Below are 50469 nucleotides of genomic sequence, written 5' to 3'. Positions count from 1 at the left end.
TGCAATACAATTGTATACCATATGTTGTGGGGGTCCCTGCTTCATCTCTCTCTCTCAGCTAAAGGCCCGTTCAAAGTCCCTAGATGGGTCTGAAACGTGCGTCACGGGGTGAGGGATTCCGTCCGTTCTTTACGGACACCTGCATAGTCGCTCACGTTATTTAGGGGTTATTTTATTTATTTTAAAGTGTACAGGCGTAATACACCTATTCATCCACTAGATGGCAGTTGCGAGATTATGTACGTACCCATAATGTTGCCATGTCTGCTTATTATAAGCGACTTTGGGCTTATTTTTCTGTAAAGTTGCTTGTAAACAAACAAGCAATTTTTTATTGGTGGTTGCGGTTTTATTTGGGCTTGTTTCTAAAATGTAGTTGCTTATTTGGGCCAATTATTATTTAAACCAGTGATTCTCAAACATATATTGTAGATACTATTTTCATGTGATGTGGCATAGTCGATTCTTTTGGGCTTGTTTTCATAGACCTGGTTGCTTATTTCTCTCACAACAGCGCAGCGCAGCTAACAACTTAAAGCTACCATTGTAGCATCTAGCCAAAACAACGCAATAAAACAAACTAGACAAAAACAATGGTTGTCTACAAAACGTGAGTTTCTTTTTTCTTTTTTTTTTTTTCAAGTAAAGCAAACAGGTGAGATCACCAAAGCACACAAAGAGGCCATACTCAGGAAAAACCAAGACAAAAAAGGGAAAGGAAAAAGAAACTGATAATAATACACATACACACATGTAGACATACAACAACAACAAAAAATAATAAAAAATAAATAAAAAATAAAATAAAAAAGAATACAAAACTCGGTCAGACAAACAAACTCACAAAGAGCTAAATAAATGAGTCAAACAATAAACATGCATACATGCATTAGATGGAGACATGCATACATGCATTAAACAAAAAAACATAACACATAACAAGCAAAACATTCGATACAATATGGACATCCACATGAACAGAAAAAAAAAGAAAGTACAAGTACAAGACAGGTACAGACAGGGACAGACCAACAGGAGACAAGCACAAGACAAACACAGGACAAGTACAGGACATGTACAGGACATGTACAGGAGCCACAGGTACGGGGAAAGGGAGAAATGGACAAGGCCACAACCCAATACAGATTAAAACTAGCCAAGTGACTGAACTGCATCCAGAGCTCTGGACCAGTTATCCACAGTGTCAGCTCTGGCACCGTTCATTCTGGCAGTAGAGCGCTCCAGTAAACAAATATCCGAAAAACTATTAAGCCTGTTTATTTTCAAATTAAACCAGTTCAAACCAGTTTTTAATAATTTTTAGTTTTCTTGGCGGCAGTTGAGGCGGCTAGCAATATGTGTTTATCCTGAAATGTTAACAAAATATTTGGGTTATATCCAATAAGTAAAAGGGCAGGGCAGCTGGGAAGAGGTTTACCAATAATAGCTATAACAATCTCCTTAATCCAAATCCAAAAACTTTTAATTGAGGGGCAATACCAAAACATATGTAAATAGTCTCCTTTAGCTGAAGAACAAATGGTACATAGATCAGAGTCCACTAGTTTACATTTAAATCTACGCTCGGGCGTGAAGTAAAATTTATGTATGAATTTATAGTGAATAATTTGGTGAGCTGCATTTTTGGATGAGGAGAAGATAATGTTCCAAATAGAGGGCCAGTTCCAATCTAAATTTAAAGCCTGGAATATCCTTTCCCAACTATTTGTAATTAAGAGTCGTTTTGTATTAATAGAAATAAGTTTGTCATATAATAAGTTTGTCATATAATAAGGAAACTGGTTTGATCTTAGTTTGATCTTAATTGTTGGAAGCAATGGGTGTTGAGGTAAAGCTGGTAAAACGTGAGTTTCGACCCCTACTGCACTGTGCTCTATATTATTTGTGTGTGTGTGTGTGTGTGTGTGTGTGTGTTTAACTTTAGGGAATGGCTGGGTTCATTTTGTCACAGACCAAATGACAAAATGAATAGATCGACGGTACTTTTTGTAATTAAGTACATTTACTCAAGTACTTCCACCAACGTGGAGAAAGAGGGGCAGAGGGAAACTTTTTTCCCCTTATACTGCCAACGGGCGCCAGTGGTACTACAGTCAACGTGCACGTCGGCCTGACGGTGAATGTCGACTGCACGGAAGGAAATCCTTGGGCCGTAAGTGACGGAGGGGGAGACAAAAACGACAACGTAAGGAGCGCCGGCGCTCGTTACGTATCCTTACGTCCGACTATGAATGATACTTTAGGGGTATTTGGCCTGAAAAACATTGAAGATCCCTGATTTATGGTACGAATGACCTACAGGCATTGTTGATGTTATGGAGCAGGGCTCGTACTGTGTTTTCTCTTGAAGAGATGGCAGTACATCACTGTCTATACTTTCAGTGAGTCCGCAGCGACGTGCGCTTTTTCCGTTTTCCTGTGCATTAGACAGGACAGGACGTGTTTTTACACACTGCAGTGTTTATGAATGGAGCCGTGGGAGGAAACAACAAGTGGAAAGTTCTCTTTTTAAAGTCACAGTCACCAGAGGCTGCATAGGCTTACAATAAAAGCTCCTTGTTTTGTAGATTGGCGCGTAGTTCTTTTGTGAGGGGGCTCTCTTTTGGATGACTGGTCTGACAGCTGCAACATTGCTGGAATATGTTTGTTTCCCAGGACCCAAACAAATGATACTGTACATCTGCTGCTGTTTATTTAACTGGTTTTCTACCCTACCAGGACCTCTAGCACTACCAGGACCTCTACGTTGGTTTTCTATCCTATGACCTCTATTACTTAGGCTACTGCTGGTTTTATATCCTACCATTTGATGTTGTTTTAACTGAGTCTCGTTTTGACAGTAGGGGACAGCAGTACCAGTATTGGCCTCTTCGATTTCAAAGCAGAGAGGCCTTAAGACTCAATATTATGCTAGTTAGTAATCATTTTGCTGCAGGATACACATATTATCATGATTAAACTGTGTGAAATGATTATACAAAGTTATACTTGGAGAGTTTTTTTTTGTCTCTATGTATAATATACTGTAGCATGCAACATTCCAACATAGGCTAACAAACACAAGTGAAGTCTATTTAATTACATGCACATTATACTCAAAAACATAATGTATTAGTGTGTGATGAAACAATTTGGTTTCTGTTGGAGTTCAGAGTGTTTAGTGTTTGACCCAGACTATGTAGTGAATTGTTTTCTGACTGTCTATTGACTAGCTGTAGGACTTTGACTGACATATCCTGTTATCCCTATGGATGCATGGCGATAACCTTTGTGGGAAAATTGGTTAGCTGAGTTTTAGAGATGTGTCTTATATTCACTTTTCAAATGAAAGCCAGAGTCATAAGGTATCATATAGTGCAGTTTACCTTCAGTTTCAACTCAATTTCAATTTAGACATTTAGCAGAAACTGGATGTACTGTATTTGGTCAAAACTGCAAAATGCAGGGGAGTAGCTCCCCCAAGTGGTCAAACTGAACTCCATGTATTCAATATTGCATGGTGATAGCCATTTCAGATTAAAATCAGCTATATAATTCATATCCGTGCAGTCTTATGCAAAGGTTCAAATGTAATTTAGATAGCATGTTATTTAGACAGATGCCAGGTTCATTTGTTTACCTGGCTTCCTATAGTTTGTATAATTTAAATGTATATGTTTTTTTTAAATATAAACTGCTCAAAAAAAGTTCGGAAACTTAACTTTGGTCAATTATATCTCCCCTTTAATAATACCAATTGGTATTGTGTTTTATATCATTTGTATCGTTGATTAGTCACCTTTACAACGAGGTACAGCTTGTAAGGATCGGGCATTTATGGAATGAGCAACACAGCTAAACGTGTGGGTAGCAATAACTATGTTATATTAACATTTCCCAGGCTGATTAAAGCCACTTTAGGGTGGCGCAGTGGTAAAGTCACTGCCCACCACCACGGAGGTTGTGGGTTCGAATCCAGCGTGGTGCATCCGGCTTTGTCGAGCGTCTGCACAAACACAATTGGCCCGTGTTCGGGGAAGGGAAGCCGGGCGGGGAGGGTGATATCGGTCATTGCACGTTCCCCTACGGGCTGGGGCAGCACCTGTCAGTGGGGAGTGTTGGGCGGGAGGAGTAGGACGAAGGCTCTACGTCGTCCTGGTGGAGGCTCCTCACTGGTGGGTGAGTCTAGGATACGACGGCAGTGACAACACAGAAATGTGTGTGGGGAGGAATTCATTGGCATAACGACTAAATTGGGGAGAAAAGGGGGTAAAAAATTATTGGCTACTCTAAATTTTGAATATAAATAAATACATAAAGCTACTTTAATGTTTCTGTTGTTCTGTTTATTGATTAAGAAATAAATATATATTTTTTTACACTAAGTGGCTTCTCGATTCCCCCAACTCCTATCGTTTCTTCAAAGCCAGAGCCAGAAGCTTCCCTTTTCCGCTTCTTCTGAGAGATCCTTTAGGACTTTCTTGACCTTTGCTGTGAAGCCAATGTCCCTCAGGATGCGGTTGGTTGAGAGGCCGACATAGCCAACTTTCACTGGATACAGTAGGTTCTTGCTCTCCAGCCTTTCTCTTGGCATTCTGCCACTAAATCAGTATACCATGATATTTCTCTCTCATACACTTTTTCAATTTTATTTAGATTTAGTCAAAGGATTTATAGGCATTTTTCTCCCATACAAAGTCTGCATTATAGTTCCCTCTGGAACATTTACTGCTTCTGGAGCATTTCCTCCCATGCAGAAAGGCTCTGGTGGGAAGGCAGTTGTGTACTGAACTCCAGGCCACATCTTTATGCATGTGTAACAGATATTTGGAGTTTTTCCAGACTTGGACACACTGATTTTCTACTAAAACTCCTACTGGCACTAGCCTAGTCGTCTGTGGTGACAGGCTCCTCTCAACCACACTCCTGTTCACTTTCCCAACTGCAGTTCCCCGAAACGTTGCGGCCTTAATGGGATCTGTGACCCTGAACAGAGCGCCCAATGCCATGCTTATGCGCACTTCAGACTGCTACAGTTTGTCTTATCCAGGCAGCCATCTTGATTAATCAAGCTTAATTATCAGCATGTGGATCATTCATTCGTAATTTAGTTATTTCTTTGCCCTGCACCTGAACCCTTTCGGATTGGATGTGCACACCAGTTCACGTTTTTCCAACTATGTCTCTGCACCAATGAGGATTGGCCAGTACATGCTCTGTGCTCATCACCAGTGTCCAAGCAAAGACAAACCTTGCTATAATATTAAGGACAAAGCACTATGAGTCTGTGCTGCTTATTTACAGTTTACAGTTGCAATGTATTTACTGTGGAAATCAATGTTGCCACATATCCTCAATAATTTAATGTGCAATTGTCTTCTGACCCTTAAGAAATCACATAAAGCTAGAAACAGCAATGCTTCTCTTTCTGTAAAGCTGCTTGTAAATAATTGGTAACTGCGGGTTGCATTTTTTTGGGCTTGTTTGCAAAAGTATCAGTAAAAGTTTAAAAGTATTTAAACCAGTGGTTGTCAAATAGTTTCATGTCATGGACCCCCAAATTAATAATATAAATCTGAAAATGTTTTGTGCCAGGGAGCCCCAATACCAGATTTGTGTTGTTAGAAGAATGTTTCAAAAAGCTTCCAAATATTTTATTTAAAGATATATATATATATATTTGAAATATAGAAGATCTACAAGCTCACAACGGATCTGCTATTTTCAAATAGCTGATGCATATAGGTTTAAAGTGCTCATGTATAGTCTAGTCGCTTCTTTTGGGCTTGTTTTCATAGGCCTAGTTGCTTATTTCTCTCACAAAATCTGGCAACACTGCTCCAGCCCCTGAATCGTGCACTAGCCGCAGGCTGAGTGTCAGGCTACCTAAGATGATGAAGATGTGAGTGTCTAGTGTCTGACTGATGGACTTCATGAAGCTTTTCCTCAGCTCCCTCCCTAAACACCTCAGAGTAAGGGAGGGGGATGTTGCTCATTTTCTCTGGGGAAGAGCAAACAGCAAAGGTGAAAATGTCAGATATTATAGCCTAAAAAGCAACAACATAGAGTAGACAAACTCTACAACAGTTCTGGTACACCCTTATAAAATTAGGTATTAGTGGTTAAATGTCTGAAAATACACATTAACATGAATCCAACGTTTAGAAAATATAACGTGTAAACAAATAAACAAACAAGCTGCCAAACAAGTCTATGAAGGTCCCTGCTTCATCTCTCTCTTGGCTAAGGGGTCTTTGGCCTGAAAAACATTGAAGACCCCTGATTTATGGTATGAATGACCTATACAGGCATGGTTGTTGTTATGGAGCGGGGCTCTGTACCAGTGGTGTAAAGTAACTAAGTCCATTTACTCAAGAACTGTACTTAAAGGACGACTTCACCGCTTTTCAACCTATCTTCATATAATTGGTCCTCACTAATACTCATGATAAAATGGTAAAAAAATAATCTACTCTGCCTGTGTCTCAGAGGAGGGCTGTGGACAGTTCAGAGTCCCGTCTACCAGTGACATCATCAATGGGGAATCCAAGCTAATTGAAACGGCAGGCTTTCTATTCCTGGAAAGTTGCAATGCAATAAAAGAAGCCATTGTTCTCGTGTTAATAAAAATCTAAATAAAAAATGTGAAATCTTGTTGAAAAAAAAATCATGCCTAACGATGATGTCACTGGTAGACGGTTTCTGGACTGTCCACAGTCCTCCTATGAGACACAGGCCGAGTAGAATTTTTTTTGTACCATTTTATCATGAGTATTAGTGAGGACCAATTATATGAAGATAGGTCGAAAAGCGGTGAAGTCGTCCTTTAAGTAGGATTTTGAGGTAGGCCTACTTTTACTTTACTGGAGTATTTCCAATTGTCTATACTTTTACTTCTACTCCACTACATCTCAGAGGCAAATATTGTACTTTTACTCCACTACAATTATTTGAAAACTTTAGTTACTAGTTACCTTGCAATTTAGATATAAATCATTATATTATAAAACACACATTAACCACTTAAGCCCTATTTTATACCTCGGCTATTTGAAATTAGATCTACAAGCTCACAACACGTCACGATGTGACGCGTTGTGAGCTTGTAGATCGGCTAATTTCTAACATTTTAGTACTTTTACTGTTACTTTAAGGACATTCTATTACTGCTGGTTTTATATCTTACCATTTTATGTTGTTTTAACTGGAGTCTCATTTTGACAGTAGGGGACAGCATTACCAATATTGGTCTCTTGGATTTCAAAGCAGGGAGGCCTTAAAGGTTCTATGACATTCACTTTTTTTATTTTGTATGTTTTTTGGGGGGTTTTATGACCTCAATTACACCCCAAAAAACTGAACTTTGAACATTCAGTGGATTTTCTGTGGTCTGGGGTTTTCTGAATAATTAGGCTGAAAAGCAATCTGAGATTGGCCCTTGGATAGTGAAGTCACAGGCCATTAATCCCGCCCACTCTCCTCCTCCCCCTCCCCTCCCCTATCCTTTCCTGGGGGGGGGGGAGAGCAGAGGTGATGATTGACAGGCAAAATCCGTCAACAGCGACACCCGCAAGCAAAGATTTCTTTTTTCATTGCAGTTGAAAAGGCTTTAGAAATGTGAGAGAAAAACACCTGCAATGGCTCACTAGAGTGGAATTTTCAGTTAAAACTTTTTATACACGTTTGAAGGACAATGACAAAGACTTTTAATGTGTTGTAAAACTGAATGTCATGAAACCTTTAAGACTCAATATTATGCTAGCTTGTAGCCTAGTACTCATTTTGCTGCAGGCTACACACATTATCATGATTAAACTGTGTGAAATGATTATACAAAGTTGCACAACAAACATAAGTGAAGTCTATTTAATTACATAATTAATAATTAATAATAATTGCATATTATACTCAAAAACATAATGTATTAGTGTGTGATGAAACATTTGGTTGATGTTGGAGTTCAGAGTGTTTAGTGTTTGACCCAGACTATGTAGTGAATTGTTTTCTGACTGTTTGTTGACTAACTGTAGGACTTTGCCTGTTATGCCAATGGATGTATGAACATAACCTTTGTGGGAAAAAATGGTTAGCTGAGTTTTAGAGAGTCTTATATTCAGTTTCAAATGAAAGCCGCTCCTGGAGTCATAAGGTACCATATAGTACAGTTTACCTTCAGTTTCAATTGAATTCAATTTCAATTTAGACAGAAGCTGGATGTACTTGGTCAAATGCAGGGAAGTGGCTTCCCCAAGTGGTCAAAATGAATTCCATGTATTCCATATTGTATGGTGATAGCCATTTTAGATTTAAATCAGCTATATAATTCATGTCCATGCAGTCTTATGCAAAGGTTAAAATGTAATTTAGATTAGACAGATGCCATGTTCATTTGTTTACCTGGCATCCTTGTGTAGGTAAACCTATGATCTTAGATTACTGAGGTCTCTATGCATTTTAGCTTTACTGTAAATCACTCTGGATTAAGAGCATCTGCTAAATGCTTAATTGTAAATTGTATGTCATTTATTTATGCTACTGGACTGAATGTTTTTCACTTATTTTATCTAAAGTATACTGTGTGAGAATATTATCCACGTCTATCTTTATAAATTCCTTTAAATTGGGAGGCTGACTAAAAGTAGTTAGAAGTGTCCCAGGCTCATTAAAGCTACTGTAATGTTTCTGTTGCAATATGTGCAAAATTAATCGATATGGTTGGAGGTCCCTATAGGTACATGTCCTTACAAGTAAGCTGGTAGGCTGTTTATTGATTAAAAACAAAAACATACCTAGATTATGGCATTCATTGTTTTATATAGTGGCTTCTTGATTCCCCCAACTCCTATCCTTTCTTCAAAGCCAGAACCAGAAGCTTCCCTTTTCCTCTTCTTCTGAGAGATCCTTTAGGACTTTCTTGACCTTTGCTGTGAAGCCAATGTCTCTCAGGAAGCGATTAGTTGAGAGGCCGAAATAGCCAACTTGCACTGGATAGGTTCTTGCTCTCCAGCCTTTCTCTTGGCGTACGTACTGCCACTAAATCAGTATACCATGATATTTTTCTCTCATACGCTTCCTGGATGCCTTGCTCCCATGGGACTGTCAGCTCGACAAACAGGACTCTCTTCTTGGTTATCGACCACAGGGCGATGTCGGGTCTCAATGTGGTGATGCCTGGTGATGTCAATGGGGAGCAGTGGTGGAAAAAGTACTCAAATTCTTTACTTAAGTCAATACTGCAATATAGAAATACTCTGTTACAAGTTAAAGTCCAGAATTCAAAATTTACTTGGGTAAAAGTACAAAAGTATTGGCATCAAAATGTACTTAAAGTACCAAAAGTAAGTACTAAAATATTTGAAATATTCAATAATGTATAAAATAGGGCTAAAGTGGTTAATGTATGTTTTATAATGTAATAATTTATATCGGAAAAGTAACTAAAGTTTTCAAATAATTGTAATGGAGTAAAAGTACAATATTTGCCTCTGAGATGTACAGTACTAGAAGTAAACGTATTGGAAATTGGAAATACTCAAGTACATTTCCAATTTGTGCCAGGACCAGTGCTCTGTCCAGTTTTGGGCAGTTTTTCATGGCCTGTCCCACTGTTACAAACTGGACCTGGACCAGCTGCTTCTAATGCGATCTTGACTTCTCGTTGGCTAGGACTTTCATGCTCTCTGTGTTCTGCCAGCATCCTTAGTACCTACCTGGTCATGCAGCCATCCTGTAACAACCTTGCAATATTACAGATTTGTTACAGCATATTTACAACTACAAATATTCACAACATGTGCAGACACGTTCAAGACTGTGTAAGAGGATTGATCACACCATCCTCATACAGCCATGGAACCATGTCAGTCAGGTGTGGGGTAGCCTGGGGGGGGGCATTTACTCTGCCAGTAAAGGATAGGCAGAGTGTGATCCACCTTCCATGTCTAGCCGAACAGCTGGTGGAGGTTGTTCTCAGTCATGAACCTATGGTTCCAGCACGACATCGACTAAGATGAGTGTCCAGCGAGTTCTCTTCGACACCCGAGCACAGAGAGACACAAATAAATGATGTGTTGCGTTTTGCTGGATTATTACATTAAAGTATAATTTAAATGTTGAATTTGATCACCTTTTGTTTTTACATTACATTATTGCATGGGATGTATGTGTTTAACAAATGCATCGTCTTGTTAAAAAATGAGGCTTGTTTGCAAGTAAATAAAAACGGCCTACACTTATGGAGCACACAGCACTGCCACTACATACCCTTTTTAACATTCCAGATTGACAGTACATGTGAAACAACTGTGCTGACTAACAAATTATGCAAATGACAAACATATACAGTAAATGCCCTGTCTTATTAAAAAAGTAGGCTAATTCTGCTGTCCCATTTAATACATGTAAATAAAGGTGAAGCTAGGAAGATAATGAAAAAAACAGAAAATATAAAACACTGTGCTGACTAACTATGGCATGTGTGTCCATGTGTTTAACAAATGCATTGTTGCATTCTATTATTCAATGTAATGTGTGTTTCAGCAGAGAGCTAAATGTAAATGTAAACAGGCTACTGTATGGTATCAGTCAGCTCAGCTCTCACTCTGGAGCTTGGCAGGCAGCTTGGCAGTCATCCAGAACTGGTGGAGCTTTGTGATTCGTCAGTCGATCAATTCTACCATCCAATTGGGAGTCGACAGTCAAAGTCAACCAATCAAAATGCTTAAAGTCAGTTACTGTACATGTTCTGATTCCAATTGGAAGAGGTCATCATAAGTGTGTCTCAGCGTGATATAACTATGAGAGTGATGACACTAGCGTTGACTCCCATTGTAAGAATGGAATGCAGAAGTTCTCTTTCTATCTGAATGAGGAAGTTCCAATGTTTGGAACTACATGAGGCAACATGCCGCTTTGCAGCGAGATAAAAGCGCGACGCAACTCTCTCTCTCTATATCGCTGGTGTGTCTATCATCACACAGGAGCTGTTCCAGACTCATAGAGAGAGAGAGAGTTCCGTCCCGTCACGCTTTGATTTCTTCCTCATTGAGATACACAGAGCTTCCACATTCCATTCTTACAATGGGAGTCTATGCTAGTGTCGTCACTCTCATACTAGATCAAGCTGAGCTGTTCAGCTAGGTTGACCAATGTTGCCAAGCCTGCTTGTTATAAGCGACTTTTTCTGTAATCTCTCAAGCAGCTCCAGAATAATAAAAGAAAGATTTCCTCTTTTTTTTCCGTTTCTTTTTTTTTTTAACCAAAAGGGTTCCCAGATTATTATTTTTCCTTTAAAGTTAATTGTAAATATTGGTAGTTGCGTGTTGCGTTTTTTGGGGCTTGTTTCTAAAGTGTAGTTGCTTATTGTTTCTAAATGTTGTTTGAACCAGTGGTTCTCAAACATTTTCATGCCAAGGACCCCCCATATTAATATGTAGGCCTATTTGGCCATGGATCCCCATCAGAAAATATTGTTGCCCGACACCCTCATACAAAATGTGTGATGTTAAAAAATGTTTCAAATATATCCAAATATTTAACCTTTTTTCAAGACGTTTGGAAAATAGTAGATCTACAAGCTTGTGAGCTTGTAGATCTACTATTTTAAAATAGTCGATATATATATAAAGGTTCAAGTGTTAAAACAGAATTTGATGCTACAGCCTATATAAACTTTGTTGGGGACCACCTGTGTGTGTGAGATCATGTGGCCTGTAGTCGCTTCTTTTGGGTTTGCTTTCGTAGACCTGTCTGCTTGTTTCTCTCACAAAATCTGGTAACACTAGTGTTGACGTGTATAGCCTGCCCTTCCTCATAGAGATATACCTGTAGATAGTATGAAAAGTTATTGAGTAACCATTTTGAGTTGACAGCAGAACAGTGAAAAGTCCGGAACAGAGCAAGCAGAAGGACGGACACATGTATGTATCTTTTTAATAATATATAATAGAACAAATCCATAATGTAAGGGTAATGGGCATTGGGTAATAGGTGTATAACTGGTTTAGATTATTTTCTAACTCAAATAGATGGCGTGTTTACTGTTTAGCCTAATAACATATAAACAATGAACTTGATTCTTGATGAACATCATACTCTCTCCCAGTCTTCAGAACGGCAGGTTACAGGCTTACAGTTCACAGGAGGGCATGGCACAGCACACATCCAACGTTGCACGATAACAACAGCAGTACAGGTAGGCTGTATAACTCATGCATACACACACTGTAGAGACACATACACAACTGCACTCAGACATACTGTAATACAGTATTGGCTGTCGGTCCGCAGTCCCTGGCACAGACGGAGGATAATTCACTCTACAACCATACACATTGGAAAACAGACAATTAAACAGGCGGGCTGCAAAGCTACACATGGGAACTCACTGTGTCTGTGAGACAATAAGAACACATTATGTCCAGTAAACACACACACAATAGGCTGCATGCAATACTGTAGCTGGGAATAGGCTGGCATTTGTTCCCGCGTTACAATATTATATAGAATTGTGTTGCAGATTAAACTTTTTCATAGATTTCATAGACTTGTTTGACAACACTATCATTGTGTAATGTTTTGTTGGATTGGATTCATGTTAATGTGTTATTTTCACACATATTAACATTTTAGACAGTTAAAGGGATACTTCACTTTCACATAAAATAAACATTAAAAATAAATATTAAAAAAAAAGAAAAAGAAGTTATGGCAAAATAAAGGCCCCCTCACACATAAGTAGGACACTCTAATGCGTGAGGGGGCCGTGATTTTTCCATTACTTTTTTCATTTATTTTTAATATATTTTTTAAATGTTTATTTTATGTGAAAGTGAAGTATCCCTTTAAGCACTTAAACTCGCTGATCTACAAGCTCACACCACCTCGCAGTGTGCGTTGTGAGCTTGTAGACCTCCTATTTTCGGCTAATGTTCCCCTCAGAATAGGGATGCTAGGGTTCAAGTGGTTAATGTAAAAAAGAATCCCATCACAAAAATATTTGGCGGCAGAGCTACTACAGGAGTAACTCTGAGGACCCCCTCCCTGTTGAAGACCCCTGCAGGATTGTTGGTATTGCCTACTTGTATGGCTTTTTTTTCCTGGCAGTCCATAGGCCAACATGTCCACTTACAGACAAGAGATCAAGTTGAATGGATGGATTGCTTTGAAACTTTCTGAGCACATTTATGGTGCCCACTGCCCGGCTAATGAATGCATGAGTGATCCCATGACCTTGCCTCTGGCACCACCCTCAGCCCAAAGTGTCAACTTCACAGACGCAGATATATCATAATCTAATTGTCCCCGCCAGGCCGTAGGTGTGGCCAATTTTGCCCCTGTCCGTCCGTGTCCTTGTGTGTCCTCCAGAATCAGTTGCCCACATTTTTCACATCGGCCTGTTATAGCACCAACAGGAGGCCGATTTTTCCAAAACAAATGTTTTGCTATTACTATTTTGTCACGCAAATCGGTACATATAGGTACACATCATCTCTATAATCATGTCATCCAGACGGACCGGTCAGATTTTTCATATTTCATCCTGATTGACTTCTATTACCTGGCCTGGTAGAGACCTGTGCTCCGAGAAGCACATCTTTCTAGTTACAGGAGGATTTTTGGTAACCCCATGACCCTTCCTCTAACGCCCCTTCAGTGTTAGAGAGTGTATAAGCCAGGATACAAAGCAATGTCCTATGACCCCACATTGTATCGTCAAACTATTTAGCTGGTAAAGTTATGTTCTTGAACATGCTTCATTCAGGTTGTGAAATGAAATGCTCTTGAACATGCTATCTGATTGTGAAGAATTTTCTACCAACAAGCAGATGTAGCTGATAGAAGTCACCTTATTTCCTATTATGAGATGATAACTTGTAATGTTCAAATTGATTTGAATTTGAACTGTATGCATGTTTTTTTTTCCAGGGAGCTACAATGTCTTCCAAATGGAGCAAAATGTTACAGCAGAGAGAGTGGCTAAGGCAGTGGTATTCAACTAGATTAGACAGGGAGACAAAATTGTAAAATGAATTGAGGTCGGGGGCCACAGGCCTATGTAAACAAAAAAAAATAACCAAATGTTCATGGTTAACCGTTTAATACCAACGGTTAAATGTTTAATATTAATTTTTCATTTAATTGTTAGTGCAAATGCATTTTTCCCCCCAGCCTAAAGTGGTGCCTGGAGGGAGGCAGATGCACAGCCACCATGTAAGACTGCAATTCTGCTTTAAGTTAAACACAGGGAAATAAAGTACCATGTTTTGCAGTAAAACTATGATCTGAATTCATATTTTTTCTTCAATCAAAAAAATCTTGCAGTTTGATAACTGAGGCAATTATGTACTAGGCATGATAATGCAGCATGGCAGATCTACAGTAGTAGGAATCAGTGCCGGGTTAATGGAAGGGCTTTAGGTCAGGGGTGGGCAGCATTTATTTACTGACTTCGATAAAGTGAGTGAAGGGCCACAATTGAATTGAAACTAGAAACACATAGTGCTGAATTATGTTAAAATTGCGTGCTGAATTATGTTAAAATTGCATGAATTTGGTAGACATGCCAGACTGTCTTTATAAGCACTGTACTGGTGTACTCTGTACGAGGTTACAATGAAACGATTTACATAAAACAATCCAACTTTTAAATGAGCCTATACATTTAGACAGTATCTTATCTTAACTGATATGCACCACTCCAAAGGTCACTGATAAAACATATTGCATTATGTTATAAATATGGACTCAAGGCAGAGCATTTACTGGAAATGGCCTGATCTGCTGTAAAGTAGAGGTTGTGTAATGAACACTGAACATTGTATTGTCATAGTAACAAGACAGACAGCTGCAAACTTTCACTTTGACTTGTGTCAAGAGGGTAATCTACTGGAAATCACTTGATCTGCTGTAAACCCCCTCCCCACCTTGTTTCGGCATGTCATAAAATAGCAATGTGCGTTTATACATCTGCTATTTAAATATAATACATAATTACACAAAGTGAAATATTTCAAGCCTGTATCTCCTACATCCAGCCCATATCCAGTATCTCAAAAATATTGAAAGACCAATCAAAATTTGTTTTTATAAAACCAAAATATCAACCTTGTGAAAAGTATGTTCATATAATGAATGTATGCATTCATTATACACGCAATACTTGGCATGGGGGCTTATTTTACACAAATTGCTGCATCAATGGAGTGTGGCAGGGAGGCGATCAGCCTGCAGCACTAATGAGGTCGCTTTGACAGCCCTTTTTTTTTCTTGGATATAAGGGATGCCCGAAACAGTGTCCCTTATTTCATTTCAGGTAGTTGCCAGCCCTCGTGCCAAGTACTGCTGGAAAAAGGGGCACCAGAACGGATTGTAGCACTGGGCACCACAAAGGGTTAATCCGCCCTTGGTAGGAATACATTTCCTACCAGACAGACCGCTCTATTCTCGAGCACTTCCCCCCCCCCCCCAAACCACGTTAAATCCGGATAATGTAGCTGCGCCGCCCCAATAGGTTATTCTAGCACCTGCTCTACCCGTCACCATTATGCCGACGCCGTTATTTGCGCGTGGAGGTGTGCCCGTGGGCGTGTTGTTGCTATATCCCCCACATTGCCATTCTGCAGACACACATGGGTACGGCTTGGGGAGGGGGGATAGTGGAATCTAATACCACCCGCCCGTTTCTAAAAGCACCCGCCAAGTGCACACAGACACTACAATGGCTTTGTGCGTTGGACCATGAGCCGTGTTGCCAGCCTTGGCGAGAAATAAGCAACCGCAGGTCTATGAAAACAAAAAGAAGCAACTAGCCACATGAGCACTTCAAACTACTAACTAGAGCTTTCATATCCCCTAAATATTTCAGCCCGGCTCGACTAATAATTGACAAATTAGGCCCAGCCCAGCCCGTCAGTCATTTTTCTAAAGAAGCCTTATTTCTCATTAAATCTTGGTAATTCGTTAAGAACAGGAGTCATTCTACCCTATTCCAACAGTCTATATTTTATTTAAAAAACAGCTTGGAGCAAATAGGGCTATATAAATATATACACTGCCCCATAACCATTTAAAAAATTATTATGGTTATTCTATGAAATATATGTTTCATAGAATAACCGTAATCATTTTTGCCATGTAGAAATCACATCTAATGTTACCTTCTACTGCCCGCTGCCTGTGCTCTCATTTGAAGAAATAATCCAACATTTACTTTGAGGTGAAAAAGACATGAAGAAAGCTCAATAGTCTGTCTGAAGATCCATTCTATATGTCATGTTATGGTTTTAACTTTAAAGGGGGCTCTCTGCTGCTGCCGTCATGACAAGACAGCTGATTGATTTGACCTACTTTTGCGTTGTGCTGCCCTGTTGATTAATTATTTGGCATCAGCTGTGTAAGAATATATAACTATTTTAAATGGCTTTCATATACTCTTGGGGATCTGACTAATATGACAAGTTGCTTATTGTGAACACAATACGCTACAAATTAATTAATATATGAATTTATTTGGATTTAAAAAAAACGTTGACCTGGCCCAGCCGGTGCCAACGGGTCGGGTCCCGTTGGATTTGGGCTAAAATCTTAAGCACTTACATTTTTTATAAGATGATCGGATCATCTAGTGTGATTTTCATTTTGGCTGCTGTCTCGTTAAACCCATGCTGCGGGTGAATATTATATTATATATTATATATATTATATTATTATTAAATTCCCCATGTAAACGCTGTCATGTTTACTGCATTAAAGGTTCTCAATCTTTTCAGGCCATCGACCCCCCAAAATAACCATATTTGAACTGGGGACCCCCCCATTTTGTTTGACTCAGTTCCACAGATAAATATTGTGAAAATAGCAGATCTACAAGCTCGCCAGGCATTGGGTGCTCCATTGTGGTCTCGACCCACAGGTTGAGAACTGCATTAAAAGCTCCAAGCAAGTTACATGTCTAGTATGTTGTTGACCACGTAATGTAATGTTTTTGGTTTAGTGTTAAACTACTACTCTGTGGCGCGCGCCTCATTGTTTATGCTGTCCAAAATAACAGATCTGTAAGCTGTCGACACGACATGACGCAGCGCTGTTGATAGCTTGTATGTCTGTTATTTTGGGTAGGTAGGCGACGCACATACGCATCGCAGCAATGTGTCTGGGTTTGAGAGGCTATTAGATGATTGATGTAAACTTAAAGTGTAGCTCTGTTCGGGATTACTGAACAAAGGTGGATGATGAAAGATAACGGGGACAATATGGATGTAAGTTAACTTTAACTGCGTCACTTCAGAGGAAACTATGGAGCTACTTCAGATGTTTACACACCCCTGGAATCCATTAGAATGGTGGAAATAGAACAATAACAGCCACTGTTCTGCTGCGCTGAACATACAGACATACATACGGCATCCAACATACAGGCATCCAACATACATGCGGCATCCAACACAGAGCGCAGCAGCACCGGTTCAAAAAAAAGAAAAAAGACGCAGCGACATTCCATAGGCTAAATCAATGCATTTTGTGATCGCATCGCACAGAGGCTGCTCTACACACTCACACAGACACAAGCACGCAGAGATTTAACTATTTTATGGATAGATATAATAGATGTCATTAATTTATTTACCGCAATATTTCACCCGCGGTTTATCCGATATTAATTAATAATTATATTTGATTGACCCGAATCCACCCAAACCGCGATTAACTGCGGCAGTGATCCGCGCATCTCTAGTGAGTAGGCTACATATAGACCTTTCCTAAAACTGTCCAATTTATTATACCCATGTGCTACTGTTTGTCTGTGTACCACGTAGGAGCGTTGTCGCACTCGCAACATGATGTAATTAATTATTTGGGAGCAGCCGGTGTGTACCAATAGTATAACTATTTTAAATGGCTTTCATATACTATTCCGGATCTGACTAATATGACAAGCTTATTGTGAACACAATAGGCTACAAATTAATATAAAAATGTATTTGGATAAAATAAAATAAAAGAAGGAAAACAAGCCCAATGTGGCTTATAATAATCAGACCAGGCAACAGTGCAGACAGGGAGATAGGCTAGAGCATATATTGGATGTATTGGATCGGGGATGACGGCTAGCGCAGTCTTCTCTTAAAGGCAATGGCTTCTGGCACGGTGATTGGTTTTATCATTGTAACGCCCAAACCACACCTATGCATAATGTAACGGGTAGCTCAGGTGTTTGGCGGGTGAGGGGGGTGCCACAGAATACCGAATTTTGCGGGGAAACACCTCTTGCCTAGTCCTAATTCCGTAATTAGTGGTTTGTTCAAATCTCACCTAGAATAGGGGCCAGAGTGGATTGTCCCCAAATATTCTGGAATACAGCTGTTTCCAATAATGAATTAGGCTACATTGCACAAAAGTAGGTCAAATCAATTAAGCATGTGTCACTCCTCCAGCGCACATCGGGACTGGGAAATGAATTGATATCATATTATATATAACAATTGATATCAATCGATGATCATTGATTAATTGATAAGCAGCGTTTTTTAGGACTAAAAAAAAATTCTTGGACAGGAAAGGAAAACACTTGAAAAACGGCTGAAAACCAAATACTAAAACACTTACTGTTATTATTATCATTATGTATTTTTTTGTACCATTGCTGTCATGGCTGTGACTCTGTTGTGTGTTTACTAGGGGTGTCACGATACTAGGCTCACAATATCGATATGATTCTATTATTATTATTTTCCCCAAATTATCATCAACATTGGCCATCATCTTCAGTTTAAAAGTACATAAACAAGTGGAGTAAGTTCTCACTATAAACCATGTTGTTTCAGAGGACATAGACACTAATAACAAATATAATATAAATACTGCATATATATAAATTCCACTAATGTCATAGTCATATTCTTGTCATCTGGACTTTACCAACCAAGTGTAGCCTAGTTATTAACAACAGCTTTAACAAAATATCTATAAGCCAGAGAGGGTCGCTTGTAAAAATAAAATAAAAAGCTTTGGCTTTGATGCTATCTTAGAATAGATGTAGACCTATCTGACAGTGCAGAAACATAATTGCCTTGACATTAACAAGCGTCAAAGAGCAAGGAAAAACCTCTGCCCTGCATTTTTCACATCGGCCATATAAATAATTAGTGATGTCTGAACCTCAGTGACATCATAACTGTCTACTGTCATGATCAGCTGTATGTTGCATGAATGTGAATCAAGGACCCACTACACACAGAGTGATCTATTTTTCATTCAGCAAGGCATCATTTATGGTTTTATTGTGTTATTAAAGACAGGGTGGTGGTGTACTGGTGTTGTGTTCATCACAAGAGCTTTGTTGACAGTGTGTGTAGGTGACTGCTGCTTAGACGGGTGTGGTTTCACCAATGTGACCTTCATACCGCAGTGGGGAGTTGGCACTCTGTGCATCTTAACAACTTAAACTCCCATATGCTGGCTTCATGTGGCTCATTTAATGTATCCTCATTGTTTATTAGTTGTCTCCAATTTCTCTGTTGCCTGGGTCTACAAACACTTGGCTTGACGGCAACGTTATTTGTTTATTAACTATAAGTTATAAAATGTCCTAAGTAAAAAACACAACTATAACTACAATATAAATGAGCTGGCCTACCTCCTCCCACCTCTTCTCCCCCAGTGCTTCATTGTACAGTCTAATGGCCCTTGGAATGAAGGAGTTCTGTCTGTGCTTCACTTCTGTGATTGAAACCTAATATAGATGCCCTTTATTACCTGTGGTATTATGAAACGTTCAACGTTCAAGGTTGTACTTTTACTTATTAACTTAAAACTTATTTTGGTTTGGCTTCCTTCAGACAATTCAGCAGCATAGGTAATACCAACAATAGAATAATGATAGAAATCGTAAAAAAAAAAAAAAAAAAAAGAGTGCAAAAAGAGAATAAAAAGAGCATCATCAAATGTACATGTGCATAAAAATAAAAAACGTGGTATGTTGTATACACCAACAGCATTTTTTTTCTTCAGTAGCTGCCACCTAACTTATTCTCTATAGAACAGATCATGTACGTATACATCATTTTAATGTGTTGGGTCATCAACATGTCTGTACACGGACAAACATGTCCGTGGCAAGACATGTCTATGTCTGTGGCACGTTTTTTAAAAAGAAGTTCAAAATATAGCCTAGATATATTTTCTTCATTACAATGTAAAAACTTTGTAACACACCTAGGCTACTCTGTGTGGAGTTTGCATGTTCTCCCTGTGTCTCCTAGGGTCGTTAATACCCTCACAAAAACATGTAGTAATCCTGGTCGCTATACCGCCTCCCCCATGACAGCCGGGGCGCCTGATGGAGGGGAAGGGTATGGAATCGGATCACTGCCAATTCTCCTAACTTCAAATAAAGGTTTCAGAACCTTGAAAACCTTTTTTGCAAGACTGAAAACAAGTTTCAAATCTCTGAAAAAAAATTAAAATCTCTGAAAACATATTTTACAGTGTTTCGCCAACACATTTTCAGAGTTTCAAATTTGTCACAAACACACTTTCAGAATATGCATTTTGGCACTGTTCTCCTTGGGTATTATTTTGTTTTCCATGTTTGAAACCTTGTAAACTCCTGACTTAAAATAAAGGGTTCAAAAGGTTTGAAAGGTTTGAAAACTCGTTTTGAATCTTTGAAAAAAGTGTTGATAGGCTGAACGTGTTTCTCAAATCTCTGTAAACACATTTTACAGTGTTTTGTCAACACATTTTCAGAGTTTCAAATTGGTCACAAACACACTTTCAGAATATGCATTTTGGCACTGTTTTTCCTTGGGTATTATTATTGTTTTCCATGTTTGAAACCTTGTAAATGGGAAAAAAAATTCAATGGTTAAACTTTATTTTGAAACTGTGATTCAGCGTCACACACACAGCAGCACACTCTCCTCAAATCTCTGAACACACACGCAAGCGCACACGCACGCAGCAGCAGCATAGGCAGAGCCTCAAAGGCATGCATGTGCTGAAACTCTGAAACGTTCTTCTCGAAACCTCGCAGGGAGGCGGGGGGGAGCGGAGGCGGGACCATAGGCGGGGCCGTTTGAAGTCCATACCAATCACATTTTGTATTTACTGGGCTGGGTGGAACCAACAGCGGTCGGCAGATGACTGACGCTCACAGGGGATTGGCAGACTGCTCAGCCAATGAAAACCCACAAGATAGCCTACACGTCACGCTATTCAAGGATTATTATTATTATAATAATATTATCATTATTCATTGCGCACTGGTCCAATACAATACAAACCAATGCGCTGTTGCGCATATCTAAACACACCCACAGCCTGGCACACAACATTCTATCTTCTAATTCTCCAGGAATGTCTGTGATTATAATTTTCCTATTATCAGCAGATGTGAGAGTGTCAATTCCTTGTGTCAATTGTGATTATATAAGATGATAGTCTATTCAAAGAAGACAATTTGCGCTATGCCATTCGCTCCAAATGACACACTTCAGTTTTATTCATGGATTACACAGGAAATAATGAACTGATTACAATAATATAAAATTCTCTCAAATCAGTAACAGGTAGGTGATACATATGCCCATCAAATATGGTTTTATTGAAAGGCAATCCAAGGTTAGAGCTTGGAAACCAATATTCGGGGAATATCTGATGGCTTGGAGCGCTTCAGTGCGGCTGCAGAGTTCATCTTGGAATTTGTCATTACAATTTTACTGTAATCCACAAAAGTGTGACTGTTAATTCCTTGTGTCAATACATTGTGTTTTTATCACCGATGCCAGTATTATTATTATTGTTAATAGACAGGCTACTTTGCAAGTATATGTTAGAGCAACTTAAGTGCCTGCAGAACTTAATAATATAAGCAAACTTATTATTATTATTATTATTATTATTATTATTATTATTATTATTATTATTATTATTATTATTATTATATACCTTACTATTGCAATAATAGACCTTACTATTATTACTGGAGTATTTCCATTTTTCTATACTTTTACTTACTCCACTACATCTCAGAGGCAAATATTGTACTTTTAATCCGCAGCAATTATTTGAAAACGTTAGTTATGATGTAGATTTATATTTATATTATTACATCCCCAACCACTTCAGACCTATTTAAACGTTGGCTATTTGAAAATAGCCGATCTACAAGAACACAATGCTCAATGTGACTCATTGTGACCTTGTAGATCTGCTATTTTCAAAAGATTTTTATAAATTTTAGACATAATGATAACGGTAGCATGGCAGTGATTCGACCTCCCGTTAGTCCCGTTAGTCTGTAGGCCTATACCCATAGCTTCTGACTCACCGAACCCCACAGATGAGTGTCCGTGCATTATTTCGGGGAGATGTCAGAACCATTTCCACCAGCAGCTTTTTCAGAGCGCATTTGTCACACGCAGAAAGCAGCCCAATAGACAGTGCTTGGGTGAACTTTATTTCAACATACCCTAGGCCATAGCACCCCAATTAATATACAGTAGGCTACATGAAGGACAATATGTTGTGTATTTTATGTAATGTTAGCCTACAGCTTGCACTTGAAATCCACTAATGTGTTCTGTTCGTCATTACGCGCGCTGGAAACCTCCCGATGTTAATTGTTCCATTGCCTCTGCCAGAGGCAATGCCTTTACAAATAGCATATTACTATTGTAAAATAACAGGTTTTATTGTAAAACATGCAGACCCACGCTGTGTTCCAGTATTTTATTTATTGTGGGTAATCTATTTGAGAACAGCAAAACCGATCATGCACGAGTTTATAGCCTGAAACATGACTGTCATGTCATATCGTGACCGTCATGGATGAACTTCAACCTGGTATTTAAACGTTCTCCCCTTTTTGCCGTACATCTACATAAACGTTCATATTTCAAATATAAAGTGCTGACTTCATGGCCACGGATGTTACAATTATGTACGTTCCCTCCGAAGTACCCAAATATTCTTAATTGTTAAATAAAAAGCATTGCCTGCAGGAGCTTTTTTAAGCCCTTAACAAAAATATTGAAAATTATATTTTGTTTTGTTCCATTTTTGCTTTGGCAATGGAGAGAGGGAGAGGGAGAGGGAGAGGGAGAGGGAGAGAGAGACCCCCTCTTTAAACAAAGAGTGAATTTGGATGTCAAAGGAAATGGCCAGTCTCCTGCTGGGTCTTTGTCTGGCAGAGGAATGGTAAATCACTGATTTCCAAATGTATATAGACAAATTTCACAGTAAACATTTTCAACTGTAAATTTCCAATGACGTACAAAAACACCAGCAAACTGCAGGTTTACTGAGCAACTGCAATTGCCCAAAGTTGCCCATTAATGCCTCTTTTCATGCAGTGAATGTTTATAATTATACATAACAACTTATAACAAAGACACTTCATAACTTACTAAGTTAAGGTAGTTATAATATGCTGTTCCACTCAGCTCATAATGCATTATGACCAGCACTTATAATGCGTTATAAAAGTTGTCATACATGATTATAAACATTTATAACAAGTGTTATAATTCCATATAAGCGCATCATAATGAATTATAAGTGTGATTACAATGCATCATATAGACATTTGTAAAAGTGTGTGTGTGTGTGTGTGGGGGGGGGGGGGGTAGTCTTCCTTTGGGGGATACCTTGGGGAGCACGGGGCATCCCAACAGGTGACCCCAACAGCACATTATGGAGATAAGCCATATGTGATGCTGAAGGGACATATATGGCTGAGGGAACTTAGGGCTGAGGGAACATATGGTCTAATTTGGGATGGGGGAACATAGGGCTGAGGGAACATAGGGTCTAATTTGGAATGAGGGAACATAGGGCTGAGGGAACGTAGGGCCTAATTTGGGATGAGGGAACAGAGGGTTGAGGGAATATAGGGCTGAGGGAACATAGGGCCTAATTTGGATCAAAAATCTGTCTAAGCTAACTATACACAGCTTCCCACAAACTTGTTACAGGGTACAGGCGTGGTCCCCAAATCCGAGACAACTGGGAGGGTTTCAGAACAGGACGAAAGGACCCCCCGTGCCACAATACAGGCTGACCAAACTGTGTACCGTCCGTATGTACACATTTAGAAAAATCTGCAAAACAAAAACGACAAACTCCTGAACAAGATCGCACAAGCCAAGCGAGTGAAGCAGAAGCACTCAAAGGAGGAGCTACAAGTAGCTTTGACAAGCTATTGAATAGCGGCAAGTTCACTTCCTGCACACAGAGGTTGTGGAGCTCTAAATGTCCACCTGTGCGATGCCGTGCCGAGGAAAGAGGTGTGAAGGATTGCCGTGTAGAAATTTGAGGCATCGCAGAGGGCGACACCCCTAGCCGCGGCACACCCCGGTCTACCTCGGTGCCTCCACTGCCGCGGAGGAATATATCATATTGGAGTGATCCAATATAGCGCTACATAACCTTCAATAACTTGGAGAGCCTATTTCCTTTTCATCTAGGCCTACTCCAGAGATGTTTCAGAAAATCCTAAAACTGTTTTAAGCCTGGAATCAAGCCAACCAGCAATATGGTGAATTATGACCACAGCTTTTGATTCAAGTGAAAAAAATTATTGGAAAATGCAGTAAAGTCTATTATTTTAAGAGTGAAGGAACTACTCATCCCATGAACCATTATGTGTGTACCTTTCTAGCACTTCCAACCTAATGACAGTTTAGCTTGATTCCCCCTGTCCGTGTGTCTGTGTCTGTCTGTGAAAGCCACAGTTTTTATGCACCACATATACAGTATGGAACAAACTCCTAGACAAATGTATGTCTGCTGCAACTCTCAGTTCTTTTAAATCAAAGCGAAAAACCTTTCTGTTTGCTGTTGCCTTTTACTGAGACATTTTATGCCTTTTATTTTTTAGGGGGGAGGTGCAAAGAACAGCTGGTGGAAGCTGAACGCTGGATCTGCTGACTCACGGTTTCTGATTTACATCATCCAACAGCATTGCTCAAAGCTGGTAACCTTCTCTTTAAACTCATTGTACGTAATTTCCAGAGCTCTGTTGAAACATAGGCCAGTCCAGTGTGTTGCAATTCATGCAATCCCATCTGCTCTTGTTGCACAGCCAGCGAAGATGATTTATGTTCGACTTTGCTGGTTGGATGGAAGCCCAGATCGCTTTCCCTTTCTCGGCAGAGAAAGGGGCAGTGATACTGTGTATCTATGAATGATACACAGTACGATAGCACTGCCTCTCAAAGGACAACTTAGTTTTTTTTACAACAAGGGTTACAACTTTTATTCGTTTGTAATGATAATAATTAAAAGATGAGGTAATTGGTAAAAATGAAAAACAAGGCAGAAATGCCACCCTACATTTTTTAAATCAGCCTCATGGTGGCGCTGAAACAGGCAGATTCATGTTTTGGACGATAACTCTTGAACTTTAGGTCATACAATCAACATATTATTTCCCCTGGATTCTGTGGCATTTCTTCCTTGGCCTAGTGGGGATGTGCGTTCAAAGTTTTACGGCAATCGGACACTGCGTTCATGATTTGAGGCATTTTGTACAAAACGGGCCATTCCTGCAAACTTTGAAAGCCAATCTTAGCCAATAAGGATGGAATATGAAAAATCTGACAGATCTGTCTTGATCACATGACTATAGAGATCATTTGTACCAATTTGTGATGTGTAGGAGTAATGTACAGACATCCCACCCTGGAGAAAATCATTTGCGGGAGGTGCACGCACAAACCTGTGCGTGCGCGCAAAGCACGCGTGTGCGAACATTTTCATACTTCTTTGGTACTTTTTTCCGGTTTTAATTCGTTTTTTCCTTTAATTATACATTTTTTTAAATGTTATTTCATTCATATTTTTGCCTGATTTTACCATCTCTATTTGACCAATATAAATCTACAGTACAAGCACATAAATAGATCTTTTTCTATCTCTCCCAAGTAGCACTCCATCTCTTATTTGATCAATATACACTGAATCAGTTATCTTAAAAACTAGCAAATCTACAAGCACTTAAACAGATCTTTATCTACAGTACATACAGTCACTTTAAACTCTTTCAGCCTGGAGTATTAGTTATTTGGGCATCATTAGTGTAGCTATTAAAGCCATGAGCTACAAGGCAAGCTCACACCCCTCGTGAGCTTGTAGATCTTCCAATTTCATTAAGCTATTTGAATGCATTCGCCACACGTTTTTAGCTTTGATCTCTCTCATCAAAATTGTCACTGTTACATACAGTGCAACGGGCAAAAGTGTCATTATTTACACGGGTAACTCCTTGAGTACTTATTGTCTCCGCCAGGCCGAAAGGCATGGCGAGAGAGTATGTTTTGCACCCTGTCCGTCCGTGTGTGTGTGTGTGTGTGTCCGTGTCCGTGTGTGTGTGTGTGTCCGTCTGTGAACAGGTAATCTCCGGCTCCGTTGGCTTGATCGCAGCGAAACTGTGCACACACACTCCCTGTATGCCAATTCAGAACCTTTGCCCCAAATTTTTCACATGGGCCTGTTATAGCGCCACCAGGAGGCCGCTTTTTGCAAAACAATTTTTTTGACAGTACTCCTACAGATTCTGCCCAAACGTCACGCGAATCGGTACATCTCTATAGTCATTACACCAAACGGGTCTTTCATATTTTTCATATTCCATCCTGATTGGCTAAAAATGGCTTCCAAAGTTTGCAGGAGTGCTCCGTTTTGAACAAAATGCCTCAAATCATGAACACAGCATGCAATTTCCATGAAATTGTGCACGCACATTCCCACTATGCAGAGGAAGAAATGCCACTTGAACGTTTTCAAAACCTTTGCCCTGCATTTTTCACATATGTCTTTTATAGCGCCACCAGGAGGCCGACCTATATAAAACACATTTTATTATATTACTCCTTCACATTTTATCCAAATTTCACGCAAATTGGTAGACATGATCTCTATAGTCATGTGATCAAGACGGATCTGTTACATCCTGATTGGCTAAGATTGACATCTAAAGTTTGCAGGAGTGGCCCGTTTTGAACAAAATGTTGCAAATCATGAACGCAGCGTCCGATTGCGATGAAACTTTGCATGCACATTTGCACTACGTTGACGAACAAATCCTTCAGATTTTATCCAAACATCACGCAAATCGGTACACATGATCTCTATAGTCAACTGATCAAGACGGATCCGTCCGATCCACCAGATTTTTCACATTCCAGCCCGATTGGCGAATTCCCATTGGCTGCCCCATTGGCTGCCCCACACTATCCTACCTGACCTGTGCTCCGAGGAGCACTTTTTCTAGTTTTTCTCTCCCCCTCTCTGCATCTGATACCAGTGGTTGGTCACTTTTGGACGCCTACTCCTCCCGCAACGAATGACATTAATTCATTTTGTCAGATTGACAGTTCAGCGACGAATGAGAACAAAGAAGAGGTACAAAAAAATTAATTGCAGGTTGCAGATCCTGTCTGTGTGTGCCTCATGTGTGCAAACCGAGACAGTAGGCGGGCTCTAGACCGGATCTGAGCAATGAGAAGTGAATAGGAACCGTTCTCTTATGGTCGCTTGCGGGTGTCCGGGAGCGGACGCTAATTCCCGAGAGACTCCCGGAACTTCCGGGAGAGGTGGGATGTATGAATGTAAAAAAAAAGAAGAAGAAATTGGCCTCCTGGTGGCACTATAACAGGCTGAAAACTTGGGGCAGAGGTTCTGCTCTGACCTCCATGCCTTCGGCCTCGCGGAGACAAAAATAGCCGGCTTATTGGGTAAAATATTTTTCATTTTTACCAATTACCCGAATGCCCCCACCTACCAGTAGTTAAAAATTGCGGAAACGATAGAAAGCAATAAATGAATACATGTTAACACATATTTTTTGTGTAACTATCTCTCAATTTAGTAAATTATATGACATACGATGGTAAGATGTTTGAGGGTTTCATATTTCTGTAATGTATCTAAATTATGTTTTGTATTTTGTGTAAAAAAAAAGCAAAAACATTTTCACTTTTCAGCATCGTGGACATTTGCAAAAATGGCAAAACAAGACATAATTGACGCTCTGGAGGAATTAACAAGTGAAGACTTCACGTCGTTCCGGTGGTATCTGGTGGACGATGGAAAATTCACACAGTCCAAACTGGAGAACACCGGACAGGACCGCAGGAAGACGGTGGACTGCATGGTGCAAGCCTTCACTGAAGAAGCTGCGAAGATCACAGTGGATATCCTGAAGAAGATATCCAGGAATGATCTGGCAGATAAGCTTCAAATAGCTTGTTCAAGACCCAAAGGTAAGGAAAAAATGCACAGATAACAGATAAGATGGTGGTCACGCCCTATAGAAAACATTACCATGGTGTTGTAATCTTACTAGTAGCAGTGGTTCCCAAACCTTTTTTCGATCAGTGCCCACTTGAAACTCTCAAAAGCGTCCGTGGCCCACTCATCTGACCTCTGCTGTGTTAAGTGGTCAGATGGGTGGGCCGTGCGCATTTTCAGAGCATGTTTATTTTAATGATCGATCAATCGATTGTGTTCCGACTTGGATCAATGGAACTAATGTAGTAGGTTCCGTTTTATCTGTATCACAATAAAAACTCATCTTTCAAGGTTTTAAATAAAAAATACCATTACTTATTATTATTTCTAAATCAATTTATATTATCAATTAAATGTTAGTGTTTCACAAATTATTTGCAGACACACTTGCAATATTCTGATGACCTATCACCATAGGTTGAGAATCGCCGCTATAGAATACATTGCCATAGTGTTGTAATCTTACTAGAAACATACAGTAGTATTGTGGGTTATTTTGATATTGTTTGTTGCTGTCGGGCAGAAACCTCTTATCTCCATATTCTAACTTTTTGTGTTTTTAAATAAATGAATGCCCTACTTGATCACACTACAGAGTCACACAAAAGCATCAAAAGTAGCAGATACACAAGCTCGAAACACGTGACGCGTTTTGAGGTTTCCACCCAACAGAGATGATATGCATGTTCTGTCTCTTCCAAGCATTATTTTGTTTTCTTCACAACAGATGATTGGTCAAATTAGACCCAGAAAACCCCCCTCTACTTACCAGCTCTCAACACTGACCCAATCTCAACAGTGTTTATAATAAACTTTATAGGGTAGAATAAACACATTTATAAACAAAGCTTTGTATCATTATAATGAATTGTATGTTTTAACATTACAGCATTGCAATAAAAATATACAGTACTAAGTGAAATTAACCTTCAAATATAAACAGAAAATATTTGTGGCTGTTGTTGCAAACAGAAAGAGAAGAAGAATAAGAAAAAATATAATATATGTTTGCAATCTTTGGAAAGTTTATTTCTCGGATGTCTTGGTACAGTTGGTAGGTAGTTAGGAAGTACAGCTCAGTTTTCACCTCATCTAGTTCCTCTTATGTTACATTTATTTGAAGCACTTTATTTTTGTGTTCCCTTTTTCTATGTTCCCTTTTGTCATTTTAATCTGTGTGATGTTGCGCAGTGCTTTGTAACTTCTGTTTAGAAAAGTGCTATATGAATAAAGTGAATCATGTCACAACATAGAACAAATCTTACTGTACAGTATAATTTCTGTCAGTCACACCATGTGAGCTTTTGTCATGTTTGGTCCAAAATTCTGAAATCATGTTTTCATTGACCCACTGCTCTACTTCCCTATTTCTTGCAGCAGCCATGGTGAAGGCCAAGTCTGAAGACAAGTGCAGCGTCTGTCTGGAAGTCTTCACCCAGCCCGTCTCTCTTCCTTGTGGACACAGCTTCTGCAATGTCTGTATCACCAAGTATTGGGACGACATTGAAGTCTACCAGTGTCCAGAGTGTAAGTTTACGTTGGACAGCAGACCTGAACTTCATGTCAGTTGTTTAATCTCTGGACGAAAACAAGAACAGCCCAGGGTGTTCTGTGTTATGTGCAGCAACAGCCAGGTGGAGGCTGTCAAATCCTGTGTAGATTGTAACATGTCCTACTGTGAGACATGCCTGGAGCCACACCACAGGATCCCAGCCTGGAAGACACACCAACTGGTCAGCCCTGTGAGCAACTTGGAGGACAGAATGTGCAAGAAGCACAACAAGATATTGGAGTTCTTCTGCAGGGATGATAAGAGGTGCATTTGTAGAGATTGTTCATACATGAACCACAAGAACCATACCATGGTCAAATCCGAAGACGAGTGTAAGAAGAGAAGGAGGCAGATGGGAGACGAAAGGAAACACCTGGACAAGCTTATCCAGGAGAGGAAACAGAAGATGAAGGAGCTCAACCGCTCTGAAAAAAGCAACAAGGAAGAGGCAGATAAAGAAAAGAAATATTGTGACGAGGCCTACACCTCTCTGGTGGAATCCATTCGGAAGAATCAGGCAGATGTCATCGAGGTGATTGAGAGGAAGCAGAGGGAGGTAGAGGAGGTCTTACAACGCTCCATCGAAAAACTGGATGAAGAGCTCGATAATCTCCTGAGGAGGAGAAAAGAGATAGAGGAGCTATTGTGCACTGACGACCGACTCTATGCCCTCCTTCTCAACAACGATGCCCTCTGCACTGGTCCAACAACCACTAAGGACTGGTCTCCAGTCGGAATCAACAGTGAGATCCATGTGGGGATGGCGAGTGAACCTTTAGCTGAAATGGAGAAGCACCTGAACACAGAGATGGAGATACTGTTCAAAGACATGGAGATGATCAATCATGATCTGGCCGACAACCTGGAGAGGATCCAGCAATTGTGTAAGGTTGACGTTCTGCTGGATCCTGACACGGCAAACCCCTATCTCATCCTCTCCAAAGATGGAACAGAAGTGAGAGCTGGAAAAAAGAAACAGCATGTGATGATAAATCCAACGAGATTTGATGCAACATTAAATGTCCTTGGGAAACAGGGCTTCTCCTCAGGGAGATTCTACTATGAAGTTGAGGTCAATCGGAAGATTGGATGGACATTAGGAGTGGCCAAAGAGTCTGTTGATAGGAATGGAAGCACTGTACACATACAGGATGGATACTGGACCATAAGCCTAGTTGAAGGGAAATACAAATCTTCAGATAACACTGATCTCACATCCCGCATCTCACATGGAAGGATGCCAGTGAAGATTGGTGTGTTTGTGAATCATACAAAAGGTAAAGTGTCCTTTTACGACGTCGAGGGCAGGGCTATTATCTATTCCTTCACTGGCTGCAGCTTCACAGAGAAGATCTATCCAGTATTCAATCCCTGTGCTAACCACCGTGGCATAAACTGTAGTCCTCTGATCATCACACCTGTCGTGTCCAACTTTTAGACAGAAAGACAAGGGAATGATATCTGGTCACCTCAGCACCCCATTATCATCAATAACCAAACCGTTGAAATAGTTGACAGCTCTAGTTGAAGCACCTTGGAGTGACACTGGACATGTAGACCAATGACACCCCAGAAAGGAGCCACCAAAGACTATATTGTTCTCTTGCGGTTACCTCCTGCAAGGTAAACCTCCTGCAAGGTTAACATCCTTGGTGACTGTAAATGTAAATATTGTATACATTTTTGTATGCTATGTTGATGAATTGAATACACTGGACCACAATGGAAACAAGTCCCCAGGGCTTTTATTTTATCACTACATCCGACCTATCCTCCATAACATCCGGGACAAAAACCTCCACCTGCATCCTAGAGCCAATCCCCTCCACCCTAGTTATGGTCTGCCTCCTCTCTCTCTCTCTCCATTCTTTAACATTATAAACTCCTCCCTGTCCACTGGTCTCATCCCATCTGCCCTAAAACTGTCTGCTGTCACCCCCATTCTCAAAAAACCTGGACTTGACCCGACACCCCCAACAACTACCGGCCCATCTCCAATCTCCCCTTCATCTCCAAAATCCTGGAAAGAGCAGTCGCCTCCCAACTCAAATCCTCGACTCCAATAACCTCTATGAAACATTCCAATCCGGTTCTGCACAGAACACAGCACAGAAACGGCTCTTCACAAATAAAGTCACCAATTCTTGGCTGACTCTGGTTCCCTCTCCATCCTCATCCTCTATGATCTCTCCGCTGCTTTTGACACCATCAATCACTCCACCCTCATCTCACGCCTTCAGCCTTCCCTTGGAATAACTAACACTGCCCTCTCCTAGTTAAAATCATACCTCTCCGACCGACACCAGTTTATCTCAATCAACAACTGCCAGTCCTCCACTGCCCCAGTCACCCACGGTGTCCCCTAGGGCTCAGTGCTTGGTCCCCTGCTCTTCATCATTTACATACTACCAGTTGGACAGATCCTCCGTCACCACAAACTCCAGTTCCATTGCTATGCTGACCATACACAACTTTACCTCTCCACCAAGGCTGTCACCGCTGCCACCCGCTCCACCCTCACCACCTGCCTCACAGACATTAAAACATGGATGCAAAAGAACTTCCTCAAACTCAACTGCAATAAATCGGAAATCTTAATCATTGGCCCAGACTCCCTCACCCGCTCCACCCAGAACTTAACGCTCAATATCGACGGCTCCTCTGTGACAACCTCCACCTGCGTCCGTAAGCTCTTTGTCATTTTCAATTCCACCCTCTCATTCCTCAGACCAGATCTGATAGGTTAGGTTAATCAGTTTGTGAAAAGATTTTGTATAAGACATATTTTATTGGGTTAACTTTAACAGCCATGTTAGAAAGTCACCAAGATTTGCCAGACGCACACAGCCACAGAGTGTGCAGCCAGAACTTGAAATGTTGTTATTCGTCTTGACGCTGGTCTCCTACGCCGGCCGCCTGGAGTTATGACTACCATATCGTTGATAACTGCTGATTGTTTGGATTCCGGACCCTCCAATCTACCGTTGCCTAGGACAACCGGCCCATGGCGAGATGAGGTAGGCCAGACCGAGGTCATTGATGGCTCCATGAAGTGAATCAGACTGTAAACAAACCACCCAATAATCACGGAATATATGAACATTGGTCTCTATCGAGACCGGAGAGAACTTTTCAACCACCAGACTAGTCGCTTAGACGGTCCTGTTTTTAACTGCCTCCATTTCTCTCCTGTTTTGTGCAAACTTATTTGAGATACAACCCATATTATATAAAGTCGTTGTCTTCCTTCAAAACCACACTCAAAACACATCTCTTCAGGATAGCCTTTCCCAGTTGAGGTCTAGTTAGGATGTCTTCCCAACCCATGCTTAACTTTTTATTGTTTTTAATCTAGCACTTACATCTTTATTGTTTTAGTTTTTTCTTAAAGTTGGTTCCTTCCTTTCCTTATATAAAGCTACTTTGGGTACTTAGAAAAGCACTATATAAATTTGAACTATTATTATTATTATTATTATTATTATGTGTTATCCATTTAGCTTTAATGTCTTACTGTACTGGCTGAATAGCAGCTGGACCCAATTATAAATAAACACCAATTAGTTGAATTCCATTTACACTACCCATGTTGTTCTTTTCTATTTTACTTGTCTAGCATGTTGAAATTGTATACGTAATTATTATTGATTTTATTTAATTTTTGTATGTCTCTATTGTGTTCTACACACACATTTGCACTCAAAGGACCACAATGGAAATAAGCTCTTGAGCCTTTTTGTGTTTTATGCTATTGACAGATCATTTACAAATATATGTTCATGTATATACATATGCATTTTTCTCTATGCAGAATGTCAATAATTTTATTTCCAGAGCCTCGTTGAGTATGAAAAAGAAACAGCAATGCTGTGAGTATGGTGGGGCTTTCCATTGCATTGTATTTGGGCCCATGGGGTTGGTTGGTTTTCAACCTAACGCACTTCAATGGCCAAGTGTACAGCGTATGTGGAAACGTTTTGCGAGTGGTAAGGAGAGGTAGTGTTTGGCAAAACGCCAATCACAGCAGCATGTGACTGGTGAGACCCTCTAGGCAGACAGGGATGACAGCACAGTTGAACCAAATTAACCCTTTGGTAAATAACTATTCAAGAAATAGCGTTAAATTAAACAGTATTTATAGAAAACACTACTGGCACATACAGTTCTTGAACACGACTCAGGACTTGAGTTGAGGACCATTAGGTTATGGTCACACATCTGACGCACTAAGTAGCAGAGGTGTGGACTCAAGACTCCGACTTGAGATCCGACTTGGACTCGAGTCACAAATTTGATGACTTTAGACGGGGGAGAGAGGTAGGGAGAGAGAGAGGTGGGAGGTAGGGGGAGAGAGAGAGAGAAGAGGAGGGGGGTAGAGAGAGAGAGAGAGAGAGAGAGAGAGAGAGAGAGAGAGAGAGAGAGAGAGAGAGAGAGAGAGAGAGAGAGAGAGAGAGAGAGAGAGAGAGAGAGAGAGAGAGAGAGAGAGTGTTATGGGCCGTTTTTCCAACAATTAGATTGACTTCAGAGGCAGCTGTGCATAATTGATCAAATAAGCAACGCATTGAACACAAGCTCATGATTCCAGGAGGAGAAAAAGGGAGAGAGAGAGAGACAAAACATGGGGTCATACCTATGTTCCCCGGGTTCTATGTTCCCCACTAAGGTTAGGGTTAGGGTTAGGTTTAGGTTAGGTCCTATATTCCCCGCTCTCCCTAGGAAAGCGGGGAACATAGGACCCGGGGAACATAGGTACGGTCCCCAAAACATCAGAGAGAGAAGGTTCCAGAATGCTTCTTTAATTTACCCTTAGTGGAGGTTTTGAATAGCGGCAGATCCTGGGGGTCACACTGGTGGCTGGAGACGAGCAGTCCTCATGCCCAAGTAGTGCCGACCGTAGGATTAAGGTAGTTAGTTAGTTAGGACTATTTGATAGTTTAGGGTGGGGTTTGTTCCAATGTCGTTTAAGTTGCCCTACACCTTGTACTACACAGCCCCAACTTAACAAGATTTTGTTAAGTCTCCGTCAGTGGAGTTGTTAACTAGGACCAGTTATTATTAATCGCAGCACAATATGAGGTTACAGTGATAGAAAAGCTCAGGAAGCCTCCTCCTCCTCAGAGGAAGATGAGGTTAAGGTAGAGTCTGATGTGGGTTTCCAACTACAAAGAAAGAGTTCCTCCGTTCTATATGGGCCTGGTAGGATATTATAGGAGTTTCTGTAGAAACCTTTCGTCTGTGGCTGAGCCATTAACCATACTGTATATATATTTTTTAAATATGCCAAATATATCTGGTCAACTCAACGGCGGACTGGCCGTTTGACACAGCGGACATATGCCCGGTGGGCCGACCAGTAATGGGCCGGTGGCCATCACGTAAAAAAATTAATTAAAAAAAGCCCCCGTTTTAGGATAATTATGGTTATTTCTGGCCGCGTGGCTGGCGCTCGCCACTGGTAATTACGGTAATCCTGGGCTGGGCGGCCCAGAAAGTGAAATGATCTCATGTCATTGGCCCACTAGCTTGTCTCTCAACTGAATACCAGGCCCAGTGGCCCTACCACAGGGCTACAATGGCCCAGGAGTACCACCCCCACATGTTGCTTTTAAGCCACATTTTATACTTTAATCATACAATGTCTCACAACTCGCATGTGTTGTGAACTTGTAGATCTGCTACTTTCACTTTTTTAAAATATATATTTTACCTATAATGACATCCTCCGAATCAGGATAACAGGATTTAAGTGCCATCCTGCACCTTTCTTGGTGCCCACAGCCCATATGGGCTTAAAGGACATTGATCAAACAAAAATAAATACTGTATGTATAGTACTAGGCTACACATATTGTTTAAATCACTGTGTATTGTTTATTGGCCTTTCAGTTTTAGCATTATCACAGGTTATAGTTATTATTAAAACATTGAATTATTTTGCTGTTATAATAAAACAGCACAAGGATTTCCTCTTATGTCATGTTCTATATAACCTATACAGTATACTGCATATTGACCTATCAAATAGAACTTTCTAAAATATAACCCAAGTGTTTGTCCAGTTCTCAGATCATTATGCTCTTGTTTTCCATTCATTAGCTATAGCCAAAGTTCTGATTGAGTGCAGACTAATTTTTGCATGTAATCATGTTCATACTGCACCCTTTCATAATAGTCCTTTACTTCTTTTGTACAGGTTTGTAATAGGTCCAATACGTCATCTCCATTGGAGATGATCTCCCCAGGGTAACTTGCTTCCAGTGCCATGCCAGCATCCTCCTTATAAGAGCAACACACTCTGCTTGTTTGTGAGTACTGTAGGCTAACTATCATATGTATGGGTTGTAGTTGTGTATGATGGTGAGTACTGTAGGCTAACTATCATATTTATGGGTTGTAGTTGTGTATGATAGGGAGTACTGTAGGCTAACTATCATAGTTATATGTTGTGTAGTTGTGTATGGGCTGTGTAGTTATCATTTATTTTACTCAAGGCTCCAGAACATGGAGGGATGCTTTTCAGTAAAAGTGGTGGTATTAAGGGTGCGTTTGTATGTGCCTCGACGGAGCAGGGCGGTAGAGTATCTGCGCGCCGGTTGTGGTGGGCCGGTCTGGCCAAAATGTCAGGGCCGAAATGTATGTCCCAGTCCAGCCTGGGTCAACTAGATTTCAGAAGGCGTTTGAAAATCTCAAGGCTCTGTTGTGTTTAACTCCACTGGTGGTTTACACAGATCACAATCCACTGAAATGTTTTAAGTCTCATCAAAATCTAATGTACACTGTCACGTGTACATTAGGTTTATGTGTTAACCTGTTTTCAGGGGTCATCAACATGTCCGTACACGGACAAACGTGTCCGTGGCAAGACATGTCTATTTCTGTGGCACTTAAAAAACAAAAACAAAAACAAAAACAAAAAGAAAACAATAAAAAAATATATATTTTCTTCATTATAATGCAAAAACATATTAAACTAGAAAAAGTGCTCCTCGGAGCACAGGTCTCCGCCAGGTCAGGTACTGTAGGTTATTGTGGCCTCCTGGTGGCGCTATAATAGGCCAATGTGAAAAGGGTGCCATTTGTTCTTAGGCCTTGCACGGCAATCGGACACTGCATTCATGATTTGAGACATTTTGTTCAAAAAACCCGTGTTTTGCTAAATTAGACCTGCTGGTGGCGCTATAACAGGCCAATGTTAAAAGGGTGGCATTTGCTCCTCAACATAGTGTGAATGTGTGTGCAAAGTTTGACCGCAATCGGATGCTGCGTTCATGATTTGCGGCATTTTGTTCAAAACAAGCCACTACTTCAAACTTTAGATGTCAATCTTAGCCAATCAGGATGGAATATGAAAAAGCAAACACACCCGTCTTGATCACATGACTATAGAGATCATGTGTACCGATTTGCGTGAAATTTGGATACAATCGGAAGGAGTAATATAAAAACAATTGTTTTACATAAGTCGGCCTCCTGGTGGCGCTATAAAAGGCAGATGTGAAAAATGCAGGGCAAGGGTTTTTCTTTGACCTCAAAGGAGTACGCTTACAGCACCGATCGGTGCAGTTATAGGTAAAAACACGAATCGGCCTGTTATAGCGCCACCATGAGGCTGATTTGAACATTTTCAAGTGGCATTTCTTCCTCTGCATAGTGGAAATACGCGTGCAAAATTTCAAGGAAATTGCATGCTGTGTTCATGATTTGAGGCATTTTGTTCGAAACGGAGCACTCCTGCAAACTTTGGAAGCCATTTTAGCCAATCAGGATGGAATATGAAAAATCTTAAAGAATTGTTTTGTTTAATGACTATAGAGATACTGTGTACCGATTTGCGGGATTTTTGGACAAAATCTGTAGGAGTACTGTCAAAAAAAGATGTTTTGCACAAATCGGCCTCCTGGTGGCGCTATAAAAGGCCCATGTGAAAAATTTGGGGCAGAGTTTCTGCTGTGGCATCCAGGGAGTGTGTGTGCACAGTTTCGCTGCGAGCAAGCCAACGGTGCCGGAGATTAGCTGTACACAGACAGAATGACGGACGGACGGACGGACGGACGGACAGGGGGCAAAACATACTCTCTCGCCATGCCTTTCGGCCTGGCGGAGACAAAAATGTGTTTGAATAACTTTGGTGACTTGTAAAGTAACATGCTCATTAATATGTTGAAGGAGATTTGTAGTATTGCACATGGTACCTGTACACTCAATTGCATCAGGTTAAGACAACAAGACAGCTAGAAGAAATTATTACTAATAGCTGCCTCAATTCTGCGAGAATAGCTAAATGTCCTTTCAAGCCTTTGTTGGAGAAAAACCTTTTATTCTCTTTTTTTTAAGACAACGGATTCATGGAGTGTATGTGGTGTGGTCAGACAATGACAGAATTAAAGTTAACGGCATGCAAGGGACCACAGGGTAAAAATGGTGCAGGAAAAGAGAAAAAGCAGACATGTCATCTGTTCAGAAGGATCGAGCTATTTGCTACCACTGCAAAAGGAGGGCAGAACTGGACAAGTAAAGCTGGTTGTCGTTAGTTGAGAGACAGTGTTTCAAAGTGTCCAATAATGACAATAACAACTATATAACACTCCACAATCATAATCCATGGTAACCCTCCATCCACAGCCTAGGACCTCCTCCAACCTAAAAGTTAGCTCACCTCTGATCAAAGTTAGGTGCCTTCGCATTAAACTATTATGACACTGCATACAATTAAAATCCTGGCATGTCCTTCATCAATCACTCATCATGTACTCATGTTTGTCTCTCAAGTTTCCTTGTTCCAGTGTTGGCATTTTATCCTTGACGTTTCCGTGAGAAGCATTTAACATGTAATTATTACGTCTAATAAATCAAATCAAATCGAGTGTAGTGTGTGTCTTTTTTCCATTGTTACATTTGCATGCCTTGGACTCTCTCATAAACAGAGAATACCTGAGCATCTTAAAGGTCGTTTCACATGGGGAGCGAGTGACAGGGGCGTTCTCACTTGGATCAGTGGCTTGTTGTTTTGTCCTCCTGAACGTAGCCTGGGGAAAAAAGCAGACCACAATCCAGCTCTAGCCTCTTGCCGCCCGCGGGAGTATGCACGAAACGAGCACGAGTACGAGAATTTCACGGGACCGCGCCCGCTTGCCTCACCGCCCTTCAACTTCTCTGTGCGTCCCAAATAATCGCCCGCCTTTCATTGAAAATGAATTACCACCGTGCGTCAACCGCTCCCCGTCTGAAACGACCTTAATGGCAACCACAACTATTGAAGCTACCTTGCCAAAAGAAACCAATGGTTTGGCTGGTAGAACTTGATTTCCTTCTGTCCTCAAGTAACACTGTCCTTTGAAAAGCCAGCAATCTCTTTAATAGCCATATGATGTATAATACGTTGCATACACACCCACATACCTTTGCAGCTGCTAGCCTTTGATTGCCTTTGATTGCCTTTCAATAAAACAATATATGATAGACATATGTAGGCTATCACCTACATGATGTTACTGATTATAGGGAACGCACAATGATCTAGCCTTTGATTGCCTTTCAATAAAACCATATATGATAGACATATGTATCACCTACATGATGTTACTGATTATAGGGAACGCACAATGTCATAAATGAGTGTCCTAGTCTCACTCTGCAGCACCGCACTGAGGCGCCTGGACATTACCCGATGTTTGCTTTCTAAGCTCGATCTAGCCTTTGATTGCCTTTCAATAAAACCATATTTGATAGACATATGTATCACCTACATGTTACTGATTATAGGGAATGTTATGTTATTGTAATCCGTTGTTTATTTCCTGAGCAATGGAATTATGTTGTGGTGAAAACTCTTTCTGAGCCGCTTGGACACTATATACCGACGTTGGCTCCATAAGCTGTGATTTCCTTTAAATAAAACCATATTTGATCAAGGAATTGAGACTCTCAAGGGGCTCCGTACCTCCCTTTCCCCTCCCGCAAAGTAAAGTAACCTACAGTACAGTGCGCGCTGCGCAGAGCTGACTTCCAACCGACACCGGCTTCAGTCAAGCTGCTTCGTGCTGCTCATTAACGTAAACATGGAGAGGCGATGGAACGGAAGGTCTAATCTGCTCATTTCAAAGCTTGTTGGATGCGTGACTTTGAGGACATTAAGGACGCTATGACACCTTTTCGGGTTATTTGGGTTTCTAGGGGAGGCGAGATCTTAGTTGGGCAGGCGACAGCCTGTCCTGCCTCTACAGTGGGGGGGGGGGGGGGGGGGGGCGAGGAGCAGCAACTGTGTCTGTGGGCCTGTGTCTCACTCTGTCTGTGGGTGAAATGGGGCTGTGTCGCTCTCTCTCTCTCTCTCTGACGTTGAACGTGGGCCTCACTTCGCTTAAGTTTTATAGGGGGGCGGGGCTAAAGCAACATTCCTTTGAGCCTCTTCAGAAAGACTGAGTGTCTCCAGTCTAAAAACAAAAAACCGAAAAACAACACAATCCGGGTATTATACTCTAAGCAAGCACAAAAAGATGGATCATTTGTTCAGAGTCAAATATCATTTATCAAATGATCAAAGTGTCATTTTCAATGTCAGCGATAGCATACAGTTAATTTAAATGAATATTTAGTTAGTTATCCTATTAATAATTATGGATTTGTTCATTGTTTAAAAAAGTGTGTACGTGTAAATAAAGTGTAGTGATGTAATGGTCATGGACATGTACAAGAGATCGTATTCTAAGAAGCCAGTGCACTTTTGAACATATTGAAAGATGATATGGTTTGAATATTTACGGGTAGATTGTTTCAATCAGAGGGGGCTTTAAACATAGAGGCTCTCTTACCTAATGATGTGGAGATTGAAGGAACAGAAACATAAGGCATCTTTCTTTCACCTTTATTTATTCAGGAAGGTCAATTGAGAGCCAGCTCTATTTTCCAATGACGCTCTGATTACAGTGTACAAAGCATGCAATTGAAACACAAATACATTACAGGATAATAAACATTTCAGGATGTACAAGTACAGTTAGATATCAGAGTATGTCTCACAAGTATTTTAAAGCGATCAAGTGAAATCAAGTTCTCCAGTTTTAGAACTGATTGCAGACAGTTCCACATGTGAGGGGCATAGTAAAGAAAGGCCGTCTTACCCAGTGAAGAACTAGCAGAGGGAATTTCTAAAACAAAGTAATCCTGATCAGTGCTCTCTCTCACAGTGCATGTTTAGATGTAGAGGTTCCATGGTGTAATGGATAGCACTCTGGACTCTGAAATTCAGCAGTCCGAGTTCAACTCTCGGTGGAACCTTACACACTTTCGCTTAACACACAATCAAAGGCTAAATATAAAGTCCTGCTCAATGTTATTAAAGGCTGATAGGAAACAAGAAAAGCATATGTGGCGATTATATGGGAGAAAAGGAGAGGTACTGCATTTGCCTTAGAATTGTGAATTCAAGGGACCCCACCCCATGACCACATTTTCCTGCGTTATTTATTTTATATTATATAGTTATGTGTGTGTCTGTGTCTGTGTGCGTGGTCAACGTCAACTATAAGAAAATTAATGCAAAGAGTTGTGAGACAGGCAGCATGACAGCCAGCCTTCCATGACTCCACTGCGCCACCTTCATCTTATTAAGAATGGTACAATTAATCTCACTCAAGATTACGTCTCGTCTGTCAGATGGCCACTGTAACGTAGAAAAACTACAAAGATCAGAGGAAGAGACTGTTGCTATTGCTAGCAGGCAAACTATAGAGTACGTGAGTACATTAATGACCACTGACAGACAATCTATGTACTGAAAAGATACACTTATTGTGCGACTTTGTGTGAACTGTTTGTCCATGCATAGCGATATAATGTAGTGTCTCTTCAAGCTCTCTCTAGCGCTCTCCCTCTCTCTCTCTCTCTCTCTCTCTCAGGTGTCTTGCCGCCCAGGGGAAGGTGTGTGTATCGGGCTGCGTGTCTGTTCCTCAGCATAGAGTGTCTGATTCTGTCGTTCATCATCGTTTCCCTCCCTGTCTCTGAAGGGTGGGTATCTGCAGCCATTATATCTGCATTTAAAACCACACTGAAGTGAAACTAGAATATTCGCAATTCTGGGAAATTGCAAAGTGTGGTTGCGCCATGGAATACCATCGAAGGCTGCGCCAATTACATTGTCACGTCACTCCTGAGATCACTTGCGTTTCATTTTGAGAGGATTGATCCCCCCAAAATAATGTTTTTGCATCAAACGGTTACATTTTGTGCGTTTGTGGCGCCCCCTATCGATCAAAGTGGAATTCGCTGAGTAAACCACCCTTGACATGTGATTCAAATTTGGGATTGACAGGAGGTTTCGTTTGTGATTTTTGGCCTTTTTTGTAAAACAGGCCGCGCCCTTCCGCTAACTTTGGAAGCCATTTACGGACGAACGGTATGGACTATCAAAATTGGAGATTTATCGCATGGGTCCAGAGATCATGTGTACCGATTTTTGTGAAATTTGGACAAAATATGTGGGAGGAGGAGCTAAAAGTGCGTTTGGAAGAAAATTCAAAATGGCGGAAAAGTTATCCTGACGCAAACGTGCGTGGCCTATATGGGGAGTTGCGTCATGACCCAAGGAATCTAGGGGAAAAAGTTTTTTATTCTACAACCTACGGTTCAAGAGTTATAGGCCAAAACGTAAAGTGGGCTGTTATAGCGCCACCATGAGGCCGACTGGTGTTATATTTTTTGTAATAATTTCGCACTAAATTATGAACCTCCCCTCCAAGTCTTGTAACTCTAGCCCTTACGGTTTCTGAGAAAAAAATACTAGAATTTTCCCATTAAAGTGGATGGGGACATTTAATGCACTAATAAATCAATATAAATTAAACTATTTAACCAATCTCTTAGCAAAATACAGGCACACGATTCCCAGTGAAGCCGGTCATTTTGACATATGGCACAAAATTGGGGGGAAAAAACTGTGAGAGGAGTAGCGCGGCAAAATAAATCTAGATTAAAGAATAAAGTAGGAAGAGTACTATAGTCTAGGGCAACCACACTAATTAGGTTTTCCAGACACAAGTGGATTAATAATTGAATATATTTATTGATGGCTTCGACCTGTAGGACCTCATTCCGGGCAGCCTTTGCCTCATCCATCCGTTGAACCAAACATGCGTTTCATACCAACACTTCTAGATGCGGACCACGTTGACTCAACACCAAACTCACCCGAGGCATTGTCTCATTTACTTTAACCACTTAAACCCTATATACCGTATTTAATTTACCGGAGTCCCCAGGGCTCTATGGGGTCCGCTCATAATTCCGACCTCCCATTATTCAGACGTTCCAAGAGTCCGACAAACGTTAGGTTAGTGTGAGGTTAGGGTTAGGGTTAGGATTAGTTATAATAACGGGACCTCATAATAATGGCCAAAGTAGCCAATCGGCAAGCTTACAACGCATCGCAAAGAATAGCTAGGAGTCGGTTAATTGTCAAGTGCTATGTGTAATATCTAAATAGATTCTTACTGATTCCCATATGCACGTCTTCTGTTGGCGTGCCTCCCTTTTTTTTTAACAAATCAAAATGTTTGATAGTCAACATGGGCCGCGTCTTTCGGTAACGTCAACATCCTTATCTGTGGTTTGCAGAAACGTAAATAGTACGGGGGAGAATAGTTATGTTATGAACCGTGGCTGCATGCAACTGTTCAACACCAGAGGTCGTGGTGGGACGCTGTGGGCGCTGGGGGCGTGTCCTCTCCTCCGCGATGCTCACTCCTCATGCATTGAACGAAGCATGAGCTCAGTTCGGGGCTCTCCCCGGGCTGGCAGAGGGAGAGCACAGCGCCCAGGATTACATGTTTAGGCAATTGGCACTGGGTGAAGAAAATCGGTTACAAAATCGTGGGATAAAGATTGCTAGAGGTTGCACTTCTCTGCTCCATCCAGTAGAAAAAGCATGATGCATCATAATGTTTTCAAATATTTTTTGACACTGAATCAAATGTTTTATTGTCATGATTCACCAGGAGCCTGGATGGAGCCTGGATGGCTTTCCAGGCTTAAAATAGTTAATATAAATATGTTTTGGAAATCTCAATGGGAAAAATGTATGGCTTTCTACCTGTGGAACCACAAAATGGCCGACACGGCTATGCTCTATTAGCTGGTTATTAAATAGACTGGTGATAAAAAAAGATATGTTACATGGTTTATTATGTTTATTGTGCACAAATTACTCTAATTGTATTTACATTGTTGTCACTCTGCCTGACAATAATACTAATAATAACTATAACAACAATTAGTTTACTTTGTCATAGTTCACTAATATGCTGTTGTGGGTTAACCATTTGAAAGTACACACACGCACGCACGCACGCACGCACGCACGCACGCATGCATGCACGCACGCACGCACGCACACACACACATTTTTCACATGGGCCTGTTATAGCGCCACCAGGAGGCCGATTTGTGCAAAACCCATTTACTCCTACAGATTTTATCCAAACGTCATGCAAATCGGTACACAGTATCTCTATAGTCATGTGATCAACACGGATCTTTCCGATTTTCCATATTCCATCCTCATTGGCTAAGGTTGGCTTCCAAAATTTGCAGAATTGGTCCGTTTTGAACAAAATGCCTCAAATCATGAACGCAGCTTGCACTTTCCGTGCAATTTCACACGCACATTCCCACTAGGCCGAGGAAGAAATGCCACCCTTTTCACATTGGCCTGTTATAGCGCCACCAGCAGGTATAATTTAGCAAAACAAATTTTTTGAACAAAATGCCTCAAATCATGAATGCAAGGTCTGATTGTCGTGAAAGGCCCAAGAAGAAATGGTCCCCTTTTCCCATTGGCCTATTATAGCGCCACCAGGAGGCCACAATAACCTACTGTAACCTGGCGGAGACCTGTGCTCCGAGGAGCACTTTTTCTAGTTTTGAATTATTTAAATTTCTATCGAATACATTAATTACAATGGCAGCTAACAGTTTTGTGAGCTACGATTTGTTTCTCTTTGTTCAGTTTGGGAAAAGTTGTGCATTGAGCATTTTTTTTTGCTTTGTTTGTCTTTACCGTGATTTTTCTTAACATGTAATTTGTTAACAGAATTAGGGTTAGGTGTGCGTTTATTGGGTCTTTTCTTAATCATATGCATCAGAGACGCAGGATAGGCATCACTGCAATGGTAATAAGGCTTAGTGTGAATTCTCAGGTGTTTTACAAGATTGTGCTTTAAGCGCTAAGCCACGCTCTCCAGTGTGACTTCTTTGGTGTACTGCAAGACTAGATTTGTAACTGAACTTGTTCCCACACAGGTCACAGCAGTACGGCTTCACTCCTGTGTGAATTATCTGGTGTGTTACAAGACTAGACTTTTGACTAAACTTATTCCCACACAGGTCACAGCAGTAAGGCTTCTCTCCGGTGTGAATTCTCTGGTGTGTTAGAAGTACACTCTTAAAGTTAAAGTTTTTCCCACAAAAACCACAGATGTAACGCTTCTCCCCAGTGTGAATTCTCTGGTGTGTTGAAAGATAATACTTTTGACTAAACCTTTTACCACACACGTCACAGCAGTAAGGCTTCTCTCCGGTGTGAAATTTCCGGTGTTTTTCTAGATCATGCTTTTGGCTGAACTTTTCCTCACAGTGGTCGCAGTCAAAATGTTTATACTGATCTCCAGTGTGTCCCTGATGCGTTTCAAGATCGGACTTGGAGTAGCTTTTCCAACAATAGGCACAGAAGTATGGCTTCTCTTCAGAGTGAATTCTCTGGTCCCTTTTTAAATTGAACAGGTTATTGAAGTTTCCCCAAAACAGGTCACAGTCAAACAGCTTTTCTCCGGTAGGCTTCGCTCCAGTGTGCACGTGCTGATGACGCTTCAATTCTTGTGATGAACTAAAACTGCTCCCACATTGTTCACGGCAGTAAGACTTGCACTGATGATTATTTAATTCTCCTGGAGTACCAAAGCTCTTCCCACACTGGTCACAACAGTGAGGCATCTCTCCAGAGTGAATTATCTGGTGTGATCCGTGGTTACTATTTGTGGTGAAGCTATAGCCACACTGGTCACATTTAAAAGGCCTCTCTCCAGTAAAACTCGTCCCACACTGGTCACAGCAGAAGTGCTTTGGTTTCACTGGGGACAGGGCAGAACAGGTACCTAGAGATAGAATAGAGATAGAAAACAATCAGATTATTCACATAAAGTAAACAGCATGTATTGATACTTGTCATCCCCAACAAAAAGGGTTGGATACCAACATTTGGCTAAATATTATATGCCTAAATGTATTAGGCATTTTTTACTATTTTGAAAAACTTTTTTGAAATAGTGAAAATAGCCGATCTACATCGCCGCGTTGTGAGCTTGTAGTAAAAAGAAAAAAGCTAAATAAGTTTTTAACTTGACGCTGTTTGGAAGAAAGCTAAACTTTTAATTGAAAATAAAAAGTAATAATTAGCATTTGTTCATGATAGGGCTGTACCAGGCTCAAGATTGAACTGGTCAAATGAGATTTGGGGTTTTAATGTGAATATTCAACTAGTTGTTCTATATATAAATACTAGTACTACACTTGGAAGCGTTTCAGTACTGATTTACAACATGTTGCATAGTTAATTGCAACAGAGCCATATGAATTGTTTTTTAGCCATCAAAAGCACCGACTGCTGCGGAGGTTCTAAGAGAACACACTTCCAAAGAGTGTACATTGTTTAAGTTATAATAGAGCATGGTTTTCACATAGTTTTATAAACTTTGCTCCATGCCCTCTTCTTTACGATAATGCGTACTGGCACTGAATAGTTTAGTGGTGACAGTACAATAGAATAAAATTAATAAAGAGAACGCTTAAAACTTACTGAGATCCAGGTGGTCTTCAAGATCCTGTTTAAGGTAGAATTCAGGTCTTTGTTTAAGGTGGTCTTCAGGTTCCTCTTTAAAGTGGTCAGGTTCCTGTTTAAGGTGGTCTTCAGGTTCCCTTTTAATAGAAACTGTCCTGGTTGTAGAACTCATCATCATTATGAAGCTATTACTTGTAACTAAACTAAAACTAAGCCTTTCCAAAAACAATTAAGTCACACGTCTGTATGCACTCAATCTAGCTTTGTCGATCTAGCTTTGTCGTGGAGAAATACTTCACTATACCGACCTCCTCTGTAGCTCTGGGATGAACACGACCTGGCTGAAAACTTCTGTAGAGTCTGTAGAGGATTAAAGGAGATATTTATGCACCATGGCTGTTTGAAGTTCTAATCTGGACACTGATTGGTTCTTAGAGTGGATACCAAGCACCAGTCTTTGTGTCATTGTTATCTATGGGGGGGGGGGGCTGATGGATTGATTGAATACTTTGAGTCAGATATGTAATCAGCAATGCAATCAGCACAAGGTACAGTCAGACATTTAGGCTAAAAGGGTTCTATGTATTCAATAATCAACATAGCATAAACATAACACAATAATACATATAATCAACAAACATAAAACACTATATATATAATTCTGTCCACAATCAGCACCAAAACATTTGAGGTGGAAAAAGGAAAAGGAGAATTTTGAAATAAATCAAAACTAAGATATGTACATACAATTAAAAGGGAATAAAGATGTGTCACATTGCAACTTAGGAAAACCGACTCACAAAACCATAATAATGGTGCATTGCATTTGCTGTTAGAAGTAGGCCTACCTTTTGTAGTTATGTAAGTAAGGATACCTTGGTATAAAGCTTTTAAAACAAAGAGTAGCAATATTTCAAGATTTTGCAGTCACTTGATATAGTATATAGAAGAAATAATATAACCCGCACACCGTGGAATGCCCTGACACCATCCCTTTAAAAACATGTGGATCGCTGGCTTGCTTCAAAACAGGCCTAAAAATCCATCTTTCAGGAGACCACAAGGGGAGGAAAGCCCACTTTTCTTTTTTAGTCCAAATGTCTGATTGTACCTCGTGCTGTTTACATTTCTGTCTAATAAAGTATTCAATCAATCAATCAATCAATCAATCAATCAATCAATCAATCAAACGTCTACACTTGCGAAATAACTTTATTTAGGCAACGTTTTGGGCCTGACGAAGGTCTATTGACAGAAATGTTACCTTACATAAAGTTGTCCTTATTGAGCAAGTGTACACAGTGTGCGGGTCATTTTTATTTTATTCTATACGTCTGATCCCTGCCTATTCACCCGTCTCTGTGCTGATCAGCTGTGCATAAGACCTTGCTTTTCCTGCAGTCACTTGATATAAGAGACAAATAACAGCAAATTGTCAAGTGTATTTAAAATAGTACACACATAGCAGCAGTTATTTAAAGGTACTTGCTCTGTTTGTACGTACAGTAGTTTTATATTATACAGAGATCACTAAGTGCTGTCAGTGATGTGTCTTTTTTAATATTCATATTAATAGAACATGCATAAATGTCTTCTGGATTGGCAATGGAGCATGTTATTCTTTTTGGTGGTTGGTTCGTATTAAACCAATCATCCAGCACACAACTTAAAGGTTTGGGTGGGTACATTTCTTATAGGCAGGCCTATGGAGTACAGAGACCACCTCATTTGCTCATTTGAATTGAATTGAGAGACACTTCACACCCACTCACTCAGTGTCTCCACTTTGAAAGGAACAGAGATTAAATACTCTACATCACACCAAGGTTATCATAGAAAACGAAAGGCAGGAGGTATTTTTGATTGATTGATTGATTGATTGATGTCTTTGTTGATCATTAAGTAAAATCACATGCCACATACATACATTTGTAACAAACTGACCCACCATAATCTACAGGATAATGCAACAAATCCTACAGCTTGTTTCCATTGCAAGTCACCTTGCTGGTTTGTTTGATTGTCTGATGTTATAAATTCATAACATACAGTTGTTTTTTTCACCTGAAGACGGAGTATCTTAGTTATATTTTTCCATGTTTGTCTGCAAAACTTGTTTATTTTTGGAACACAGCTCTTATATGTTGCAATCTAAGATTTCCCTATGGAAAATAATCCTTAACCCAGGGCGATAGTGCCCTCTAGCGGCAGTGATGTCAGACTTCGGCGCTCTGTAGCCATGCATGTCTCACAATTTACTGGTCAGTTAACCTTTTAGTCAAGTTTACTTACGTATTGACGGTTTAAGGGGTTAAATGTCTGAAAAAGGTGAAAAAATACACATCTACATGAATCCAACATATTAATAGAAAAGACATACACATATTAGTTGATACAACACTGATGACAGTGCTGTCAAACAAGTCTATGAAGCTGCCTATGAAAAAAAATATCTGCAAGACCATTTTAAACAATGGGGGTCCCTGCTTCATCTCTCTGTCTCTCAGCTAAGGGGCCCATGGCCTGAAAAAACATTGAAGACCCCTGCTCTAAAGTGTCTAATAGCAAATAAACACACATGCACACAAGTTCAAGTACGCACACGCACACACCTGAATGTGATGTTATAATGAACAATAATGTACTGTTTGCCTTCCTGCTACATAGTCTGTTCTTTTTTTTCCCCTCTACACCAAACCTCTTTGTGTGTTGTAAGCTTGTAGATCTGCTATTCTTGCCTAAAGTTCCCCTCAAAATAGGGATGATAGGGTTCAAGTAGTTAATGTAAAAAAGAAAAATCCTATCTAACTCTGAGGACCCACGATCCCGACCCGGACCCCCTGTTGAAGACAGGGGTTACACTGAGCTGATGTAAATGAAACGGGAGCGTACTCAAGTTCCCTCAACCCTATGTACCCTCAGCCCTATGTTCCCTCAGCCCTATGTTCCCTCAGCCCTATGTTCCCTCATCCCAAAACAGACCCTATGTTCCCTCAGCCCTATGTTCCCTCATCCCAAAATAGACCCTATGTTCCCTCAGGCAGCCCTATGTTCCCTCAGCCCTATGTTCCTTCAGCCTTATGTTCCATCAGCCCTATGTAATATTATAATGTTTTGTCTTGTCTGTCTGTCTGTCTGTCTGTCTGTCTGTCTGTCTGTCTGTCTGTCTGTCTGTCTGTCTGTCTGTCTGTCTGTCTGTCTGTCTGTCTGTCTGCCTCTCACTGTCTGTCTGTCTGTCTGTCTGTCTGTCTGTCTGTCTGTCTGTCTGTCTGTCTGTCTGTCTGTCTGTCTGTCTGTCTGTCTGTCTGTCTGTCTGTCTGCCTCTCACTGTCTGTCTGTCTGTCTGTCTGTCTGTCTGCCTCTCACTGTCTGTCTGTCTGTCTGCCTGTCTGCCTCTATCTCACTGTCTGTCTGTCTGCCTCTCTATCACTGTCTGTCTGTCTGCCTCTCTCTCACTGTCTGTCTGTCTGTCTGTCTGTCTGTCTGTCTGTCTGTCTGTCTGTCTGTCTGTCTGTCTGTCTGTCTGTCTGCCTGTCTGCCTCTCTCTCACTGTCTGCCTGTCTGTCTGTCTGTCTGTCTGTCTGTCTGTCTGTCTGTCTGTCTGTCTGTCTGTCTGTCTGTCTGTCTGTCTGTCTGTCTGTCTGTCTGTCTGTCTGTCTGTCTGTCTGTCTGTCTGTCTGCCTGTCTCTCACTGTCTGTCTGTCTGTCTGTCTGTCTGTCTGTCTGTCTGTCTGTCTGTCTGTCTGTCTGTCTGTCTGCCTCTCACTGTCTGTCTGTCTGTCTGTCTGCCTGTCTGCCT

At 40.6% G+C, this 50469-nt stretch overlaps 2 protein-coding genes across 2 annotated transcripts in view; one reads left to right on the top strand and one right to left on the bottom strand.

The window, feature by feature from the left end:
- Positions 1-4594, bottom strand: part of LOC308104395 (nebulin-related-anchoring protein-like) — a gene marked incomplete at its 5' end in the record, with an annotated part of 33971 nt that extends 29377 nt beyond the window's left edge. Inside the window, one exon of the mRNA XM_080454803.1 lies at positions 4487-4594. Within this exon, the coding sequence (XP_080310929.1) occupies positions 4487-4594 (108 nt within the window). The remainder of the gene's footprint in view (positions 1-4486) is intronic.
- A 7250-nt stretch (positions 4595-11844) lies between these two features.
- LOC308104810 (E3 ubiquitin-protein ligase TRIM39-like) lies at positions 11845-33518 on the top strand. The gene is made up of 5 exons (XM_080455339.1): positions 11845-11918; positions 12104-12193; positions 24881-24976; positions 27987-28265; positions 29671-33518. The coding sequence occupies exons 4-5, from the start codon at positions 28007-28009 to the stop codon at positions 31281-31283; spliced, it is 1872 nt and encodes a 623-aa protein (XP_080311465.1). The 5' UTR covers positions 11845-11918; positions 12104-12193; positions 24881-24976; positions 27987-28006; the 3' UTR covers positions 31284-33518.
- The last annotated feature ends 16951 nt before the right edge of the window (positions 33519-50469 follow it).

The sequence above is a fragment of the Gymnoscopelus braueri genome (genome assembly GCF_963280865.1).
Source record: "Gymnoscopelus braueri genome assembly, chromosome: 17".
NCBI classification, from domain to species: domain Eukaryota; kingdom Metazoa; phylum Chordata; class Actinopteri; order Myctophiformes; family Myctophidae; genus Gymnoscopelus; species Gymnoscopelus braueri.
Note: the sequence above shows the minus strand (reverse complement) of the source record. Positions and strands in the feature narration are given on the sequence as shown.

Coding starts and splice junctions, on each gene's coding strand:
- LOC308104810 (XM_080455339.1), top strand. CDS start 28,007: ATGGCAAAACAAGACATAATTGACGCTCTGGAGGAATTAACAAGTGAA. Junction 28,266..29,670: donor AGCTTGTTCAAGACCCAAAG/GTAAGGAAAAAA, acceptor TATTTCTTGCAG/CAGCCATGGTGAAGGCCAAG.